Here is a 53761-nt window from a genome sequence, read left to right as displayed (position 1 = left end):
AGCATAAGGTAATCCTATGCATGACTATATATTACGATACTATATCTTGTGTATGTACATATATGCAAACAACAAGAGAAAAGAAAAGACACGCATCCGTATACGCATTGTACAATGACTTGTCAGTGCCGTTGCACGCGTGGCATATACATAGCAGCAGAATCCGTTCGCTAATTATAAGTAAAAGAGGAGAAGAAACAGAGGAGGAAACACGGAGATATACCTAACGAAGGTATGGTCGTTTGCATCGTGTATACAATAATACAATAAATTCGCCCATTGTAAATATGCGATTCGTCGCGTACGGGGAGGTCGTTTCCAAGTGTCATCGAAATTCCTGGGCATGCGATCCGCGTCTGCAGGGTGGACTTGAACCAGGAAATTGTGACCTGTGTGAAGTTAGCCCCGCACTTTTTGAATTTTATATTTTTATTAATTGTGCTGCATTGTGCTACGTTTGTGCTGATTTGTGCCGCAAACCGTAGCTTAATAACTTAAACCATTTTTAAGAAAATTAAAAAAAACGAAATTTGCGGCAGCCCCGCACTTTTTGAATTTTTATTGATTGTGCTGCATTTGTGCTACGTTTGTGCTAATGTGTGCCGCAAACTGCAACTCAATAACTTGAACCATATTCGAGAAAATAAAAAAAAAGTTACTAGCCCCGCACTTTGTCCCAATCGAGTTCAATTTTTTTAAATAAATTGGCATAAGTTTGTGCCGTATTGTGCCGTTAAGCAAACTTTGTTATCTTATTCCATTTAGCTAAAAAAAATTCGTAAAGTTAAAAACAATAATACTACATAAATCATTTTTTATAGCATTAATTGAATTTCTATCAATTGTGTTATATTGTCCTCATAATTAGAAAGGATAAACAGATAAAAAAATATAGGTAATTATAAAGTTTGATTAAATATCAAGTAAAAAGGGGTGGGAGTGAAAAAAAATTTAACATTTAAAATTTTTTTTTCTTTTGTGCCAGATTGTGCTAGACGAATACAACAACTTTTCCTAATGACAAAATGCCATCAGATCAATAGTTTTTTTTGTGGAATAGAAATTAGAAACGGATTTTTAGGAATACGAAACTTTACATGTATATATTTTTCAAACTATAACAGATAATCTGATTCTGCAAGTTGTGCTATGTTGTGCTACCAAAGGCGAAGAAATGACATGCAAAAGATGCATAAATAATCCCAGGGATTGATTAAATATCGATTAAAAGGGGGTAGGGGTGAAAAAAAATTTAACATTTTTAATTTTTTTTCTCTTGTGCCAGATTGTGCTAGACGAGTACAACAACTTTTCCTAATGACAAAATGCCGTCAGATCATTAGTTTTTTTTGTGGAACAGAAATTAGAAACGAATTTGAGACTATTACTTTATTAAAATAAAACTATAATTATGAGAAATTAAGAGTTTTATTATATACATGTACACATTGATTTTTGAAATCACATTAAACCCAATATTTTATTAGAATAATTTTCAATTTCAAAAATTTCATTAATCCCTTTGAATCAAAAAGATCAAATAAAATATCAAATCTTTAGTTTTTATTTTATGGCAATTTAAAGTCGTATATTATTATAAATAATGAAAAAATTCCCGATGTCGCAGATTCCGAAGTTTCTTAAATGAGACTTCATTTATAATATTCACGAATATATGTCAAAAAATAAAATGCATTTTTTATTCATTTGAAAGTAATTTTAATAGAATAATGAGAATTTTGAGATTAAAATAATATCAAACACGATATAAATCGCATAAATTTAGTTTAATATAATTATAAAATTTTTATTATCAGACTAATTAAAAATTACCCGATTTACGTCGTGTTTGATATCATTTTAATCGCAAAAATCTCTTTAATTCATTAAAATTACTTTCAAACCGATGAAATTAAAAATAAAAGTTTCAATTTTTATTTTATAAGATGTTTACATTTTCGTGAATTGCGAATGGATAGAGGAAGCGAAGAAACCGATTGTAAGAGACTTCGGAACTCTTTGATGATAGGTCATCTCGCTCGCTCTGCTCTCTACTCATGATCCTACTTTCTCTGTCACACTTGACAATCGTGATAGACAGCTCGGAAAGATAAGCGGACCCAAGAATCGAGAGCGAGCGAAACAGTAACAAGAACGAGCGAGACAATAATAGGAGCGAGCGAGACAGTAATAGGAGTGAGCGAGACAGTAATAGGAGCGAGCGAGACAGTAATAGATGCGAGCGAGAGGAAAATAATAGCGCGCAAGAAAAATCCGATTCTCGAGCTCGAGTCCTCGTTGCTCGTGCTATTTCTATCTCGTTCGCTCTTATTTCACTCGGCCTTCTCGCTTCCTCACGTAACTCTCGCATCGCTTTTATACATATATACGTACACACACACACACACACACACACACACACACACACACACACACACACACACACACACACACACACACACACACACACCCCACACCTACATATATATATATATATATATATATATATATATATATATATATTGTGACCGTTAATTTATTAAGGGCTAATGACGTTAAATGACCGGTGATAATGGCCCATGGCACACCTTCGGCGCGATCTTCTAATATAAAAGAAAAGTGTTTCTTCTCCAAAGTAAAATATATGGGCGCCAGGTGCGGGAATCCGCACCGCTCTAATAAAATTTAACGTATAGGCAGTACACACAAAAAAAATGCAAAGCTCTCAGAAAAACCGCGACGGACGCTCGGCTAACCCCGTCTCGAAATTGGTAGAGGGGCGGTCCGTTTTAATAATTCACAAGGAAGGATCGAGAATACAAGGTGACTGCAAATAAAACATAATATTTTAGTAACAAGAATTAATATATTTAACACATGAATAAATTTCAACGGCGGACAGACTCGCGTAGATGTAGAACGATTTTATAATATTGATTATCAGATTATTAGCCGGCAGCGACGGGCCGGCATTCGAGCGCGATCACCGCAGTATCACGTGTCACGCGGCAGGAAGAAAGCGTAAAAGAAAAGTCCCGGAATTCCGCGCTAAACGAAACTTGTTAGAGTTTCGGCAGCTACGAATTCCCAAATAATTTTTAATAATGAACACCGCGGTTTTGGCTCCTTTAATGACATCCGTCTGTCGCAAATAAAATAATTAATTACAATAGTGGATCTACTCGCCACACGCACAGTTAACAGAATCGATTATAGATGCGAGTCGATTATTCAGATCTACTGCTTTAACGAAAGAATTGAGCGACTACTAACGTATCTAACATAGACGGTTGAATTTAGACAAATTGAAAAATTATAAATAACAATAAAGTATCAAACGATTTGAGCCTCGGAAATATGCGAGCCGACGTAGTTGCCGGTTATCGAGTATCGCAATCGCCTTTGTGCGTGAGCTCGGTTACAGTACTTTTAACAGACAAAGTTTTACAGCCAACAGTAATAATTGTACAAATAAACATTTACAGTGACTGTCGGCGCGCAACTGGGAGAGAGGGCACTTAATTTTACGAAAGCTCGAATAAAGTCTTTCGGCCGGCCGTCGTACTCTAAGACGCAAATATCGAGAACGCAGAAAAGGAATTTCACAATAAATTTAATGACGGCAGCTATACGGCACCGACATTGTTCGAGCTAATTCTACCTGAATTATTTAACAAAGACGGCCAGATGGGGTCGACGCCTGTCTCACCGGTGACTCCTTGCGGTTCTCCGTGCTCTCGGCATCCACGTGTCGGATCGATAATTTTGGGCCGTCGTTCCCTTCGCCGGTCCGCCGAACAGTGATGAGCGGAAGGCCCGTCGGATTCACGCCGGCAAGTTAATATGCAATTAGGCCACTTGTGGCGCTTCCGCTACCCTCAGGATCGTCACGCGTCTCAATTAATCCTGCGGCCTTCAGGGCCGTATTCGCGCCTGTCGCTCCCTGTCTCTTCTCTGATTATTTTTCTTGGCCCTCCTGTTGAAGCCCGGTGTGAGGGGTTTTTACGGTGGCCGCTCGCCGTAACTATTCTGGTTCTTCGGTAGCGCTTAATTCGGCCGCAACGGCTCCGTTTTCGGGGTTCCGGAGTTCGATCTCATTTTTCGGTCGACCTTCCCCGATTGTTCCTCGTACCTGCTGAGTATAGGGAGGTTTACAGGGGCGGCAGCGAAGTCTTAAATTGACGTTACAATTTTAGGAAAGTAGAAAGAGAGGTACTTAGCTCGGCGTTCTCCTTCCGGTCGGCGCCTCCGCTCGTCCCGTATCTCTTGGTCCGGTCTTCTGCGCCGTGTCGAGTCACCGGGTGAGATTCCGCTAGCGTCTCCCATTACAGTAGCGTCTAATCTTAACATTACTATCGCCATAATAAAAAAAAAATGAATTTTTACGCAAGGGAGGCGGGTCTACTCCCGCCCCCAAAATCCGCTCTCTCTCCCTAAATCAGGGGAGGACGAGGGCCCAAAAATTCCTCCCGGTTGGATCTCGCGATCCTTGTGACGTGCCGCCAGGCGTCACGTCACAATATATATATGAATAAAAATTCTAAATAATAAAGATGTATTCATATATACACATATGTACACATACATCTTTATTTATAGAACTTTTATTCTTACGAAATGTGTACGCGTTTTACATTAAAACTAATATCAAACTTTCTTTCTGTAAATATATAAATTATTTATTAATAGCTGAATAAAATAAATTTCTATATATTGTATATAGCTGTTTTCAGTAAATTTCAGTATAAATCAGTATAATCTGTATAGATTTATACTGAAATTTACTGAAAACAGCTATATACAATATATAGAAATTTATTTTATTCAGCTATTAATAAATAATTTATATATTTACAGAAAGAAAGTTTGATATTAGTTTTAATGTAAAACGCGTACACATTTCGTAAGAATAAAAGTTCTATAAATAAAGATGTATGTGTACATATGTGTATATATGAATACATCTTTATTATTTAGAATTTTTATTCATATATATATTGTGACGTGACGCCTGGCGGCACGTCACAAGGATCGCGAGATCCAACCGGGAGGAATTTTTGGGCCCTCGTCCTCCCCTGATTTAGGGAGAGAGAGCGGATTTTGGGGGCGGGAGTAGACCCGCCTCCCTTGCGTAAAAATTCATTTTTTTTTTATTATGGCGATAGTAATGTTAAGATTAGACGCTACTGTAATGGGAGACGCTAGCGGAATCTCACCCGGTGACTCGACACGGCGCAGAAGACCGGACCAAGAGATACGGGACGAGCGGAGGCGCCGACCGGAAGGAGAACGCCGAGCTAAGTACCTCTCTTTCTACTTTCCTAAAATTGTAACGTCAATTTAAGACTTCGCTGCCGCCCCTGTAAACCTCCCTATACTCAGCAGGTACGAGGAACAATCGGGGAAGGTCGACCGAAAAATGAGATCGAACTCCGGAACCCCGAAAACGGAGCCGTTGCGGCCGAATTAAGCGCTACCGAAGAACCAGAATAGTTACGGCGAGCGGCCACCGTAAAAACCCCTCACACCGGGCTTCAACAGGAGGGCCAAGAAAAATAATCAGAGAAGAGACAGGGAGCGACAGGCGCGAATACGGCCCTGAAGGCCGCAGGATTAATTGAGACGCGTGACGATCCTGAGGGTAGCGGAAGCGCCACAAGTGGCCTAATTGCATATTAACTTGCCGGCGTGAATCCGACGGGCCTTCCGCTCATCACTGTTCGGCGGACCGGCGAAGGGAACGACGGCCCAAAATTATCGATCCGACACGTGGATGCCGAGAGCACGGAGAACCGCAAGGAGTCACCGGTGAGACAGGCGTCGACCCCATCTGGCCGTCTTTGTTAAATAATTCAGGTAGAATTAGCTCGAACAATGTCGGTGCCGTATAGCTGCCGTCATTAAATTTATTGTGAAATTCCTTTTCTGCGTTCTCGATATTTGCGTCTTAGAGTACGACGGCCGGCCGAAAGACTTTATTCGAGCTTTCGTAAAATTAAGTGCCCTCTCTCCCAGTTGCGCGCCGACAGTCACTGTAAATGTTTATTTGTACAATTATTACTGTTGGCTGTAAAACTTTGTCTGTTAAAAGTACTGTAACCGAGCTCACGCACAAAGGCGATTGCGATACTCGATAACCGGCAACTACGTCGGCTCGCATATTTCCGAGGCTCAAATCGTTTGATACTTTATTGTTATTTATAATTTTTCAATTTGTCTAAATTCAACCGTCTATGTTAGATACGTTAGTAGTCGCTCAATTCTTTCGTTAAAGCAGTAGATCTGAATAATCGACTCGCATCTATAATCGATTCTGTTAACTGTGCGTGTGGCGAGTAGATCCACTATTGTAATTAATTATTTTATTTGCGACAGACGGATGTCATTAAAGGAGCCAAAACCGCGGTGTTCATTATTAAAAATTATTTGGGAATTCGTAGCTGCCGAAACTCTAACAAGTTTCGTTTAGCGCGGAATTCCGGGACTTTTCTTTTACGCTTTCTTCCTGCCGCGTGACACGTGATACTGCGGTGATCGCGCTCGAATGCCGGCCCGTCGCTGCCGGCTAATAATCTGATAATCAATATTATAAAATCGTTCTACATCTACGCGAGTCTGTCCGCCGTTGAAATTTATTCATGTGTTAAATATATTAATTCTTGTTACTAAAATATTATGTTTTATTTGCAGTCACCTTGTATTCTCGATCCTTCCTTGTGAATTATTAAAACGGACCGCCCCTCTACCAATTTCGAGACGGGGTTAGCCGAGCGTCCGTCGCGGTTTTTCTGAGAGCTTTGCATTTTTTTTGTGTGTACTGCCTATACGTTAAATTTTATTAGAGCGGTGCGGATTCCCGCACCTGGCGCCCATATATTTTACTTTGGAGAAGAAACACTTTTCTTTTATATTAGAAGATCGCGCCGAAGGTGTGCCATGGGCCATTATCACCGGTCATTTAACGTCATTAGCCCTTAATAAATTAACGGTCACAATATATATATATATATATATATATATATATATATATATATATATGTAGGTGTGGGGTGTGTGTGTGTGTGTGTGTGTGTGTGTGTGTGTGTGTGTGTGTGTGTGTGTGTGTGTGTGTGTGTGTGTACGTATATATGTATAAAAGCGATGCGAGAGTTACGTGAGGAAGCGAGAAGGCCGAGTGAAATAAGAGCGAACGAGATAGAAATAGCACGAGCAACGAGGACTCGAGCTCGAGAATCGGATTTTTCTTGCGCGCTATTATTTTCCTCTCGCTCGCATCTATTACTGTCTCGCTCGCTCCTATTACTGTCTCGCTCACTCCTATTACTGTCTCGCTCGCTCCTATTATTGTCTCGCTCGTTCTTGTTACTGTTTCGCTCGCTCTCGATTCTTGGGTCCGCTTATCTTTCCGAGCTGTCTATCACGATTGTCAAGTGTGACAGAGAAAGTAGGATCATGAGTAGAGAGCAGAGCGAGCGAGATGACCTATCATCAAAGAGTTCCGAAGTCTCTTACAATCGGTTTCTTCGCTTCCTCTATCCATTCGCAATTCACGAAAATGTAAACATCTTATAAAATAAAAATTGAAACTTTTATTTTTAATTTCATCGGTTTGAAAGTAATTTTAATGAATTAAAGAGATTTTTGCGATTAAAATGATATCAAACACGACGTAAATCGGGTAATTTTTAATTAGTCTGATAATAAAAATTTTATAATTATATTAAACTAAATTTATGCGATTTATATCGTGTTTGATATTATTTTAATCTCAAAATTCTCATTATTCTATTAAAATTACTTTCAAATGAATAAAAAATGCATTTTATTTTTTGACATATATTCGTGAATATTATAAATGAAGTCTCATTTAAGAAACTTCGGAATCTGCGACATCGGGAATTTTTTCATTATTTATAATAATATACGACTTTAAATTGCCATAAAATAAAAACTAAAGATTTGATATTTTATTTGATCTTTTTGATTCAAAGGGATTAATGAAATTTTTGAAATTGAAAATTATTCTAATAAAATATTGGGTTTAATGTGATTTCAAAAATCAATGTGTACATGTATATAATAAAACTCTTAATTTCTCATAATTATAGTTTTATTTTAATAAAGTAATAGTCTCAAATTCGTTTCTAATTTCTGTTCCACAAAAAAAACTAATGATCTGACGGCATTTTGTCATTAGGAAAAGTTGTTGTACTCGTCTAGCACAATCTGGCACAAGAGAAAAAAAATTAAAAATGTTAAATTTTTTTTCACCCCTACCCCCTTTTAATCGATATTTAATCAATCCCTGGGATTATTTATGCATCTTTTGCATGTCATTTCTTCGCCTTTGGTAGCACAACATAGCACAACTTGCAGAATCAGATTATCTGTTATAGTTTGAAAAATATATACATGTAAAGTTTCGTATTCCTAAAAATCCGTTTCTAATTTCTATTCCACAAAAAAAACTATTGATCTGATGGCATTTTGTCATTAGGAAAAGTTGTTGTATTCGTCTAGCACAATCTGGCACAAAAGAAAAAAAAATTTTAAATGTTAAATTTTTTTTCACTCCCACCCCTTTTTACTTGATATTTAATCAAACTTTATAATTACCTATATTTTTTTATCTGTTTATCCTTTCTAATTATGAGGACAATATAACACAATTGATAGAAATTCAATTAATGCTATAAAAAATGATTTATGTAGTATTATTGTTTTTAACTTTACGAATTTTTTTTAGCTAAATGGAATAAGATAACAAAGTTTGCTTAACGGCACAATACGGCACAAACTTATGCCAATTTATTTAAAAAAATTGAACTCGATTGGGACAAAGTGCGGGGCTAGTAACTTTTTTTTTATTTTCTCGAATATGGTTCAAGTTATTGAGTTGCAGTTTGCGGCACACATTAGCACAAACGTAGCACAAATGCAGCACAATCAATAAAAATTCAAAAAGTGCGGGGCTGCCGCAAATTTCGTTTTTTTTAATTTTCTTAAAAATGGTTTAAGTTATTAAGCTACGGTTTGCGGCACAAATCAGCACAAACGTAGCACAATGCAGCACAATTAATAAAAATATAAAATTCAAAAAGTGCGGGGCTAACTTCACACAGGTCACAATTTCCTGGTTCAAGTCCACCCTGCAGACGCGGATCGCATGCCCAGGAATTTCGATGACACTTGGAAACGACCTCCCCGTACGCGACGAATCGCATATTTACAATGGGCGAATTTATTGTATTATTGTATACACGATGCAAACGACCATACCTTCGTTAGGTATATCTCCGTGTTTCCTCCTCTGTTTCTTCTCCTCTTTTACTTATAATTAGCGAACGGATTCTGCTGCTATGTATATGCCACGCGTGCAACGGCACTGACAAGTCATTGTACAATGCGTATACGGATGCGTGTCTTTTCTTTTCTCTTGTTGTTTGCATATATGTACATACACAAGATATAGTATCGTAATATATAGTCATGCATAGGATTACCTTATGCTTGTAAGGACAACACGATGAAATAAAATGAAGTAATAATTCATAGTTAGTGATTATCGAAAAAGTAAGAGCTGATTATAAATATTAATTTTAGTATTCATGAAAATTACATTGTTTATTATTTTTCATCACTATATTTCGATGCAAGTTTATTTATGTGAAATTGTACTCCTGAGGATCTCATAGATTATCTAATTTTAAGAAAATAGAATGTCTGCTCTCTGGAAAAACATGAAAACTTTGAAATTGTCATTTCTTTTGTACCTGGTAAAATGAGCGAATTCATAAAATTATTAGTGGGGAATATTTTTAAAAATTCTTTCTTTGATAATTTTACTTATATTATAAATAGTCGGGAAGCCAAGTGAAATATAAATTTAAAATATATTTTAAATATATATATATATATATATATATATATCTTTGTTTATATGTTAAATTTATATATTTATATAGTTAATTTTGTCTCTATTAAATATATTTTATTATGATTAGATATTAAATATTTCTTATCAATAAATGAAATCTATGAATCTATTTAGCTTGCAAAAGCTACTCAGAGGTTATTTTTAATATATTTACAAATCTAGCTAGAAACTTAAAAGACTATGTTTTTAGGAGAGAAAAATATTAAAAGACGCATGCAAAAAAAATTTACTTTAGAAAAAGTTGCATTAAAAAATCTTTAAAATATTCTCTTCATCTGTAATTTTGAACGAAAGTATCTGGAATATTAAAAAATCTTTAGGACATTTTTTTACAATTAGACGTTATCCTGGAAAGATAGAAATAAGGATAATGAGAGGTCTTTCGCAAAATTTGAAAAAAAACTGAATAAATATTAACAATTCCAGAATGAAGTTGACAAATTTGTCTTGTCTACGTGATGCTAACGAAATCTCGCTTCTTCGCGAAAATGCATTCAATAGCACGTGCTTTCTCTCTTCGATCACGTGCGACCGATCGATGCGCCGATTGTCCGAATTCTCGCGCTCAAGGAAGATCGCAAGGAGGCCTCTACGATGCCTCGCGACCAAGATTTATCCTTCGCGTTCCAATTGAGCCGAGTCCCGAGACGAGAGCCGATCGCGATGTAAAGCACGCACCCGATATCGGGAAAGGTTCGTTCGCTCAGAGTCGTCAGTCGTGTGGCCCGGCAGCGAGAGGCAAAGCCTCTTCGAGCATCGCACAGCGGCCTCCTCTCTTTCTCTATCTCTCTCTCTCTTTCTCTCTCTCTCTTTCTCCCAAAGGAAGAGGGCATCGCCCTGACCGTGACCTAGCCACCGCTCCTCGAACAAACGTACACGTACATACGCACACAACATCCATCCTGCCACGACCGAGCGACCAGTTTGTACGCTCGACACATACACAACCCACAAGATGAGCCTCAGCTAGCGTATGCTCCATCATCTCTGTTTATTATTGAAAAGGCGACGAAATAACTCGTATACAGTTTTGATCAAATGTGTCATCATGATACGATTTTTCTCATAAAAATTTCGATTCTCCTTTTTATTAATTAATTAGTTATTATTTTTACGAAGAAGTCATATACGTGACACATAGTTCTTAGATCTCTTTCAAACAGATGTTCTATAAATGTAAATTTTGTTCGTATCATTGTGTGCATTACACATTTTTTATCTTTTATATAAACGTATATTATATAGCTTCTATGTAGATATATATATTATATATTTTATTTTTATATTACTTTTATATTATTTTATATTATATTTTTTTTATATATTTTATTTTTATATTTATTTTCATATTACATATTTTATTTTTATAAATATATATTATTAGCCCTTTATTTTTCCAATATTTAATTCGATATTTTACCAGCTCGTTAGGATCAAAATAATAATGTTATTATTAAAGTAATTATAACATCTTGTTACTAGATTTTTGTCTATTTTTCCCCCATTATAAATCAGTCAAAGCAATACGTGAAATGTTGGAAATAATTTCCACGAAATAATCGAGGGATACGTTTTGATGATACCCGCTGCATCGTATTTCTAAAATACACACACATACATTTGCGAGGGAGGAAGGAACACTTATGATCACGCGATCGGGCCCCCGAGAAAAACGTGTCCATGCGTCCTATAAGCCCTGGACCGACAGCGAAACCGGCCCAGCTTCTACGTTATGAAGAGCTAATTACTTTCGCACATTCCTCCTCTCCGCGATATTTCGTCGTGGATTTACCGGGAGACGTCTCGGCTTAAGTAGTGTCGCTTACATAAGCGCGTTATAAATCTCCGGTTTGTTCCTTTTTTCATCCTAATGGCGCATATTAAGCGTACCCCTACATCTTACTGTCTTGCCACGTGTGTGTGACATCAGAAACGGGGGAATACAAGTGAGTATAATTCTTGCAGCTTATGCCCATTCCACGAGTGATTTTTTTTTTAGGGAGGTGCTGTTCGATAAATCGAAGATGTGATTGTAAAATGCGACAGAAATCCCGCATCCTTTGTGAAATCCCTTGATTTTCTAAGACGACGATGGGTGTATCTAGATTTTTAATTATTTTGACAACAAGTAACCAGGGGCGGCACTAGCGCTAGGGATGGTCTGGATAAATCCAGACCTCACTTATGAGTAGGTATGGAAATCCAGACCTGACAATCATAAACGGATAATTTTTTTAAATTCTACTTTACCCATGGACGTAGTATACATGGACTCCGAACGCCCTTTGTTCTGCCGTCTAATTGACGGTCTAATTGAGTGAAGCCAACATCTAGAAAGAGAGCGAGAATAGAGGGGCTCGTTTCCTCTCTCTCTTCGAGCGGTCATTTTCGACACTTAGAAGATTAAAAAACTACCTAAGATCAACAATGTCTCAAGATCGGCTAAATGACATTTCGATGTTAAATATTTATTATGAGATGACTGATATAGATACTGAAGAGGTATTAAATGAATTTATAAAGAAACATAACATTAGAATGCATACATTTGCTGTGATATAAAAGATAAATTAATATAGTGTGTCATTTTCTTTGAACCATGGTTATTTATTTAAACTTTTCTTGCATGAATTAAACTGATAAAAAAAATTTTTTCAAAAATCAAATCCTACCCCCCCCCCCCTCCCGATTGATTGTTATCCAGAGACCGTAGTGCCGCCCCTGCAAGTAACAACACATAGGGGAAAGGCGGGTAGTCCCGGACAGCGGGTAACTCCGGACATTTTAATATCTCTGATACTAAACTGCTTAAAAAAACAAATGACACGTTAAAACATGTCTGTCTCAGCACATGAACAATTGCAAATCAGTAATAATATGTACGCCAAGCGGATCAGATGTTATAATCAGTTTTATTCCCGTTAAGAGTGATATTACGACACCCATCAAATTTTGTCGATGATATTGTCGATATGATTGTGGCATACGGGCTAGCGGGAGAAAATACTTATCACGCGGCCGCAAATTACGTGGAATGATTTCCCGGGCGAAAACCAAGGACGTTTTTACGTGTTGTGCAATAATTATGTAAAACTGGGTGTCGTGCATAATATCGGGATAACCGGTCCAGCAGTGCGTCTTCGTGTACGAGATGAAGAAAGGATTCTGGAAGCATTTTATGAAAATCCTAGAACTAGCGTGCGTCATGTGACACACGAATTTGGTTTTTCGCGATACGCAGTACATCACGCTTTACGTGTAATGGATTACGTCCGTATCATTACCAACGTGTGTAACACATTTTATCGAGGGATTTTCAACCACGGATCAATTTTTGTGAAGGTACTGTCATCATCAATTTTTTACATTTATGATACATTCAGCGTACAGTAACGGCATTTTGAACAATTTTCACAAATATTTAAATTGAGAGTGGAATAGGCCTATGGGGGAAACCACTATAAAAAAAGCGCACCATGCCATCTACCGCAAGGTGGTGTGGAAATGATTGCGCATCATTTTCTCGCCACTAAAAGGACGGGTCATTTTTCGGCGCGGTATTGCGATATATCGCACGCCACCATCATGTCTCGGAGAGCGATCCGCCCATCGCTTCGCCGCGCGCCTAGTATAAGATTACAGTGGGACGACTCTCGTCGCCGCGCGCTTCTACTCACGCAGATTGGCCGATATTCTTTATTTAATTTTTCGTTAATTATTGCGAATATCACAAAACAGTACAAGTCCTTCCTTCTTAATTTGAGCCAATCTACCTCCTTACTTCGTATGGGCTAAAATTTCACTGACACCCTGTATATTTTTATTGTGACATTTGTAAGAACAAAGAACGAATAGATAATTGTTGAAATATATGTCCGGGACTACCCGCCATTTTTTAACTGCTCAAAAATAGCAGTAATAAGTTATTGATTTTTTTTTCTAAGATAGTTTAAGAAAAATGTTCTATTCTTTGTTAATAAGAAATCAAAAAAGTTCAAAGTTTATTTTGCAAAAGAGTAATTTAATTAAAATCTGTTGATTATATATTATTTTATGCGTTTTATTTAAGTGTCCGGGGCTACCCGCTTTTCCCCTATTCGTAAGCATCGTACGTTTAAATCATATGCTATTGTATAATAGGTGAACTGATGCGTATACAAGATTTGTATCAGTATCCCATTTTATTTTTTTCTCAAACTATGATAATTTTTTATTATGTGTAGTGTTTGTAGTTTATGATTCACAAGACTTGAGGTAATATTTATAAAAGTATTATATTAGTATTGAAAATTTTCGAAAATTTATATCTTGTCTTGGTCTTTAGTAACAAAATTTTTATATCGTATTTCGGAGTGTGTCAAGCAAAACGTGCTCGTTAGATTCCGCAAGATTGTATATCTTATCACATAAATCTGAATACTTGAATGAATATCGTTCTACCGTTGGACAAAGCGAATTTGTCGCGACACGCAATTATCGAGATATAAATCTTGCCTTTATATCTCTAAAACGATCTAAATAACATTGAAAATGTAATAATTTGCAGGGAAAATTGTAGCAATTATTCACACAGTGATCACGTAACAAAAAGCGTAAATATTTCTACACCTATGATTAGTAAATAAAAATCGTACTCGAACTTTTAATAAGAGACATGTAGGCTTTTGATATTAAAAATTGCTCGTCGGAAGTTTGCGATCCGTAGAGACCAAACGCATGCGGTGTATTTCAAGATGTCCATTTTGAGCGCGCCGGCTATGAGAACGTTGCATGTAACTAAGCAACATTCTTCGGATCACCTAATTAACGAGCTCCGAGCTTCGAGATCTTCGTGGCGGTCTCGGTTGCTAACCGCTCGAGATGACGAAGTCGAGGAATACATAATGTGGCTGTCATACGCAACCGACGCGATAAATAATGGACCATGGTGGAGTTATGCACGGTTGCTTAATTAGTATGCAAGTGCCGCTCTTCCGAGTCCCCAAGTCCTTTGTGTCTCGCAAAGGTGTATGGGCGAAAATTAAAAATTTAGATTCAATCTCTGGATAATAGAACGAATTGGTCATCTCTTGACGAAATAGATGTCGATTTAGGACAGAATAAAAATTTAAATTGCTAAGATTTTTAGTTTTTAGAAAAAAAAGAATCTTGAGAAATATCACAAATAAAATATAGTAAAATATACTGTTTTCTTTAAATAAAATATTGTTCGAACATTTTTTTAAATTTTTCAATGAGATTTAATAAAGACAAAGATACATAGGAAACATTTATTTAAAATGCAAAATAGTTGAATTTATTAATTGAAAAATAATAATTTTAAAAAATTCTCTTAATTGAAATAATATTTAAGTTTTTAAAAACATTTATACATTTATACATTCTATTTTCTATATTTTTTCAAATATTATTTTAACTATTATTTAATAAGGGAAATAATTAGAGAATCAAAGAAAACAGATGTTTATTTTACACACAGATACATATATAAAATAATCATTAATTATTAAAAGTCTAATTTATAAAAATTAGCTAACACGATAAACATTGTCATTCTTTTGTTTCATCTCTTCGTTGTTAACAATTACGTTCTGTTCTTTCTCAACGATACTCTACCAGCGACCAGCGATCGACTAAATTGCGAATGTCAGAGGTAGAGAAGTTAATATCAATTGATAACAGCCGTCGGACGGACATTACAGGCGAAGGCACCGCGATTCTCTCAGACAAAAGATCAAAATTACCGTTGCATGCGATTCTATTATTGGAATGCGTACCTTAGAGCGATACAAGTTTAACCGGACAATAGTTAAGGACTTGTATAGTAAAGTATTAAGGAATAGTCTTAAAGGCGGAATTTCATGCGAAGCGTGTGATAGGTAGATGCGGGACGACCAGGCATCGTGTACCAGCGTGCTATTCATATTTCTTTTATTTTATATTATAATAGTCATTGTGAAAGAACAGTTTATTTTAATAAATCGAGCAGCATATAAATAATTATTATTTATGAAGATTCCTAGAATAGCATATTTTATATAAAACAACATATTATTCATTTAGTTCTTCTGGCGATATGATTTTATAGTTATATATAATTTTTGTTAAAATTATTAACCATTATAAGAGTAGATGATATTTACTTTATTTTATATCGCACGTAACATAAAATGCAAAAATAGTATGATAGATAAAATCATGATGAGATTACGAGTTTTATTTTATGCATGGATTTTTATATTTAGTAATGCCTGTAGTTTATATTATAAAGAGGACGTCGTTAGAATTTAAGCCGATGCGATATACAATAGAACGATACGGTCGTATGAGCGGTAGAAATCTTATTGTCATAACAATGGACTTGTCAAAAGCGCGAAATCCGTACCCTATGCCGGAAACACGAGGTTGGGTCGAGGCAAATACGAGCATGCTTGAATTACATGTAAAAAGAGCGAAATATCTTCATGAGATATGTTTAAGAGCGAATAACGATATATTAGAAATAAATGCGAGGAGCGACATGATCGCGTGGACGCTAGCCCAGAGAATGACGCCATGGCCGAGAGCATCACGGCGGGAGTGTCGCGACGATTGGCCGGACAGCCGATGGTGGGGCGCCTACTGAAAACCGAGAGGACAAAAGGCGAAGACGAGTCGACGACTCGATCCGCCCATGGGCGATGCGGAGATTATACGATGCGTCAAGCGACATTTCGACAAAGAAATTGTGCGCGAAATTAAAATAACCATAGACCTTATAAGTATGGACTGGCAATTGCCTATAGTTTCTGTAGAGAAGCACAGTGTCCGGAGGAGGTTAGAGAGAGAAACATACTTTTTAGTACTTCTCTTTCTACAAGTGTCCGGAAGTATGCATGGACACTTGTAGAAAGAGAAGTACCAAAAAGATGTTTCTCTCTCTAACCTCCTCCGGACACAGTCTGATACGTATTGCCAGTCCATATCTGTAAGGTCTATGAAAATAACCAATAAAAACAATCGCGGATTTAACGTGCCTCCTGGAGGAGGTACAAGACGAAATAGAAACAAGCGTCAAAAGTCGCGAGGATCAAAAATCAAACACGAAATCGTTCGGAAACGCGCAAAAGGCGACAAGCTCGGGATACCGGAACAACGCGTACAAATGGCGAGGCGGAAAATCCGGCAATAAAACTGGTCAAACGACGACGGGTCGCGGGAACGCGGACAAAAATCGCGACACGAATAAACAGAAAGAACCGATCGTCGAATTTCCGACTAGCGAAAGCGAGCAGGAACAAAAGTATAGCGCGAAAAAGACGGGATTGACATTCGTTAAAGAAAAAATCGACCGGAATAAAAAGAAGAACGATCGTGGCAAGAAAGGAGGAAAGGCGATAAACGCCATCAAGAAGAAAGACAGCATCGAGAAAAAAGCAAAGCCGAAAACTCGCAGAGACAAAGACACAGCGTCGACAAGCGAAAGCGATACGAAGCCAAGCGTCGTTTATAAAAAATCGAGATCTGCGAAACACCGACAAAGAAAGCGTAAATAATTAAACGCGATACGGAATAACAAAGACTCCTCGAGCGAAGCCGAAGAGAACGATCGGGCAACCGAGAGCGAGACCGAAACCGACGCGAATAAAAGTGTTAGAGGATCGGAAACCGATGAAAGCCGTCCGCCGTCGGACAATGACGACAGTAAGACGAGCGAAGAATCCGAAGACGAAACGTCAGGATACGAAGAAAATTACCGAGAAGTACAACTCGACGCGACAAAACGCGAAAAACGAAGAAATAAAATAAAGCCGCGAAGCAGCAACGACGAAACATTGGCCGGACGGCCGATGGTGGGGCGCCTACTGAAGACCGAGAGGATAAAAGGCGAGGACGCGAGGGCTTGAGAGCTGAGTGCGCGACGAATTTCCAACCGGTAAAGGTAATAAGAATAGTCGTCAAATAACCTGTTCGCGAGATTAAATTACGCGTCGAGACCAAGGCTACCAGAGTGCGAGAAAGTGCTGAGTATGGGTTAACGGTAGCTCATAAGACATTGTGTATCGCGCATATAAAATTAAAGGACTTTATAACAGTTAATTCTGTGTCATATTGTGTGTGCGTGAACATTCCTGTTCTCCTCTCCACAATTTTCCCGGCGTATCAAAGTTGACCCTGGCGATCCCAGAGCGTCGACCAGGAACTGCCAGAGGACGAGGAGACTCCCAAGGGACTTCTGCGTGGACCGGCGCGAGCGGAAAGTACCTCCTGCTGGAAGGACGACTGCCCCCGGAGGATTGCGATCCTGGACCTTGTTGCTTATTGAGGTCAAAGCAACTGGCGACCGTCGCAGAACTCGTCGCAACCTGCGTTCTGGTGAGTGTGACACCCTTTACAGGCGTTTACATACTCGGTCCGGTCACAATGTAACTGAAGTTTTATCATAGTTCTCGCAACTGGTTTTAAACATTTCTTTCCATCTAAAAATTTATTTATACTGTGTTTGCAAAAGTTGGCACCCCTATGTCACGATACAATAGTTCTGTTAAGAGTTCTGAGTTATTTAGAACAAAAGAAAAAGTTCTTGATCACTTTTAAAAATAGTTCTGCCCGTTATGATAATGAAATTCGATTTTGAAAAATGGGGGTGCCAACTTCACGAATTTCGACACATCGAGATCAAATAGTTCTGAGCACAGTTCTGATACTCTTTTGAATAGTTACGGAGTTCCTGATACTTTTTTGAAAGAGTTCTGCCGTTTTTAGTTGAAAAAACATACTTTAGTTGAAAAAACAACTCACGAGTTCTGGCCGTAAATGTTAGAGTTCTGAGTTGCATTCGATAAGCCAAGTATTCTCGCGCAAACCGCATGCCTCTAACTATTATAGTTTCCGAAATATTGATTTTTTAAAATTAACCAACTTTTATGAAAATTTTGGAAAATCACGAGTTCTGGCCGTAAATGCTAGAGTTCTGAGTTGCATTCGATAAGACAAGTATTCTCGCGCAAACCGCATGTTCCTATCTCTTATAGTTTCCGAAATATCGATTTTTTAAAATTAACCAACTTTTATGAAAATTTTGGAAAATCACGAGTTCTGGCCGTAAATGCTAGAGTTCTGAGTTGCATTCGATAAGACAAGTATTCTCGCGCAAACCGCATGTTCCTATCTCTTATAGTTTCCGAAATATCGATTTTTTAAAATTAACCAACTTTTATGAAAATTTTGGAAAATCACGAGTTCTGGCCGTAAATGCTAGAGTTCTGAGTTGCATTCGATAAGACAAGTATTCTCGCGCAAACCGCATGCCTCTAACTATTATAGTTTCCGAAATATCGATTTTTTAAAATTAACTAACTTTTATTCAAAAAGTGCGGGGCTAACTTCACACAGGTCGCCGGTATCGTTCAGTAACGTTCTCAGTAACGTGAGCGAACAAAGAAAGTTAATCTCTTCGACGCGATTTCGATTTTTTTAAGGCGGAACGATTTTGCAACCGTTCACAAGAGATAAAAGATAGACGATATGACGAATTATGATGCCGATATGGATGCCGAGCAAGAGCAGATTTTTGATAGGTAAGAACAAACCCAGTAAGCAAAATGTTAGCAGGTTGGCAGCAGATTGGCAGCAAATTCGATCAAAATCCCACACCAGAACCATAGCCATCTGTGTCCGCATTAAGCTTTTGTTTTGGTGACAGAGTCTGTAAAACATAACCTGTCAACAAACTGTCGGCAGAAACCGAGCAGGATCTGCGCGATGCAATTTGATGTTAGATTGCCAGCAGAAATCGAGCAGAATCTGCGCATGCAACCTGATGGCAAATTGACAGCAGAAACTGCACAAGATTTGCGCTTACTTTTATTAATATTATATAAATGCAACAAAATTGATTATTACAAGTGCTAAATAAGAATATTATCGGCAAGTTAATTACAATTTTCTTCTAAAATGACATATATGTCATATGTTATATCGTAATATATGTTAATGTAATATATGTTATATCGTAGTTATATCTCATATATAGCGAAGGACTAATTAAATTAAATTAAATTAATAATAAAGTAAATGATAAAAGTAAATGTAACTTGTAAAACTGGAGATGTAATTTATTTAGAATTAAATTCTTGCTTTATGCCTCAAATAGGCAGTACATGAATAATTTACCATTTATCATATTGATTCCAATCAGTTTAATATTCTGAATCTCATCTGCTTGTATCAGATATCAGAAATTAAAGTGATAGAAATTAAAATGGTAATTACTATATTTTTAGTCTTTTATTCATATTCGTGACTTTATATATATTTCTGACAGAAATTAGATTACGAGAAAGTACAGCTCACGTAACGGTAAGTGAAGGAACTATCGAATCATGCAAACTCTGTTCCGTTTCTGCCGTCAATCTGCTATCAGAGATTGTGTGCGCAGATCCTGCTCGATTTTTGTTATCAATTTGCTATCAAATTGCGCCTCACAGATCCTGTTAAATTTCTGCTATCAATTTGCCGTCAGTTATATCTGCAGGCTTTACTCGATTTTTGCCGATAATTTGACATCAAATTTCATTGCGCAGATCCTGCTCGGTTTCTGCCGACAATCTGTTGTCAAATTGCGTCGCACAGATCCTGTTCAATTTCTGCCATCAATCTGCCGTCAGTTATATCAGCAGGCTCTACTCGATATCTGCCGAGAATTTGATATCAAATTTCATTGCGCAAATCCTGCTCGGTTTCTGCAACCAATCTGATATCAAACTGTGTTGCGCAGATCTTGCTCAATTTCTGCCACCAATCTGCTATGATAATTTTAAACAAATCCTGTTCAGTTTCTGCTATCAAATTATGTCAGCAGGTTTTGTAACATTTCTGCTGACATTCTGTTATCATTATTTGATATAACAAATTTTTTATACAATCTGCAATCTTACTGTCGATAAAAATTTGTAGCAGAAATTGACAAAATCTGTTTGAACAGACTTTGCTGACTGGGAAAGTTAAATGTTATTGCTTGCAAAATATTGTGTGTTGTAAAATCGGAAAGAATATTAATTTTACAGATATTTATGGAATATATGATTTTTTACATTTTATATATGCGACTTTAGGAATCTTTAAATCGTAGTAGTAAGACTATGAGGTTTCTAACGCAGGGGCTCCGAGGGGGGGTGAGGGGCGAGGGGGAACTGCGGGGGGGGGCGTCACGGGGGGGGTGATGACGTCACGCGGGGGGGGCGTCACGGGGGGTGATGACGTCACGGGGGGTGTGACGTCACGTGCGGGGGATGATGACGTCACGCGGGGATGATGACGTCACGTGCGGGGGATGATGACGTCACGCGGAGATGATGACGTCACGCGGGGGATGATGACGTCACGCGGAGATGATGACGTCACGCGGGGATGATGACGTCACGCGATGGATGAGGGGGTCCGCGCGGGTAGGGGGGATCCGCGGCGCGAGCGATGGACGAGGGGGTCCACGCGGATAGGGGGGATCCGCGGCGCGAGCGATGGACGAGGGGGTCCGCGCGGGTAGGGGGGATCCGCGGAAAGAAGACGGTGGTGTGAGAAGAATAGCGCTACGTGTGGGAAAAGGATAGCGTAAAGCGTGTGAAGAGGACAGTGCGACAAGGATGACACGTGACATCATCAACGTGTGACAAGGATGGCGTCAACGTGGGACAAGGATGATGCATTATAAGATGCCACATAGGTGGGAGCAGGACGACGCAAAGGTAAGTGAGTGATAGCGACGAGCTTGCGAATGAGAGAGAACGATAATAGCGCGAAGAGAACGCATACGAAAGAGAACTATAATATCGCGAGAACAACGTGTGCGAGAGAGAACGATAATAGCTAAGATAACGCGTGCGAGCGAGAACGAAGATATCGCGAGACTTACAACTAACGCGAGACTTATTGTTAGAACGATAGCGCGTAGGAAAGAGAGAGAGAGAACGATATCGCTATACTTACAACTAGCGCAAGAGAGACGCAAAGGATGGGAACGCAAGGAGAGGCGCGTAAATAAATACATTTCTTTTCAATACTAAATATAACATTTATTTTAAAATGTGTGCGTGTATTATACAATTTGTGTGTGTGTGTGTGTGTGTGTGTGTGTCTAATAAAATAATAATAATATAAAATTTAAAAATTTAAAAAAAAAAATAATAATAATATAATAATAAAATAATAAGAATAATATATTTGGGGGGAGTGTGCCGGGCTAAGGAGGAGGCCGCTCCTAGAATGCTAAGGGGTCGATGTGCCGGGCTGAGTGGAGCCGCTCCTGGAACAGAAAAAGACATTTGAATAGTTTTTAATAATTTATTTTAGAACTTTTGATGTAATATAAATTGAAAGTTACTTACAATATTATCCATTTATTTTAATTTGTGCAAATGGGACACATATTGCATGATATTATTTGATGCAAATTTTTCCTGCACTCTTTGCAATAACTGCCTAATAATAGAGCACAATAATCCGTTTTGTGTTTCCTGACGGAGTATACGTTTCGAAACGATGATGCCAATCTCAGAAAACAGTCTGAACAATACTTAGTTCCTTCTTCCACATCATAATAATAATATTTGATGCGACACATTTTTATGGTAATATCCAAATTATTTATTTCCATCGCGTTTAAATGTTTATACTTTTTCAGTCTTAATTCTTCATCATTATCACTGGCATAATCTGAATCCACTAAAGGTGGTATTTCTTCCTCGGATTCTTCCTCAGAGCCATCCTCGTCTGATTCGTCTAGATTATCAACATCCATTTGGTTGCCATCTTCAACGATAACAACCTCTTCAATATCCTCGTCGATGATAATAACATCTTCGTCATCGATGATAATAATCTCTTCTTCAGCCATTGCACTAACGTAACACAAGACTAACGAAACGCAAAGAACAACGAAAGAAATAATATTCTAATGTCGCAGGCTCCTCTTCATTATATATCTTTTAATATCTTTTGTCTCATTCCAACTAGAGCATCACGTCTCATCTACCTCAGCATTTCTCTACATCTTTAGCGGAGCGTGTTGAGAAAAGTATAACTATTCTTATTCGTATGGAAGGAAAGAATTAAAATCATAGATGGAATAAAAATAATTATTTATTGCACGCATCGTAAAGAATATCATTTACAGCACATGTTAATAATTCGCAATCGATTAATGATTCGCTGTTAAAGACGTCACTATTACGTATCGTTTTTACAGCATCGCATACAGTAGTAATATTGTTACGTCGTAAAACAGTTTCAAATTGTTTAAATTTTTCATTTACGAGATACGTATTCTCGCATAACCAATTATGCATATGATCGATACAATTTTCAAAATTAAATAAATTTAATAATGTCGGTGGTTTCATGTACAAAGAATTGTCACATAATGTGAGTTTTACAATTTTCGATTGATACATTTCGATCGATAAATCTCCAATCCTTAATGCGAGAGCAGTCGATTGTAGAAATTGTTCAATGTCTGCTTGCTTCTGCAACAACAAATTCCACGTTGAAAAAGGTAACACTATTTGATTGCCTCGATTATCACCGAGAATCAGTTCCACGTACGACACAGCTCCAACGCTTATTCCAATGTCCAAATACTTGTACGACGTTGGGGTTAGAGCGTATCTTCTTCCAAGTATGCGAGTCGCACGACGAGGCTGAATGCTATAAAAATATATAAATTAGATCAATATTTAAAAAAAAAAATTAAATAATTAAATATTTAAAGATCGAAACTTACGTGTCACATTTTTGCTTCTTACACGGTGGAGTTTCACCGTTTCGAATCGGAACGTAAAAATTCATGTTGATTTCTTCAGTGAACCTTTCACACGCGCGATTGATGCAATACTGATCGTATTAGAATTAATATCAATTCAAATAGTATCGCAAATTGCGATGTAGAGGGGATTATTGCTGACACGACATTTTAATTTCCTCTAAAATTTTGTCGCGCCGATATACGGCGGCGATGACATCATCATCCCTAGAACAAAGATTTAGCTGAATTCGCTAAAATCGAGCGCCGGTGTACGGCTGCTCCCGACGCAACCACGTTAGATTTTTCAAATGTATGTGACAAAACGCGAAATTATCAAGGTTAAATTGCAAACGTTACTCCGGGAATTTTTTTAAGATGAAATCATTCTAGAATGTTCGATGATATGCATGAGACAGTATATAAATCATGCCGTTAAGGTTAAAACACACATCACCCCTAGACAAAGATTTAGCTGAATGTGCTAAAATCATGCGCCGATGTACGGCTGCTCCCGACGCAACCACGTCAGATTTTTTCAAATGTACGTGACAAAACGTAAAATTTTCAAGGTTAAATTGCGCATCAGAACAAAGATTTAGCTGAATGCGCTAAAATCGAGCGTCGATGTACGGCTGCTCCTGATGCAATCACGTCAGATTTTTCAAATGTACGTGACAAAACGCGAAATTTTCAAGGTTAAGATGTGCATCGGAACAAGGATTAACCGCCAAGGTTAAAACGCACATCACCCCTAGACAAAGATTTAGCTAAATGTGTTAAAATCAAGCGCCGTTTTACGGCTGCTCCCGATGCAACCACATCAGATTTTTCAAATGTACGTGACAAAACGCGAAATTATCAAGGTTAAATTGCAGACGCTACTCCGGGGAATTTTTTAAGATGAAATCATTCTAGAATGTTCGATGATATGCACGAGACAGTATATAAATCATGATCAAGAGGCACACCCCGCCAGTAATTTTGCTAAAGTACATCCGGAACTATCATTGGGAAGCGCATTTCGCAAGTGTGTTACAATATGGAGGAACAAAATTTGCGAGAGCAATCCACATTGATTGATTCGCTGGAAGATTACATTGTGTGGGAACAACGATGCGACCAATACATCGAGTCGTTGGAAGAGCAAAGTCGCATCAAGCGACCGCGATTATCGATCGGAAATCGACAATCGCTGATTGCTCGGATCGCGCGCCTCGAAGGGTTGAAAAATTCGGTACGTGGACGTTTCGTACACGCGGGTGCCGGATGTAGCGCGCGTCAAAATAGACTTGATACGGCGTTCGAGAGTCGCGTATCGACTGGTGCGGTGATAAACTATAATCACATTGAACCTCGTCAATTTCTCGATGACGCCAAAGACATAGTGATAGAACATGTGCAGGACGTTATGAAAAAACACTGTAATGTGAAAGTGAACATTATATTTAACGGTGAATTCGTGGCTGGGGATAAACACGCCAACAAAAGTATCAATACGCGAAACTATGAACTCTTTCGCACATCCGATTTACGCGAGTGGTACGAACGACGTGTTATCGAACCCACCCTAGCGTCTCTGGAAGAGTTTCAGGAACGCGACAGCGGGTGGGCTTTGTCGCGAATACTAAATTTAACTGTAAATATAAATAAGTATAATCCTATGCGTGCGGGGTGTCACATCAAATTACCGCGGGAGATTATGTTGAAAAGAGCGGTGATTAATGTACAATCTAAAGACAATGCGTGTTTCGCGTGGGCAGTGGTCGCCGCCCTATACCCCGCCGAAAGAGACACGAATCGGGAATCATCGTACCCGCATTACACGACAGTGCTGAATCTCCAGAACATTGAGTTTCCAGTGACTGTGAACCAAATAAAAAATTTTGAACTTGCCAATAACATTTCTATAAATGTGTACAACATCGAAGACAAGAACAGCATTGTCCCGATGCGTCTTTCGCAGCAGAAGCAGGACAAGCATATCAACTTGCTTTACATTGAAGACGACAACAGCGTCGGACATTTTGCATGGATTAAGAATTTATCCCGGCTCGTGAGCTCACAATTGAGCAAACACAAGAATCCAAAATATATCTGCGATCGGTAAGTTTAATTTGAATAATTATAAGTTATGTAGCAAATTGTATATAAATCTAAAAAAATTTTCTTTTACAGATGCCTGCATTATTTTAATTCGGACACCAAGTTGCAGTCGCATACGGTCGACTGTGGAAAGATGAATGATTGTGCTGTCCGATTGCCGAGCGATAAGGACAAGTGGTTATCGTTCAACAACTTTAATCGGAAGGAGCGGCTTCCATTTGTGGTCTACGCCGACCTGGAATGCGTTCTGGCCAAGACGGAAGAAGAGAAAAACGCATATCAACATCACCAAGTATTTAGTTTAGCTTATTATGTACATTGTTCATACGACGAATCTTTATCGGCATATCATTCGCGTCGTAGCGCCGATTGTATAGCATGGTTCGCCGCAGACCTCAAAAATTTAGCGTTACGTGTAAAAAATATTTTAAAAACAAATGTCCCCATGGTAAATTTGACGTCCGAAGAGTGGGAGAAATTCCATAGCGCCACTCAATGTCATATATGCGAAAAACCGTTCGTGCAAGACGATACACGCGTTCGCGATCATTGCCATCTGACCGGGCGGTACAGAGGTCCAGCACACTCAAATTGCAATTTAAATTATAAAGAATCTTTTTGTATTCCCATAGTTTTTCACAATTTATCCGGTTATGATTCACATTTCATTATCGAGGAAATAGCCACATCGTTCGAAGGGAAAATCGAGTTACTTCCGATAACAAAAGAGAAATATATTTCGTTTACAAAAGATGTTTGTATGGATGAAGAATCAAAAAATCATGTAAAATTACGTTTCATCGATTCATTCAAATTTCTCGCATCGAGTCTCGACAAATTGGCATCGTTTTTGGACAAAGATAAACTCAAAATTTTAAAATCAGAATTTCAAAATTTATCAACAGAAAATTTCAATTTGTTAACGCGAAAAGGTGTATTTCCGTACGAATACATCGACTCTGTAGAGAGGTTGCAAGATACGTGTTTACCACCGCGCGAATCGTTTTACAGTTCCTTGACCGGTGATACTGTATCCGAGAGCGATTACGCGCACGCCGAGAACATCTGGATGCGATTCTCCATTCGAACGCTAGGCGAATATAGCGATTTATATCTTAAAATTGATGTCTTGTTATTAGCCGACATTTTCGAAAACTTTCGAGATAAATGTATCGAAAGTTACGGACTCGACCCCGCGTATTACTATACTCTCCCCGGATACACGTGGGACGCCATGTTGAAACATACCAAGATCACGTTCGAGCTGCTTACTGACATCGACATGCTTATGTTCATCGAACGTGGTATACGCGGCGGTCTGAGTCAATGTTCGGGTAGATACGCTCGCGCTAATAACAAGTACATGGAGTCGTACGATCCATCGAAACCATCATCGTACTTGATGTACTTTGATATAAATAATTTGTACGGATGGGCAATGTGTCAACCGTTGCCTTACGCCAATTTTCAATGGGTCGACGATGTGACCAATTTTGATGTATCATCCATCACGCTAGATTCGCCTACAGGCTATGTCCTCGAAGTGGACCTCGAGTACCCGCAACATCTTCACGATGCGCACACTGACCTGCCGTTTTGCCCGACACGCGACAAACCACCTGGCAAGCGGGAATTTAACTGCTTGCAACGCTATACGATAAGAAGCGTTACGTGATACACTATCGCAACCTGCAGCAGTGTACGCGTCACGGTCTTCGCGTAACAAAAATACATCGAATTTTACAGTTTTCACAATCTCCGTGGCTTCGAAATTATATAGAATTAAATACACATTTTAGAACATTGGCTAAAAATGATTTCGAAAAAAATTTATATAAATTAATGAACAATGCAGTGTTTGGTAAAACGATGGAAAATGTGCGCAATCGTGTCGATGTTAAATTGTTAACAAAGTGGGATGGTCGGTATGGCGCAGAGGCAATGATCGCGAAACCAAATTTCCACAGCAGAAGCGTTTTTTCAGAAAACTTAATCGCTGTGGAATTGCGCAAACTCGAGGTGAAATTCTACAAACCGATTTACGTGGGTATGTGCATACTCGACATATCCAAGACATGTTTGTACGAGTTTCATCACGAGTATATGACGCCAATGTATCGCGACAAATGCCAGGTAATGTACACCGATACGGATAGTCTCATATATCACATTGAGTGCGCGGATGTGTATGAGAATATGAAGCGCGATATCATCAGATTCGACACGAGCGATTATGCAGTGGATAACGTGTACGGTATACCGCTTGTAAATAAAAAGGTACCGGGCCTGATGAAGGACGAAAACAACGGTACCATAATGACCGAATTCGTCGGGCTCAGAGCAAAGATGTACGCGTTACGAGTGAATGGAAAAAAGGACACGAAGAAAGTTAAAGGTGTCAAGAGTAACGTTGTCGCGAGAACGATAACGTTTGACGACTACATGCGGTGTTTGAAAGAAGAAATTGAAATGACGCGTCAGCAGTCGTGTATACGATCTAAACTGCACCAAGTATACACGATCTGCGAGACGAAAATTGCTCTGAGTCCGTACGACGATAAGCGGTATATCGTACCCGAAACCACCGATACGTTACCGTGGGGACATTATAGAATACCATTGTAAATAAATGTATATTTTATTTATTATTAATTGTATATTTTGTACATAACCATGTATATATTTTTATATTTAATACACTTTATATATTTTTATATTATTAAATATTTATATATTAAATTATTTATATAGTTTATATGTATATTATTTTAATAAATATTTATAATACACTATTTTTATGTATCCAAGAGTTGTATGATTTATCCATTCCCAACCATTTCACGTATACGTCATCACCCTTTTCCCGCAAAATTTTTTCCACGAGATATACGTCGGGATTAGCGACGCGTTGTAATTCGTATTCGTAGAATCCTCCAGCGACGGGATCTCCACGCGAATCTTGGAGTATGAATGTCGCGGGATTAGTTTTCTGCACCTCGACAATCTTAAAAACTTCGGTCGTCCAATTAGGTGTGAAACCTTTTTCAAAGATGGTCTTGTATTTGCTTACGCGTACCGAATCGCCTACTTTAAATTTTGTCAGAGCCGCAATTTTTACGTTGCTATACACCGTATTTAAAAGTTTTTCGGCGATCGCTGGAGTGACGTCGGCAGGTCTCATACCGATGGTGCGATGTTTTCGCGTATTGTACTCTGCAACGAGTCGAGATAACTCGTCGATCCATTTGTAATTTCCGTTGAGCGTAAACATTTTCCACATATTGTTTTTCAAAGTACGGTTGAATCGTTCCACGACCGAGGCTTTCATAATGGAATACGTCGAGTAATGATTAATGTTGTGTTTCTTCATGAGTTTCTGCACACTCGCGTTGTAAAATTCTTTTCCTCTGTCGGTTTGAAAATTTTTCGGACACCTTTTATCGTCTCCAATAATCTTTGCGATCGTTTCGGACATTTCGTTTCCGCTCTTGCTCTTGAGCGGTACGGCCCACGCATACTTGCTCAACACATCGATAACTGTGAGTATGTATTTATGACCCTTGTTGAGTCGAGAATACGAACGCATGTCGACCACGTCCGCCTGCCACAGATCGTCGTATCCGCGTACAATGACGCGTCTTCGTGGAAAATTTCTTCTCGCCGGAGCATGTAGTTCCTCGACAAGTTGTCGCTTTTCGGAGGTGTTTATCTTCTTTCGCACGTTTGATCGAGGCATAATTAATATTGCGATATTAGTATGTCTCGTTTACTGTGTCGAGTCAGATGTTGCATATCTCAGCACATTCTTTATCTCGCCCATCATTATTCGTAGCGCCTGCACGTGTGTTTCAAGCGTGATAATTTTTTGCTCAATTTCTCCCTGTCGATCTCTCAAAAGTTTATCCACATATCGTTTGTTGACAGCGTCAGTATCAGTTTCCGGTTGCGCTACACGTTGAATCTTGCGCGACCTTGCGTCAAAGCCGGTAGTAGTCTGGCAGAGAGCGTTATCGCGAACGTAATTTCTCAATAATCCATTCCATTGATAGTACAAATTATTCGACGTTCCGAGCGATAATCCAAATTTATTAATCGACATTTCGGTACCGAGAACTTTGACGGAATGACATGTATCGTTGACGCATAGTTTAATTTATAATAATGCCAGCCTCGCGAAGTTCTTCGATAATTGACAAGATTTCATTGTCGTGAGCATTGTTGCCGGCTCGACGCGAGGCGTCCAGCAATCGCAAACGATCTACCAATTCGTTGGGATCGTTCCAATGCACGTAATCGATCATGTTGTCGCTTAGCGTCATGGTGTGCGGCGCGTCTATACCTCTTCCCACCTTTCTATCGGGGAATAATGGTGCAATTATATATTTGTACTTGTATCCTTTGTTACTTTTAATAGGATTATTAACTTTGTTGTCACGTTTATGCGCATTTGTTGCTTTTAATATACTTTGATATTTATACAAATCGTCTTGAGTGTATTTTTTATGATTGGGAAATTTTCTAAAAATCAAATCGTAGATACCTTCGGATCCCGTATATTTTATTCCATCGATAATTATATTATCTTCCATGTCCACATCGAAACGTTTATCACCGAGCATCATTCCTTCGCTGGTAAATTTAACACCGTAGACGTAATCCATACTCTTATTTTTATCAACACTCATGATAGCTCCTATATATTTTTGCGCTAATGGACCAAAATGATCTCGGAACGTTTTCTGACCTTCGGACGTTTCTAATTCATGTCGGACCGATGTTACAAACGAATCGGGCGTGGTCTCATAAATTTCTTCGACGGACGGGGATGGTATTGTTTGACGCGGTTGTACTTTTATCGGAGTAGAAACAGTAGCCATATTAGAAAATTGTTTCCTTCGTTTCGATCGATTCGGTGTCGAATATATCGGCGAATCGTTTATCGGCATATTTATCCGTGCTCGCTTTATTCCTTGCTTCGACTCTTTTATTTTTTCCTCGTGCTTCTCTCCAAACGTTAAACTCAATGGTTCAATTTTCGGCGCATCAGATTCCGCAGTATTTTCGATAAGCTGTTTTAAAGGTTCGGTAATTGGCTTAAATTGTCTTTCCAATGCAACGTCTTCCTCCATTTTACCAGTTTTCAAAGCGCGATATTTTTTGCGAATTGATTCGCTCATTTTTGCAATCTCTATCGCAATCTTTTCACGATTGTCGTTCATGATGCTTGATCAATGTGTCGATGACGACTGATCGCTTTACGGTATCGCGAAATCATTAAATCCTCTTCTATATCGTCCATTGATCAACGTGCTGTCTTTATCAATGACTACGAAGCCATATTTGCGTTGCCAACATTTCTGACACAATGTGTGGAAATCGTCGTAAGACATGTCGGTATTTACATGATCGTTGTATACATGTTTCAAGTTTGTGCCGTCTTGTTTAAATAAAATCAAAAGATTCGCATTGTCGCGTATAAGATGCTTAGGTATCTTGGCATACGTTTGACAAAGATAGAAACAGTCGACGCTCGAGTGTCGACCCATTGCAAAGTATTCTCTTATCGTATCTTGCTTGTCACATGCCACGTCATCAAAGATAAAGATGGAATTCGGAAGCGCCTCGCTCGGTGGAATGACATCGCTGTTATTAGAGAATGTGAAATAGCCAATTTCGTCTATAGGTGCTAATAAATTTTCCAAGTATCTATATTTCGGTTGTTGAAGCGATTTCGAGTATACGTACGCGTTCTCGAAACGTACACCGTACGGACTTTCTATCAAACTAATCAACACGTTTGTCTTACCGCAGTTTGAAGGGCCGCAAACGATACCGCGTATAGTAGTCGGTAGCATGTTTCCATGCTTGCGTACTTTTTTCTCCGATATTAGTCTATCGTTGAAATTTGATACTTTGATTATCCGCGCTTGTCGCACGAACCGCATGTTTTCTCTTTCGAATCAATTTTGCGAATGATCACGAGGGGGGAGACCTATTTATAGAGGTGTCTCAACTCGAAACCGTTCAGTATCAAAATGTTTCTCCTTCTGTCGGATGAAAGAGACATTTTCCGGCTTACCGCCGAACAACTGCAGTATATCCCAAAGATTGTTTTACTACAAAATTTTGGTGATTACGTGGAACGATTGTGGGACAAGCTTCCAGAATATATAAAGGCTGATTCGGAGGTTCGACAATATCGTTCGTGCATGCGACATTACAATCAGCCGTGGATGCGAACACACATCGACGGTCCACCACCGTTAATAAAAAATTGCTACGAATGTCAGCGAGAATCGTAAGAGGTAGCGGTCTCTTAAATCGTGCGATAAACGCTCTTCCCATTGAATTACATATTCCCGGTTATCAGTTTTGCGGCCCGGGAACTCGATTAGAGAAACGATTGGCTAGAGGCGATCGAGGCATCAATCCATTGGACACCGCTTGTCGCGAGCACGACATTGCTTACTCGCGAAGCAACGACCTCGGTCAACGACACGTCGCGGATCGCATACTAGCTGCAAGAGCGCGAGAACGCATTACCGCGAGGGATTCGACTCTTGGCGAAAGAGCAGCCGCTACGACTGTTTGGGCGGCAATGAAGGCAAAGACAAAACTCGGCATGGGGATGAAAAAGCCATCGACGACAAAGAGGAGGAAAAAACGAATACTTCCAGTAGCGAAACGCGGTGGTATTTTATCACTTTTACCGTTGTTGGGAGTTGTCGGTTCTTTGGCCGGCGGTGCGGCGGGAATCGCAAAGGCGGTAAACGATAGCAAGGCGGCGCAACGTCAGCTGGAAGAGTTGCAGCGTCACAATCGCGCTATGGAAGGTCGCGGACTTTATCTCGCTCCGTACAAGCGTGGACAGGGATTCTCAACAAAGTCTAAGAAAAAAAAAAACGTCGAAAAAACATTAAAAATGCCTACTGGTGCGACAACTAACGTGCAATTGGAACAATTGGCGAAACGTATGCACATACCGTTCTTTAGAGGTGTTTTCATGCGCAATAATTTACCAATAAGCGGTGTACGACGAAACGAGAGCGGTATCGTCAATTTGGATGACGTTGATGGTCCCGGTACTCATTGGGTAGCGTACGCAAAGAGGGGAGATCGTGTCGTATATTTCGACAGTTTTGGAAACCTTCGACCACTCAAGGAACTTGTGCGATATTTCGGACGAGTGAAAATTGAATACAATTATGCATCTTATCAAAGTTACAATCAGAGCATCTGTGGACAGTTGTGTTTAAAATTTCTTCAAACAGTCGACGATCAATTTAAAGCCTGACAATCCATCGTCACGACTCAGTATTCGTTCGACATGTCACTGACACTTACGTTGACTGGCAGAAGCAGCGTTCTCGCTGTAAGCTATTTTCCCGCTATAGATTTGACTGATGCCGATTACGAGCTTGGATTAACGGATTTTGAAACTTATCATACGATTCCAAACGTAAATTTTTCGAATAATAAATTTTACTTTGGCAACGACGACAAGGAAATTACGATTCCCGAAGGATCGTACGAATTGCACGCTATAAATGACTATCTCAAACGTGCAATTTTGCAAGATGAACACCTTTCCAGAGATGTTGAAAACGATTATGATGAGGAATATCCAATAGCGCTCCGCGCCAATCATAGCACGCTAAAGAGCGAAATCAAATGTGCCTACAGAATAAACTTTACCAAACCCAACAATGTAGGATCCTTGCTTGGATTCTCATCGAATCGTATATTGCAACCTCGCGAGTGGTACGAATCAGACGAACCAGTTAATATTATAAACGTAAATATTATTCGTATAGAATGTAACATGACTACTGGTGCGTACAGCAATGGCATGCGCGTACACACAATACATGAATTTTCACCGAGCGTACCACCAGGATATAAGATATCGGAAACGCCGGCACAGATCATTTACCTGCCGATCATCGTACGGAGCATTACGGATTTAACGATACGTATTGTGGATCAAAGAGGTCGATTGCTCGATTTTCGAGGAGAGGAAATTACCGTAAGATTGCATATACGGCGGCGACAAACATAGTATGCTCGTGCTGAACGAAACGGAGCACGTGAGAGACAATACTTTTACGAGGGACAATACTATTGCGGTATCGGGTGACAATAATAAGATAGCCATTAAGAAGAAGCTGAGCACGTTGAATCGTGAATTTTTAAAATCATTGGGATTCATCGTACGAAAAGAATGATTGATATTTTGAATATCGGAGGTGAACCAGTCTTTGACGATCGCATCGTCAAGATTGAGACTCATACATACAATCCGTACGCCAATACGACGCTTGGATACAGCGACGAGATACGAATACCTATACAACATCAGGATTTGTACACGTTACCGTGTGAAAGCTTTCTTTACATCGAGGGAAGGTTTAATGTGCGTAAAGCGAATGACGAAATGAAGGTTGTATTGGGAAACAATTGCGTCGCATTCATGTTTGATGAGCTTCGATACGAACTCGACGGAGTAGAGATTGATCGCAACAGAAATGTTGGAATAACTTCGACGCTCAAAAATTATGTCTCTCTAACGCACCAGAAAAGTATAAACTTGAAGAACGCTGCGTGGGATTTGACGTACAATGGTGACAAAAATTATTTCAACTATTGCGTACCGCTCAACATTCTGCTAGGATTTTGTGAAGATTATAAACGCGTTGTGATTAACGCTCGTCACGAATTGATTTTGATACGTTCGCGCAACGATAATAATTGTCTATTCGGACACCCATCGTCGGAGGCAGAGATTGAATTACTCAAGATACAGTGGCGTATGCCTCATGTAATATTGAACGAGATTAATAAATTGTCGATGTTGCGAATGTTGGAAAGCGGACGATACTTGAATATGAGTTTCAGATCTTGGGATCTATACGAATTTCCTCTGCTGCATAGCACGACTAAGCATTCATGGACCGTGAAAGCCGCCTCCCAGCTAGAGAAACCACGATACGTGATCTTTGCATTGCAAACTGGTAAAAAGAATTCAGTGTCACAAGATGTTACATTATTCGATGATTGCAAATTAACCAACGTTAAACTCTATTTAAACTCGGAATTTTATCCCTATGATGATTTAAATTTAGATTTTGAAAAAAATAGATTCGCCGTTCTATTCAACATGTACTCTCGTTTTCGCAAATCTTATTATGGATGCGATGATAATGCAACGCTATTAACCATTTCAAAGTTTCTACATTGCGGTCCTCTCGCGGTCATTGATTGCTCGCGACAAAACGAGTCTGTCAAAACTGTTACCGTGGACGTGAGAATAGAGTTTGAATGCAGGGAAAATATACCGGCGAATACTACCGCCTACTGTCTCATCTTGCACGATCGGGTTGTCGAATATAATCCATTGACCAATGTAGTCCGCAAAATTACATAAGTCAGCAAATATCCCCTCCATTGCATATGAAAAAATATAAAAGATTGAGATGTTTGACGATCGACATCAGTCTGCGATCGGATCTTGTCATCATGGCTGTGCCAACGTTTGTGGATCTACAAGGATTTATCGTTGGGAAAAATTTTGTCGTGAAGGAAGCTGCTGTTCTGAGAAAGGGATCCGTACTTTCTCATTATATTTTTACATGTCCCGAACCATGGCACATGCTCACAAAATCTGAGAGATGTCAGGTTTTATGGTTGATGAAAAATCACCATGGATTATCGTGGAATGATGGACACGTTTCATATTGGAAATCGAAACGTTTAATTACGACAGCGGTGATGGGTGCAACGGGGGAGGATGATGATGCGTCACCTCTCGTGTACGTTAAAGGGCATGAAAAACGGCAATGGCTAGCCGATATACTGGACAATGATGCAAGAAACGATGTGATTATCGAAACTTTGGATGCAGATTATGAGGATGTAGCTTCTTTAAATAAGTTAGATGTTAAGAATACTGTACGTTGTGAAAATCATGTAAAAAATTGCGCTTTAGAAAATGTATTTAAGATTTATAATTGGTGGTTGAAACATCATGATTCATCGAATCCATATTTATAATAAATTGATGATGCAATATATTTTTATCGTCTTTCTTATTCTCTCCTTTCTTTCCTCATCTCTATCTATGTACGTGTGCAGTATCGTGTTTCCGTACGCGACACAGCTGCCACAGATATTGTATTTCGATACTACATTGTGGTACATGATAAAACATTTAAATATTTGATAATTGAATATAGTTTTACGTTCGATGACCGTTCGACGAGCGTTCATTCCCGTTCGACGAGCGTTTGTTTCCGTTCGACGGGCGTTCGTTTCCGTTCGATTACCGTTCAATTACCGTTCGACGAGCGTTTGTTTCCGTTCGATTACCGTTCAACGGGCATTCGTTTCCGTTCGACGGGCGTTCAATTACCGTTCAATTCCGTTCGATTACCGTTCGTTTCCGTTCGATTACCGTTCGACGGGCGTTCGTTTCCGTTCGACGGGTGTTCAATTACCGTTCAATTCCGTTCGATTACCGTTCAATTCCGTTCGATGACTGTTCATTTCCGTTCGATGATCGTTCAATTACCGTTCGACGACCGTTCAACGAGCGTTCGTTTCCGTTCGACGGGCGTTCGATGACCGTTCAATTCCGTTCGACGAGCGTTCGTTTGCGTTCGATGACCGTTCAATTACCGTTCGACGACCGTTCATTTCCGTTCGATGACCGTTCGTTTGCGTTCGACAGTCGTTCGTTTCCGTTCGATGACCGTTCGACGAGCGTTCGTTTGCGTTCGATGACCGTTCGAGCAGGGTTGACACATTATAATGTTATATTATATCATGCATACTTTTGTCTTACGACGCGTTTTTGGTAAAGCGATAATGATATGTCCCTATTCTAAAGTTTCGTGTCGAGACCTCGTTGTCTCCTCACAAAGTAGCGATATGATAATATTAATATTATATTATATACCACGCTGAGAGTTGCATGGGACCGCATATACTTTTGTCTTACGACGCGTTTTTGATATGGTGATAATGCCGCATCTCTGCTATAAAATCTCGTGCCGAGACCTCGTTCTCTCATCAGAAAGAGTTTAGAAGTGCGCGAGTAAGAAGTGTGTAAAAGTTTAAAAAACAATGGATCATCTTGCATCATTGTACAAGGACTGGAAGACGAAATTGATGGACATATTATGTATCGTAGCACTCAACATGACTTTCACGTGGAACGTAAGTAGTGTTTTGTGATTATTTTGTGAAAAAGTGTAAAAAATTTTGTATTTATATTAATTATACTTTTTATGTAGTTCCAGGATGAAGTCCGCATACCGGGCTTCATGAACATAGAGCACCGCCAGTGGGTGCGGGCGGTGCGCCGGGCCGGGAGGGAGAATTTTGGAGACGTGTGGGGCGACACCCCGGAGGGCCTAGATGGAGATATATTTGATCTGCGGCGGCTCTTCGGGGAAGAGCCCTACGAAGAAATAGAAGAAGAGATATGGGTCCAAGAAGAGGAAGATTGGGAAGAAGAGGAGGAGTGGGAGGACTTAGTAGCCCCAGGGGGCTAAGGTATATCTATTTTTTTATAATTTTTATTATTAATTATTAAAATAAAGCTAATGACATGTCTCTTTTTCTGTTGCAGGAGCGGCCTCCCCATGTATTTTATATTTTTATATTTTTATTTTATTATTATATTACTATTCTTATTATTATTATATTTTTTAAATTTTAAATTTTATATTATTATATTACTATTCTTATTATTATTATATTTTTTAAATTTTTAAATTTTATATTATTATTATTTTATTAGACACACACACACACACACACACACACACACACACACACAAATTGTATAATACACGCACACATTTTAAAATAAATGTTATATTTAGTATTGAAAAGAAATGTATTTATTTACGCGCCTCTCCTTGCGTTCCCATCCTTTGCGTCTCTCTTGCGCTAGTTGTAAGTATAGCGATATCGTTCTCTCTCTCTCTTTCGTACGCGCTATCGTTCTAACAATAAGTCTCGCGTTAGTTGTAAGTCTCGCGATAACTTCGTTCTCGCTCGCACGCGTTATCTTAGCTATTATCGTTCTCTCTCGCACACGTTGTTCTCGCGATATTATAGTTCTCTTTCGTATGCGTTCTCTTCGCGCTATTATCGTTCTCTCTCATTCACAAGCTCGTCGCTATCACTCACTTACCTTTGCGTCGTCCTGCTCCCACCTATGTGGCATCTTATAATGCATCATCCTTGTCCCACGTTGACGCCATCCTTGTCACACGTTGATGATGTCACGTGTCATCCTTGTCGCACTGTCCTCTTCACACACTTTACGCTATCCTTTTCCCACACGTAGCGCTATTCTTCTCACACCACCGTCTTCTTTCCGCGGATCCCCCCTACCCGCGCGGACCCCCTCGTCCATCGCTCGCGCCGCGGATCCCCCCTACCCGCGTGGACCCCCTCGTCCATCGCTCGCGCCGCGGATCCCCCCTACCCGCGCGGACCCCCTCATCCATCGCGTGACGTCATCATCCCCGCGTGACGTCATCATCTCCGCGTGACGTCATCATCCCCCGCGTGACGTCATCATCTCCGCGTGACGTCATCATCCCCCGCACGTGACGTCACACCCCCCCGTGACGTCATCACCCCCCCCCCCCCCCCGTGACGTCACCCCCCCGCAGTTCCCCCTCGCCCCTCACCCCCCCTCGGAGCCCCTGCGTTAGAAACCTCATAGTCTTACTACTCGTAATGTTAAATTTATGTTCATATATATATGTAATTTTCATCACATTTATACTTTTTATAATCTTAAAATAATTTTTATGTAACATTTGCACAATATGTATTTAATTTATATCGTACATATCTTTTATATATTTTTTATGCTTGTATATTGTACTTTTTATTAATTTTTATAAATATTTTTTTATTCAGGCCGGATGCAGAGTATAGAATATATGTGAATTGTTTGCCACCAGAGTTAGACGAGGTATATTTTGTTAATTTTAATTGTAAATTATAATTATATTGAAAATTTATACAGGGCGATCCTGAAAAACGTTATGTCTTTAAAATGACGTATTCCTGACACCATTCTAAGACAATTTTTCCTTTACCAAAATTTGATTTGAAGCGTAGTTTTTGAATTATGAGCAAAAATAGTTAGTAAATCACGCGTCGGGTACAGAAGGCAGGCAGGAGCGGCGCGGCGTGCCGCGAGCGCGGGCGCAGCTGACCGCCCGACGGGTGATTATCACCGCATGAGTCGCTAACTATTTTATCTTATAACATAAAATTATGCTTTAAATAAAATTTTGGTAAAGAAGAAAATGTCTTAGAATTACGTCAGAAATACGTGTTCCTTAAAATAACGTTATTTTAATAATGAAAAGTTGTTCCGGATCGCCGGCCGTCCGACGTTGCAATCAGCTGATTGCTACACGCGATGTGTGTATGGCGGAGTGTGTGCGTAAGAGAGAGAGAGAGAAAGAGAGAGAGAGGGAGGGTAGGAGGGACAGACATTCATACACACGCACGCACTTTTTTTCTCGCTCTCTTTCTCTCTTTTACGCAACACTCATACACTCTCTCATTCAGTCTCTCACTCACACTCTCTCGGTCACTCACTCACTCACTCACCTGCTTACTCACTTGCTCACTCACCTTGTAGCAGCGTAGCGAATCTTCATGCTATGTATTGTTGTTATCTGCTGCACGGTTATGATTGCTAGAGATGCGCGACACATCGAAATTTTTTCGATTATTAGTCTCACACTCGATTGACACAATACAGATTACACGATAACGATGCGTTTACTGTTTATTCACTCACTATTGATTTATCGATACCAAAAATTACTTTCAAAGAAACGCGAATGCAAACAGCACATGACTCGACGCGAAGCGACGGACCGCGGAGACTGCGCGACCACATGAATGTCTGTCCCTCCTACCCTCCCTCTCTTTCTCTCTTTCTCTCTCTCTCTTACGCACACACTCCGCCATACACACATCGCGTGTAGCAATCAGCTGATTGCAACGTCGGACGGCCGACGATCCGGAACAACTTTTCATTATTAAAATAACGTTATTTTAAGGAACACGTATTTCTGACGTAATTCTAAGACATTTTCTTCTTTACCAAAATTTTATTTAAAGCATAATTTTATGTTATAAGATAAAATAGTTAGCGACTCATGCGGTGATAATCACCCGTCGGGCGGTCAGCTGCGCCCGCGCTCGCGGCACGCCGCGCCGCTCCTGCCTGCCTTCTGTACCCGACGCGTGATTTACTAACTATTTTTGCTCATAATTCAAAAACTACGCTTCAAATCAAATTTTGGTAAAGGAAAAATTGTCTTAGAATGGTGTCAGGAATACGTCATTTTAAAGACATAACGTTTTTCAGGATCGCCCTGTATATAAATTTTTTTTTTAATTTGATATTTTTATATATTTAATTATATATTGCCAGTTACATATGTCTCTCATGAATTTTTATATTATATATTATTTATATTTTTGATTGGAATATTTTATCATTCGATAATGATGATACTGTGTTAATATTTAAGGTTGCTATTAGAGAAGTTTTTAATCAATATGGTAGAATTACTGGAATATTTTACCCTCATAATGCCACATGGGCTTATATTACATATAATTCATATCGTGAAGCGGAACGTGCTATACGAGAACTCAATGATAGAAGACCGTTATATTTAAAAGTTACACTTGCGAAAGTAAAGTCTGTTATAAAGGAAGAGGAATTGCAAAGATCACCTGTATCGGAAGCTTCTGGAGGAAGATCAAGAGCAAAAGATGCTACTGCAGAACCATTTGTGTCTACTCACAATGATACAAAACAGTACAATCAATATTAATTATCATTAAGATGTTATTAATTACTATGATTAACAATTATTATTATTCAAAGTTTTTAAATATATCTTATATTAAGTTTTACATTTGATATATTCCTAAAAAATATTTTAAGTATTAAATATAAATTGAGAATATGTATATAACAAATAGCTTTTATATTTTATATATTTAATGCAAAAGTGATATGGTAGTAAAATATATATATAATTGCAGTCAACAGGGTATGAGTCGTGATCGAACAATGAATGCACTTTGTAAACATTTTGAATCACAAATGACAATGTCAGGTAGATCTACAGAAAATGGATTATTACCATCTTCTTCACAAGCATCTAATCCTTATGAAATTGAGAAACCTACTCTAAACACAAATAAATTATGGATAAAGTAAATAAATACAACGGTTGTGTTAATACTTATTCTATTTTGCATACTTATTGTATTTTATATATCTTATTTCAGAGGTGACGTAACCATCACAGAAGATGGACAAAGACATGTAATCGTTGGACATGGTTCTATACAATATGAATTCCCAAAGTCGAACCCTAAAGTTGAAGAATACATTGTAAATGTATTCGAAAAACGGCATAATATATGTTATAATGATATACGAATGCAGATAATATACAACCCGACAAAAACAGTACGTGAAATCCACGTTATTAGTACGTAGATTATTATCGTTGAATCCACGTGGATATTCGAGTGGATAATCCGCTCAAAAACGGTACTAGAATCTACGTGGAATCTATGTGAAAATTTCATGAACTTTCGAGACATATTACTTTTTTCATTTTTAATAAGTGAATATCTTGGACATTTATAAAAGTATATAAATACACTCGGCCATAAGAATAATTTTATTTTTATTTATATTTTATTTTTAATATACGCAATAAATAGGCTATCTCCCATTTATCCGTTTAATTTCAAATAATCTGTTCCATATTCTGAATCCCAACAAGCGATCCAGATTATTAAACAAATTATTTTAAATTAAATCAGTTTATTAAATTAAACTGACTAAAGGACCGTCTACAATGAAAATAATATCGGTGGAGTGGACGGTGGAGTAAGGCGTAAGACTAGAAAAGTAATGCGAAATGGAAAAGAACCATTCTCTTACGTCTTACTCCACCGTCCACTCCACCAATATTAGTTCCATCGTAGACGGTCCTTGAAAGAAAAAATAAACTTTGGACCGTGTTAGTATCAGTTCTTTATATACACTTTATGACGAAAAGTTGAATACGAGTTAGCTAATTTGATGCAGCGCCACATAGCGGCAAAGCGAGGAAGCATATTCTATATACATATGTACTATTACATATTTAGAAACATACAGATATAATCATTTTTTTATCAAACTTTTTTATCTTTCTGAAATATTTCAGAAATATTGCAAATACAAAATTATATAAAATATAAATATTATAATATTATAATATATAATTATATTTTTTATTTTGTATAGGGATTATATGAATATGGAGATGACAAACTTAAGAATGAAGTACAAAAGTGCCTTGTTTGTTCCAATAAAACAAACAAACATTGTGAAAAATGTAACACATATTATTGTAGCATCAACTGTCAAAGAAATGATTGGCCACGACATAAAATCGAATGTCAACGCATACCGTAATTATATACATTATTTATTAAACATAATCAAATATGTTTAATATAGAGTAAATTGTTGTAATAATGAAAGTCACACATTTAACTGCAGATGTATTTCTACTGATATTATTTGTACAAACTTTTTATTTTGAGATAAAAATATTGCTTGGATGAAATTTTCGTTTTATTATCAATTGATATCAATTATCAAATAATGTAAACGAGCTATAATATGTTAAAGCATTTGTCCATTATATTTATTCTATATTATTAATCACTTTTCTAACATAGTTAAAATTTCTATTTATGTAACTTGATCTTTTTCAGAAGATTAGTGGAAGAATCAGTTAAGGATATATCATCACTGCAAATTAACAAAGATGAAAATCAAACAAAGATACCATTAACATTAAATAAAACAATTACAAGTAAAACAATTGCATCTAATGAAGTAAAATTGCGACGACCTAATGCATTTAATGCATTGCAAGCAGAGAGTTCAAATAACACAGATGCAAATACTAATATGCATAAGAATAATGTAGATATTACAAACTGTTCTACTAATAATGGTATTAATGATCGGGAACATTTGTCTATTCATGATAATAATACTAATGTATATACCACTAAAACTGCAGATCAACCTGCATTAAGTACAATGAATACCAAAGATTTTTTAGGACAAAATCAGTTGCAAGGATGTAATAATACTAAGGAGGATATTGAGAAGTCGAGAAGAAATGATAGATATTCGACGACATCTAACCAAAATCATTATAGTCGCAATCATAATGGTGCTATCAGGAAAACTATTCCTGATAAAGAAAAATCCGATAATAGTAATTTAAGAAACAAAAATTATAATAGTAATAGATCTTACCAAAAGAATGAACTGCAGATTGATAAAAAGCCTACTATCTACAATGACAGAGAAAATGGACCAGGAAGTAACTCTTCGAGCAGTAGTACTATGGTGGATGAGGATTTAAATTTCTGTAAAGATACATATTTATCAAAAACAGAATTCATAGAAGTACAAATTTTAATATCATTGGATAATAGCAAGTATTGGATAGCCACTTTAAAGGATTCAGATACGCGTACGAATCTAATGACAAAGTTACAAGACGTTGCAGGAAAATCACGTAACGTGCAACCGATTATCGATGGTGTTTATGCTGTACTTTATGAAGGTATTTGGCACAGAGCTGTGGTAATATCTTTGAATCCTGTAAAAGTTCATTATCTCGATTTTGGTAACGATGAAATATTACAAAAAGATGCCGAGATCAGAGGTATACCTAAAGATATGATTAAAATTCCTCCTCTTGCTAGAAAAATTCGCTTGACACCAGCCGCAAGTGAAAGATGTAAGAATTTCCGATATGACGACATAATCTTTGTTAAACTGGTGTCCATAGATGCTCATAAAACGATTATAGTAGATGTGGGAGAGCAATCAGAACATTTATTTTCACCTGTGAAAAATGTTTCAAATAAGAATACAGCAGAGAAACTTGTACGACAAGAAAACGTACAAGCATCAAATGAAAATCTAAAGGCTTCCATGGTTCAAATACCTAGTATCTTAAATGCTTTTGCTGATTTATTCACTCAGAAAGCAGTTTCTGAATTAGAATTTACGGGTCTCATACAAATTCATGAATCTACACAAGAGAATATTTATAGTGCAACTTTGGGTCTTCAAAATTTTGAGACTGAAATTGAGATGCTTTTAACTAATTTACAAGATGATTGTGCAAATGCACAAGAATTTGCACATTATAAGTAAGGATATTACATGTACACACAAATATATATTTAAAAAATATTTTATATTGATTAATATTAAAGATCTGCAAATACATTTACTATATATTATATATAAATATTACATAAGCACAGATAGTTGGAATGAATAGAAATATTTTTTTAGACCACAAGTGGAAGAACTGTTATGTGGCGAAGAAAAAGGTACCTGGTATAGAGGATACATCTTATCATTTTCGACATCATCTGATTTACGTATTATTGCAATAGATGAAGCTCGAATTGTGGAAGTAAATAAAATTATACCATGTCCTGAAAAATACTTAAACATTTATACTATTGGGGTAATATGTGAAGTAAGCCATCCTAATAAATTGAAAGTGAGTATCTTTACTTTATATATTGTATAAGATATATTGCTCGCTCGCGCGTGCGCGCACACGCACATACACATAGACATACGTATGTTAAAATATTCTATTAGATTGTCCAAAAAGTTATTACAGTTTTTATTGTTTAAAGTTTGATTATTTTTTTCATATAAAATTGTTTCTTTACGTTAATGTTATATATTACATTTTAAAGCGCAAACTTCGCTCTACATTTTGATAATGATTGTATTTTTGATCATGATGTCTTGATGTCTTTGTCTTTTTACATAATGTTTTTGATACTGGTTTGTATTTTATTAATAATTATGTTTCTGATATTGGTTTGTGTTTTAAGAAATCACAATAACTTCTTGGACAATCTAATATTATACATACATTTAAAATATTGTAAAACTTATTTTAAATGATTATTTTATAAAATAATTATTAAAAATCTATATACTAAATTTATAAAAAAAAAATAAAAGAAATTAAATAAGAATCAATTTTAAAGAATATATATATATATATATATATATATATATATATATATATATTATTATATGTATATATTATCTTATAAATAAGAATCCATTTTAAAGAATATATATTATCTTAATTAAAGAGAGAGATAGAAAGAGTTATAGAATAGGTTGTATACTTTATTTATATATGTGTTATACAAAATTTAATTTTAATCATTTAATATTGTTGCAAGGTGGGAGAAGTATATGAATTCACAGCAATTATGAATGAACAAAACCACAAGCAAGAAAATCTTAAAATAAAAATAATTAAAGACTCCAAACTTGTATGCGAGGCTATAATGAAGTCCTGGAAATCTATGATAAGTAACTCTGATAAATCGTCAGTTCCTGCATTTTCCGAAATAAAGAGTGGATCTCAGGTTTGAATATTAAACATGTTTAATGTTAAAATATATAATCTCTAATTAAATTAAATAATATTTTAAATTATAGTTAAATGGCAAAAGTAAACAGATACATCCAAGGAGATATAAATAGTTTAACAATTATAATATTATACAGAATTTATTTGTTTGTTCTATTTGTTTCTATCTAGTTGTTCAAATTTCTATTTGTTATGTAGACATTACGGAAATGAAAAGATATATATTTAAACAATGAGAGATGAAATCTGTTTACTCACCCTACTCTAGTTCATATACATATATTGAAGTAGCTTGCATGTGTGAAGTTGATTCCATTATGTTCATTGATTATTTTAGATATGTCTTACCAGTTATCGAAATCATTATTTTATGTTTGCGCGTTCTTTGGATGAAGAGGCAGTAGAATATTATAACACTATCATGCAACGTGTAGCACAATGCGCACGAACAGGTAAAATAATTGATTAATTAATGTATTAATAATTATTAATCAATTAATTGATTGATTAATGATAACGAGGTAATTATTTAATATTGATCAATTATTTTGTCCTCTTTGCAGCACCGTATCTATCCGATCCTCCAAAGAATATGCAAGCAGTCATCGCGCCATTCTCTGATGGCAATCGTTATCGCGCGTTGGTCGTAAAAATGCAGAATGATAAAGCACAAATAGTATATACAGATTTTGGAAATGTGGATGAAGTTAACATAAAAGAACTTCAAGTTTTACCGGAAAACTTGGCACTGGTCGGTGATATTCTTATATACTAATGAAAGAATATTATATTAACTCGTTGAATATCGGTTTAATTTCTTTGCCTATACATTTTTTATAGCAACGAAGTTGTTCGGCAAAGATAAGTTTAAAAGATGTTCCTTCCGACGCTTCTATGAATACAAAAGTAGATCTTTTCCTTTGCAAGTTAGTAGGCAATGAAACATCCCTGAAATGTGTATATGAGGGTGATCCATGGAAAAATGGAGTGTATTTGATGACGCCTACAAGAGAAAGTGTTAATGATGAGATAAAGCAGTTATTAATACCAACTTGGAAGCAAAAGGACCATGAGGGTAATTAATTGTAAATTAAGAGACATGCCTAGAAAATAACATATTTTATTCATTCAAAATTTGTATATGTGTACTATATAAATATATCACTTTGTTACCTAATATTTTTCAAAACATAGTTTTTTAAATTTTAGTATGCAAAATACTCTTCAACAAAATTGGCTAAGAAAAATATATTATTTTCCTTTTATATTTCAACTAGTTTTTCATTCTTTTAACTTTATATATATATGTATACACATATGTATACATGCAAATATAAAATTCACAAAAAGTGGGCGCCCGTTAATCTTGTTGCATTACTGCTTTCTGCCACGAGAGGCCAGAAAGCATTTTCAGGCTGTATCTCGGTCGTAAAACAATATGTTAGAGGAACAAGGATAGCATGATTGTCGGTCCTTTTCTGTCTTTCTTCTCTGCGGTGCATCCGCGTGAGCAATGCAATGGTGTTTGTACGTATACGGACATACACCTCTACATAGAGACCGAGAATTTATTTCTCAAGTTGGTTACCCTGAAACCGGAGTTTCGCATTGTCACCGCGTGAGGTCTCCAATATCAGTTCGGAGTTTGCTCGTCACTTTAGCCTACGGCACACGGTACAATTTTTCGTACTGGATTTGATAAGATTTAGTAAAATATTAGAAATGCTGCATTCTGATTGGTGCATTTTTAGTATTTTACTAAATTTTATCAAATCCAGTACGAAAAATCGTACCGTGTGCGGTCGACTTTAAACATCTAATATAAACTATATGTATAGCTATAACCAGAGAAAGCGGCCATCCCGTTTTAACGGGCATATTGTCCTGATGCGCCGTCTGAGAAAGTGGACGTGAACTATGTTCGTTACGCTCGGTAACGGTATATGGTTCGTATCCGTGCTATGGTTCATGTCCGAACTAGATAAGGCGGACTGACAATGAGTCAGACAAGAATCGATAATGAATCGCCCTGGCTTTGTCTCACTAACTGTGCGGCGATAGGCACGAGGCGAGCTAACGGCGATTTATATCGCAAAACTCATGTCTTTCACCCCTGTCGGTTTTTTTAATTATTGGTAAATATATATTTTTCAAATAATTAATAGAAAATATACATGTGAATAGGAATAATATCTTACTTTGATGCATTTGTCCGTAATGTTAAAATCTATCGTATTTATATATTTGTGCATTATAATTGAAAATAAAATTTAGTATGTCGGGAATTAAAAGTATTTTGAATTATATTATAATTTAATATAAGTAATGTATGATTAACCATATTTATTTACAATATGTAATTTAAATATTTAGATATTTCGATAATTTCGATATTTCAATTTATTATAATCTATATATCTGTATTTATTATAATCTATATATCTATTTGTTTCTATTAATGAATTAATAAATGTACATACATACATACATATATTGTAATGTCAGACACATATGTATGTGTCTTTATTAATATAAATACACATATGTACATATTAATAACAGATATAATAAACAGATTGAAATAATCTATATAAAATTAAATATTGCAAAAATAAATACCGTTAATCATATATCATTCATATTTAATTATAATATAATGCAAAATACTTTTAATTCTCAAAATGCTATAATTCTCAAAATGCATAAATATCTAAATATCTACTATATATTTGAACGTTGCACACAAATCAAAATAAGATATCATTCGTATCGACATGAACATTTTCTAATTAATTATTTGAGAATATATAAAATAAAATATTAATTCATAAAAAATAAAATATATAAAATATCAATAGTAAAAGAATTCATTAAACTGATTTAAACTGATTTATAAAACTGAATTTAATATATTTAACAATAATGCGAAAACTTATGACTGTAGATTTATCACGAATGGAATATATTAATTAGAAATATAAATTATGATAATAGTAATTTTTTATCCACGAAACATTTGGAGATAGTTAATAAAATTACGTTCTGTTTAACATTTTTTTATTTTTACAAATTAGAGTACACTTATTTCTCCACTAATCTGGATGCGAATTGATGAAATATTTTTATTCAATGCAAGCTTTATAATTATTCCTGAATTTCCAAATGTCATAATTTCGCGGCTTTTTAGTACTATGAAACAAATAAAGCACGACAATACGCCGAGAATAATCAGTCAGCGTAGCGAGCTTTACGAGTGACGTTCGGTTCTGCGGTGCTTACAGTATATTACAATATACAGGGTGTCCGATTCGTGAGGGACCAAACGTAAAGTGATGATAGATTGGGTCAAACTAAGAAGAAAAGTCCTCTACCATTGTTAATTACAAATTACATATTTTTTTTTAAAAACAACTGTTTTTTCTTTACACCAATTGATTCCTCTCATTGTGTTGTATATAAAAGTATTAAGGTAAGATAATCGAAAAATGAATATTTTACTAAATATTTTATGGTTTATGTAAAATTAAGAAATTATTTCAAGCCTCATAACTCGAAAAGTACTCAATGAAGAAATACTTTATTATAGTGTTTTGGAAAGCTCTCGAGATAAGCTATAAGAATACATAATAAAAAATAGGGGGTCCCATTTAAAAAATTAAAGGTAACCTTCATGTGACATTTTTGCTTATTACTTCATAATTATTGCGAATTTTGCAAAATGGTAGAGGACTTTTCTTCTTAGTTTGACCCAATCTATCATCACTTTTCGTTTGATCCCTCACGAATCGGACACCCTGTATACACGGCTCTCTTTTTCAAAGTTATATTCTTTTTAGCGATCTGTAAAATCTGTGTGTTTTGCAACACGTGTTGCCGTTTCGTTTATCTGACATCTGATCCGGCATCCGATTACCCGTCAATATTTTCGCGTATACGCGTATATGTATATTTCTATCGTGTCGGTTCTGTGTTTGTTTTTTTCACGTGTTGTATTTCTTCTTTTTAAGTTTTTTTCATTTTTTTACTTCATTTCTAAATTTTTTTTTCGCATCGCATTTTAATAAACAATGTCGAGTCAGTGCCCTGTAAATAGTTATTATGGTAGGTGTGTGTACAAAGAGTGCAAGAATGGAAAATCGCATGGAAAACGACTATTCAGATTTCCAAAGCAGGAAGATGTAAGATGCAATATGTGGATACACAATACAGGTAGGTCTCTGTGCAATAATTATGTCATTATTTTATATATTGACATGCTAGCAATGGAAAATCCGAGTATGTGTTACGTATACAGGGTGTCTCATGTAAAGTGTCCCACCGAAAGTATATCTCGTACAAGTACAAACTGGACTAAAAAGTCTTATATGATTTTGCAAGCAATTACAGCAACGAAAAGATAAGAATCGGGCGGCGTACAGCCAAACTTTATTATTGTGCTTTATTATTCGCCGCTGGCATGCCTAGCGCGTACATCCCACGATTTAGCCACACGAATGAGACGTGCTCATCAGCTCTTCTTTAATTAATCTCTTTCTTTAATAAATCTTGAAATTTTACGATGTTGTTTGCAAAATAGTATAGGACTTTTTAGTTTAATTTAACGAGATCTACTTGTATTTTCGGTAGGACACCTCAGATATGCTGTAGAAATATGTGAAGTATATAATATAAGTTTATAAATTTTATATATAAATTTAATATTTAATAATTATATATAATTATATTTACAGATTTAAAGATATAATTATATTTACAGATTTATACTTCCTCTCTTTCTTTTGTTTAATTTTTTATTAATTTATTTGAATATTAATGATAAATTTTATTAAATTAATTAATAAGAATCCATTAATATATAAATATTTAAATTAATTTAAATTATTAATTTAATATATAATAATTTACGATAAATAAATTTATTAATATATTTTATTTATTAATATATTTATAAAAATTATTTAATAATTATATTTGTAATATTAATGTAAAAAATGTAAATTTTCATTTTTTAATTTATTTTTTATCCATTTATGTATTTTTTTTAAGTAAGCAAATTTTTAAATCTCAAAAAAACTCGGTGGCGACGACGGCGACGGTCCCGACGGCTATGGTGGCGACGACGGTGACGGCCCCGGCGACCACGATGGCCTCGGTGGGGCCGACGGTCTCGACGGCCATGGTGGCGGCGACGGCACCGACGGTCCCGACGGCCACGGCAGCTTCGGTGGCGACGACGGCGACGACTCCGACGGCCCCGACGGTGTTGACAACCGAGCCAATTATATTAACTGTAAGTAAAAAATTAATAAATTTTATATTATAACCAATATTCATATTATAATTAACATTTTGATGGCCGCATATATCTCATGTTATCCGTGTGCGATTGACAGTGTTAATAAAAGGAATCGCGGAATGTTTTGCTTTATCTTGCCTGATTTTTTGTCTCACTTTCATATATATTTAAGAAAGCATATTTTTATCTGTCATGTATATGTCATATTTAACGTCTTGCACGCGGATATTTCAGAATTCGCCTTAGAGTTAATATAGTTAATAATTTATCAATAATTTATCATATTAATATTATATTACGGTAATATAATATTGATTATACACATATATTTATTTTTTTAAATATAATATTTATTACATAATAGATTTATTTTTTTGTTGCAAACAGAACAGTTGCAAACTGTAATTAGCAATATTTTTGTCCAAAGAGGAAGATGGAGGGATAGAAGGGGATGGAGAGATAGAGGAAGAGGAAGAGGAAGAGGTAGAGGTAGAGGTAGAGGAAGAGGTAGAAGCCGGGATAGAGGTGCAGGCGAAGGCAAAAGTGATGACATAAAGATATTATATTATGAGAAATAAAAAACATGTACACAATAGAACACGTCTCCTAAATACAATTTTTGAGTAAAATATATAAAATTTTAAATATATATGTGAAACTTTTTTTTCCGATATTTTCTATCCTTTTTCCGATATTTCTTATCCTTTTCGAAATATCAATAAGTTAAAAACGAGACGGGGAAGACAAATCGCTATTAGCTCGCCGCGTGGTTTGCTCATGCGTTGGTGAGACAAAGCCAGAGCGATTGATTGTCCGTCTTTGTCTGACTCTGTCCATCTTATCTAGTTCGGATATGAACCATAGTATGGACACGAACCATGTATTGTTACCGAACGTAACGTACATAGTTCACGTCCACTTTCTCAGACGGCGCGTCAAGCGTCGAGAAATTTGCTTCTGGAGGACAGTGGCTATAACCAGCTAGTATGTGCAGAGAGAAGAATGAGAGGTGTCACGGCCCGCTTTTAGGTGATCCCTGAAAGCGATACGCCCTCTGTGGACCTTGAAAACGTGCACCTAAACTACGAAGCCAAGGTGCACGAATGTTCTCAGAGGGTAACATATAAGGTGCACAATTTCTGGTTCTGTTCCGTGCTATGTGCACAAAATGTCGGTAGCAGTGCTGTACAGCAAGGTGCTCACGTATATCAAATAAATTTTAATATAAATGAGAAATGACGAATTTGCGATCCTCTCTCTCTCTCTCTCTCTCTATATATATATATATATATATATATATATATATATATATATATACAGGGCGATCCTGAAAAACGTTATGTCTTTAAAATGACGTATTCCTGACATCATTCTAAGACAATTTTTCCTTTACCAAAATTTGATTTGAAGCGTAGTTTTTGAATTATGAGCAAAAATAGTTAGTAAATCACGCGTCGGGTACAGAAGGCAGGCAGGAGCGGCGCGGCGTGCCGCGAGCGCGGGCGCAGCTGACCGCCCGGGTGATTATCACCGCATGAGTCGCTAACTATTTTATCTTATAACATAAAATTATGCTTTAAATAAAATTTTGGTAAAGAAGAAAATGTCTTAGAATTACGTCAGAAATACGTGTTCCTTAAAATAACGTTATTTTAATAATGAAAAGTTGTTCCGGCCGTCCGACGTTGCAATCAGCTGATTGCTACACGCGATGTGTGTATGGCGGAGTGTGTGCGTAAGAGAGAGAGAGAAAGAGAGAGAGAGGGAGGGTAGGAGGGACAGACATTCATACACACGCACGCACTTTTTTCTCTCCCTCTTTCTCTCTTTTACGCAACACTCATACACTCTCTCATTCAGTCTCTCACTCACACTCTCTCGGTCACTCACTCACTCACTCACCTGCTTACTCACTTGCTCACTCACCTTGTAGCAGCGTAGCGAATCTTCATGCTATGTATTGTTGTTATCTGCTGCACGGTTATGATTGCTAGAGATGCGCGACACATCGAAATTTTTTCGATTATTAATCTCACACTCGATTGACACAATACAGATTACACGATAACGAGTTTACTGCTTATTCACTCACTATTGATTTATCGATACCAAAAATTACTTTCAAAGAAACGCGAATGCAAACAACACATGACTCGACGCGAAGCGACGGACCGCGGAGACTGCGCGACCACAAGAGTTATGTTGCCAGAAACGCGACACGCGACATCTAACAAACGACTTGCGCGTGGCGCGTGATTGACGCGAGATAAGACGAACGATCGGCTAAAACCTTCGCATTGCGAATGCGGTAGAAAACATGAAACGTATAATGACATACTTAAAAAATTAATTATTTATTATAAATAATAACTATTTCTAATTATAATAAATAATTATTATTTTAAAAAGCATGTGTTGTACGTTATTACGTTTTCGAAATTATTGCATTCATGATGCGAAGATTTAAGTCAATCGCAAGAATAATGTAAGTAAAATTACATACAATGTAATGGAATAATGTAATTTTAATTACATTATTCTTGCGATTGACTTAAATCTTCGCATCATGAATGCAATAATTTCGAAAACGTAATAACGTACAACACATGCTTTTTAAAATAATAATTATTTATTATAATTAGAAATAGTTATTATTTTAAAATAATTTTAAAATAATAATTATTCATGTTTTCTACCGCATTCGCAATGCGAAGGTTTTAGCCGATCGTTCGTCTTATCTCGCGTCAATCACGCGCCACGCGCAAGTCGTTTGTTAGATGTCGCGTGTCGCGTTTCTGGCAACATAACTCTTGTGGTCGCGCAGTCTCCGCGGTCCGTCGCTTCGCGTCGAGTCATGTGCTGTTTGCATTCGCGTTTCTTTGAAAGTAATTTTTGGTATCGATAAATCAATAGTGAGTGAATAAACAGTAAACTCGTTATCGTGTAATCTGTATTGTGTCAATCGAGTGTGAGACTAATAATCGAAAAAATTTCGATGTGTCGCGCATCTCTAGCAATCATAACCGTGCAGCAGATAACAACAATACATAGCATGAAGATTCGCTACGCTGCTA

At 37.2% G+C, this 53761-nt stretch overlaps 4 protein-coding genes across 9 annotated transcripts; all 4 read left to right on the top strand.

Moving 5' to 3' along the window:
* Positions 1–17812: 17812 nt before the first annotated feature.
* LOC145970119 (uncharacterized) lies at positions 17813–46580 on the top strand. 3 transcript variants are annotated; one of them, XM_083096598.1, is made up of 13 exons: positions 17820–18292; positions 19399–19497; positions 38760–38814; positions 40400–40692; positions 40923–41096; positions 41172–41355; positions 42187–42353; positions 42666–44126; positions 44275–44488; positions 45198–45386; positions 45729–45843; positions 45955–46142; positions 46232–46580. In XM_083096598.1, the coding sequence occupies exons 2-13, from the start codon at positions 19445–19447 to the stop codon at positions 46472–46474; spliced, it is 3336 nt and encodes a 1111-aa protein (XP_082952724.1). In that variant the 5' UTR covers positions 17820–18292; positions 19399–19444; the 3' UTR covers positions 46475–46580. The 3 variants fall into 3 exon arrangements, with proteins under 3 accessions (XP_082952725.1, XP_082952724.1, XP_082952723.1); XM_083096597.1 differs by having other exon boundaries at positions 17821–18292; positions 42663–44126; positions 46232–46577; XM_083096599.1 differs by lacking the exons at positions 45729–45843; positions 45955–46142; positions 46232–46580 and adding an exon at positions 45460–45625 and having other exon boundaries at positions 17813–18292; positions 42663–44126.
* On the top strand, positions 24985–27568 carry LOC145969920 (uncharacterized). Its single transcript, XM_083096257.1, has 2 exons — positions 24985–25820; positions 25893–27568. Exons 1-2 carry the CDS (start codon positions 25126–25128, stop codon positions 27493–27495), a joined length of 2298 nt encoding a protein of 765 aa, XP_082952383.1. The 5' UTR covers positions 24985–25125; the 3' UTR covers positions 27496–27568.
* On the top strand, positions 35997–37746 carry LOC145969921 (uncharacterized). Of its 2 annotated transcripts, XM_083096259.1 has the most exons (3): positions 35997–37034; positions 37112–37373; positions 37450–37746. In XM_083096259.1, the coding sequence occupies exons 1-2, from the start codon at positions 36942–36944 to the stop codon at positions 37370–37372; spliced, it is 354 nt and encodes a 117-aa protein (XP_082952385.1). In that variant the 5' UTR covers positions 35997–36941; the 3' UTR covers position 37373; positions 37450–37746. The 2 variants fall into 2 exon arrangements, with proteins under 2 accessions (XP_082952385.1, XP_082952384.1); XM_083096258.1 differs by having other exon boundaries at positions 37112–37746.
* A 77-nt stretch (positions 46581–46657) lies between the features above and the next one.
* LOC145970120 (uncharacterized) lies at positions 46658–51537 on the top strand. Of its 3 annotated transcripts, none has more exons than XM_083096601.1 (4): positions 46658–47337; positions 49497–49600; positions 50438–50681; positions 51115–51537. In XM_083096601.1, the coding sequence occupies exons 1-4, from the start codon at positions 47335–47337 to the stop codon at positions 51130–51132; spliced, it is 369 nt and encodes a 122-aa protein (XP_082952727.1). In that variant the 5' UTR covers positions 46658–47334; the 3' UTR covers positions 51133–51537. The 3 variants fall into 3 exon arrangements, 2 of the variants coding, with proteins under 2 accessions (XP_082952727.1, XP_082952726.1); XM_083096600.1 differs by having other exon boundaries at positions 51075–51537; XR_014438329.1 differs by lacking the exon at positions 46658–47337 and adding an exon at positions 47346–47526 and having other exon boundaries at positions 51075–51537.
* Positions 51538–53761: the final 2224 nt, after the last annotated feature.

Source organism: Camponotus vicinus, unplaced genomic scaffold (genome assembly GCF_025532165.1).
Source record: "Camponotus vicinus isolate PSW18456_S1 unplaced genomic scaffold, iyCamVici1.0 SCAF_4, whole genome shotgun sequence".
Taxonomy (NCBI): domain Eukaryota; kingdom Metazoa; phylum Arthropoda; class Insecta; order Hymenoptera; family Formicidae; genus Camponotus; species Camponotus vicinus.
The sequence above is the reverse complement of the archived record's forward strand: the minus strand, read 5'-3'. Positions and strand labels throughout refer to the sequence as shown.

Bases quoted from the DNA above. Each gene is read 5' to 3' on its own strand.
- LOC145970119 (XM_083096597.1), top strand. From the start codon at position 19,445: ATGACGAATTATGATGCCGATATGGATGCCGAGCAAGAGCAGATTTTT. The intron at 44,489-45,197 runs GTGAGTATCTTT...TATTGTTGCAAG, and splicing joins GCCATCCTAATAAATTGAAA to GTGGGAGAAGTATATGAATT. The intron at 46,143-46,231 runs GTCGGTGATATT...CATTTTTTATAG, and splicing joins TACCGGAAAACTTGGCACTG to CAACGAAGTTGTTCGGCAAA.
- LOC145969921 (XM_083096259.1), top strand. From the start codon at position 36,942: ATGGATCATCTTGCATCATTGTACAAGGACTGGAAGACGAAATTGATG. The intron at 37,035-37,111 runs GTAAGTAGTGTT...CTTTTTATGTAG, and splicing joins ACATGACTTTCACGTGGAAC to TTCCAGGATGAAGTCCGCAT.
- LOC145970120 (XM_083096601.1), top strand. The intron at 49,601-50,437 runs GTAGGTCTCTGT...ATTTTTTTTAAG, and splicing joins TATGTGGATACACAATACAG to TAAGCAAATTTTTAAATCTC.
- LOC145969920 (XM_083096257.1), top strand. From the start codon at position 25,126: ATGAAAAAACACTGTAATGTGAAAGTGAACATTATATTTAACGGTGAA. The intron at 25,821-25,892 runs GTAAGTTTAATT...TTTCTTTTACAG, and splicing joins CCAAAATATATCTGCGATCG to ATGCCTGCATTATTTTAATT.